General features: G+C 41.3%; 1 protein-coding gene across 2 annotated transcripts; it reads left to right on the top strand.

The window, feature by feature from the left end:
• The first annotated feature begins 27,049 nt into the window (after window positions 1-27,049).
• Window positions 27,050-58,515, top strand: CTTNBP2NL (CTTNBP2 N-terminal like). 2 transcript variants are annotated; one of them, XM_081195477.1, is made up of 5 exons: window positions 27,050-27,107; window positions 36,398-36,505; window positions 50,903-51,133; window positions 52,808-52,915; window positions 53,759-58,515. In XM_081195477.1, exons 2-5 carry the CDS (start codon window positions 36,407-36,409, stop codon window positions 55,202-55,204), a joined length of 1,884 nt encoding a protein of 627 aa, XP_081051603.1. In that variant the 5' UTR covers window positions 27,050-27,107; window positions 36,398-36,406; the 3' UTR covers window positions 55,205-58,515. The 2 variants fall into 2 exon arrangements, with proteins under 2 accessions (XP_081051603.1, XP_081051602.1); XM_081195476.1 differs by lacking the exon at window positions 27,050-27,107 and adding an exon at window positions 27,119-27,363.
• The last annotated feature ends 13,574 nt before the right edge of the window (window positions 58,516-72,089 follow it).

Raw genomic sequence — 72,089 nt, 5'->3', positions numbered from 1 at the left:
CCATAGCTTTTACTATACGGTCATAGTTCGACAATATCTGGAGGGCCAATAGTTTCCCATCCTTGGTGTAAAGGAAAGGGTAAACTCTTCTCCCCTTACACCCCCCATTGCTTCTTTACAGTACCCAAAAAAATGTTAAGGGCTCTAATCACAAATCTCTGTTTTGACCCTTAGCTACACACTTAAAATGAAAAATGCTGCAAATAACATCTACAGCAAAAAGAAACTGCAGTGTGCACACCAGAGAAACTACCGGTAAATATTAGTATTCAGAGGCTGCAGCCAGCTATGCAAACAGTAGTTGATGACACTCAGAAAAAAAGGGAAAGGGGGAAAAAACACCTTTTTCCAAGTTACAAAGCAAAATAATGACATTCAGATTTGAATAACCTTCAACTGCAGTGTCTGCCCTGCAGGTATTTGCTGGAGCTAATAAATCCCCTATTTTAGGTAATGAGACAGCAACTTCAGCTGTGTTAGCAGAGAAACGGACATGGATTTTAATAATTCAGGCAGAAAAAGCAAAAGAGGTGCGGAAACCAAGTGAATTTCATTCTGAAATTTAAAATGATAAAACCTGATGTGTGTGTGCATGTGTATTTACATCCAAGCAGCTGAAGAAGATGGTAGGCGAAACATTTTACTGTAAGAATTTAATATCTGTGTTTTCTTAGTCTCTATAACATGCATTCAGAGTGTAGTATAATATGTGGTATGTATTGAGCTAAGCAAAGCTGCAATTGAACCACTTACTTGACTGCCTGAGGATCTCACTCTGTGGAAATCCCTGTACAAAACACAGACAACATGTTGACTTCTTATGATTTTTAAGGAGTTTACCCCATCCTGTAGCCAGCTATAAGCTCCCTCTTAGTACCAAGGAATTGGGTAGGTTGCTGATCGTTGTTTAATTGTTTCCTCCCAATCAATCTGATCAATTTAAAGATGAAAAGTTTGGCCAGACACTTTCTTTTTCCTCTTGAGTGTATACATTAATTCACCTATTTTTATCTCATCCACGGCCATTATGGAAGCCGCTACAACATAGATTGCATCGCCAACTATAAAATTAGAAATATCTAACAAATAAATGTAAAATGTTATGAGACATAATGATGACAACAGTTAAGAAAAGGCAGAGCAAAATAACAGTAAAACATAATGGAGAACAGGGTGTTTTGAGTTATCCCTCTTCCACCGAAAAAGGCCCCCTGGAATAACAGTTGTTGTTGTTTAGTCCTTTAGTCGTGTCTGACTCTTCGTGACCCCATGGACCAGAGCACGCTAGGCACTCCTGTCTTCCACTGCCTCCCGCAGTTTGGTCAAACTCATGCTGGTAGCTTCGAGAACACTATCCAACCATCTCATCCTCTGTCGTCCCCTTCTCCTTGTACCCTCCATCTTTCCCAACATCAGGGTCTTTTCCAGGGAGTCTTCTCTTCTCTTGAGGTGACCAACGTATTGGAGCCTCAGCTTCAGGATCTGTCCTTCCAGTGAGCACTCAGGGCTGATTTCCTTCAGAATAGATACGTTTCATCTTCTTGCAGTCCATGGGACTCTCAAGAGTCTCCTCCAGCACCATAATTCAAAAGCATCAATTCTTCGGCAATCAGCCTTCTTTATGGTCCAGCTCTCACTTCCATACATCACTACTGACCTCAAAGAAAATTTTCTGGTCCACCAAGATTCCACCCGTTTTGCAGTGGCAGCAAAAGAGGGCAGGGAATGAAAGTAGAGAAATTGCTTGGGGGGCAGGGGACAGAGAGCCTGACAGGGGTGAAAATCATCCATTCTCCTGTCATCAGATCAATGATCTAATGCATGGGTAGGCAAACTAAGGCCCGGGGGCCAGTGGCGTAGCGTGGGGGGTGCAGGGGGGGCAGCCGCACCGGGCGCAACATCTGGGGGTTAGGGTTAGGGGGCGCAAATCCACGGGTTAGGGGACGCAAATTACTTGCCTTGCCCCGGGTGCTGACAACCCACGCTACGCCACTGCCGGGGGCTGGATCCAGCCCAATCGCCTTCTAACTCTGACCTGTGAATGGTCTGGGAATCAGCGTGTTTTTACGTGAGTAGAATGTGTCCTTTTATTTAAAATGCATCTCTGGGTTATTTGTGGGGCATAGGAATTCATTCATATATTTTTTCCAAAATATAGTCCGCCCCCCCCCCCAAGATCTGAGGGACATTGGACCGGCCCCCTGCTGAAAAAGTTTGCTGACCCCTGATTTAATGTATGGAGAAGGGATGATAACCTCACTCCTCAGCTGAGCTGCAAGGGGAGGATCTGTGCCTGTTTATTTGTGTGTATGTGTGTGTGCTTGCACATGTGTGAGTAGCCACACCCAATTTTACTCACACCCAGCTCTGTCTGTTGTGTGCCCCCCCCCCAAGGACTAGCCAAGCTTTAGTGTGTCCCTCAGGCCGAAAAAGGTTAGCCATCTTTGATACCAGGGGAACACTGGCTGGAATCTTACCCAATAATGGTCTAAGGGAACAAGTAGTTTCTTAAGGTAGTCCTTTAGATGTCCTGGTTCCAGGCCATTCAGAGTTTTAAAGGTCAGTATTAGCACTGTGAACAAGGCCTGGAAACAGACAGCAACCTGTGAAGCTGGCATAATATTGTCATACTGTCCTCCATTTGCCAAATCCCATTTACTGCCCTGGTGCTTCATTTCAGATCACTTTTCAACAGCTGCCCCCATAGCTAGAGATGCAGCTCCATCTTGACTTGCCCTATCAATTGTCCCCTTAAATGAAAACTGATCACAAACCTGCATTCCAGTCCCTTCATTTGTCCTATAGGCTATTTGATATATTTTGCATGTAGTAAGGATCTATCAATTCGACAATCATGCAGCGTTTCAGCTGTAATAACAGATCTCAGGGAGGGGGGGAAAACAACCCTATAATTTGCTTTCATTGCATAGGGAAAAAATCTAGGGCAATCTTAAAGCAATGAATAACTTTTCAGATATCAGTGCACATGGATTGGAAGAGGTAGTCATTTTCTCATAACTGCCATGCCACAAAAATCAGATAGAATCATTTCGGGAACATGGTGTTGTTGCTTGCTTGAAGGTTATTTTTGACAGCAGAGTGTTTATAGGAAAAGGGGGGTGCAAGAAAACACTCTGTGCAAGAAAAAATCCAACCATTCAAGGTCTCGCTTTGTTGAGGTTGTTATATTATTTTTAATAATAATAACATTTTACATCCAGATTGCACTTGTTGGGAGTTAAAGCCCTTTGTGTGCATTTTCTCACTAGTCTTTACAACAATCCACTAAGCAAGTCAATATTGTCATTCCTGTGTTGCAGAATGGGAACAGATGGGCCTAATCCTGAGATACTTTGACTTGCTTAAAGCCATTCTAGAGAGATCAAGTTTGAGGTGAGATTTGTGTTGAATATTTCCATTCTAGGAATGGATGAAACTGTCTATTCCAGTTTCTCTCAATTTACTTTTTTTAAAAAAAAAAAAAATCTTCTTAAAAAATTATTAGCATTTTAGTGTGAATTTCTCTTAACTTTTGTGTGCAGCTTTGACTAATTTGCATATTTTTTCGAGCAATATATCTTACATTTTGTATGACATTTTTGTGTGTGTGTATATTGCTTAATATACACTTTATATACATTATTTGGTTGGACAATTCTTCAAAATTTGGAAAGGCCTGCATTAATAATGGTAGCTGTGTTTTGGTTTGTGCATTGATTCAAGAAATGCAAATTAGGTAGTTTCTCATTAAAATGCAAACTAATTTGAAAATCTTCCCCATCCCTATGCACAATTCACACTTAGCCACTACTTAAAAGCACACCAGTTAGCCACTGTTTGAAAGTACTACTGTTAAGTTGTGGGTGAACATATCAGACGACACAGCGATTCTTCAAACAGCTCTTGTTTATTCACAGGCCAGAACAGAACTGGGCTGAAGGGTTCAGCCAACCTGCTTATATAGAGCTCAACAACAAGGCAACAGTAACAACTTTCTGTAACTATCCAATCACTGAACGTCACTTTCAGTTCCTTATTTGCATATGTGGACCTAAGTGAAAACTATCTACAGTATCCCCCTGCTGGCCCAGGGTGAGAACTTCAGTACATAACAACTACATTACATGGTTGTTGTTGTTTTTTAATGTATTTTTATTAAAGATTTTCTTGGTTTACAACAAAATAAAAAAATTCCTTCCAGTAGCACCTTAAAGACCAACTAAGTTAGTTCTTGGTATGAGCTTTCGTGTGCATGCACACATCTTCAGATACACTGAAGAAGTGTGCATGCACATGAAAGCTCATACCAAGAACTAACTTAGTTGGTCTTTAAGGTGCTACTGGAAGGAATTTTTTTATTTTGACTATGGCAGACCAACACAGCTACCTATCTGTAATTGGTTTACAACAGTATGTGCAATGTCTCTCTTTCTTTTTTTCAAGTAACATTTTTTACAGATCAGTTTCATTTGTTGAGACATTAGGAAGAAAAGGGGGAAAGAGGTGGAGGGGAGAAAGGTGAGTGGGGGTGGGGTCAGGTGACAATGTTTCTATTTTACTTAATATATGTGGGGGTTTGTGTCAGCGTCGCTTGTGCAGGTTCTCTGCTATTCGCTTGTGTTCTACACTACATTGTTTAGTCACTGACTAATCAGTATAGTTAGGTTGGCAAGAAGCAGAGAGATTTCTGATACAAAATCAGTACTTCATGGAAACCATGGGACCAACTCAACCATGTCATCAACCCAAGACATCAAGCAAGGCATACCCTCAAAGTAAGTTCCCTCAGATACCCTCAACAGTATCTGAAAAAGTGTGCATGCACACAAAAGCTTATACCCAGAACAAACTTAGTTAGTCTCTAAGGTGCTACTGGACAATTTTTTAATTCTTTTATTTATTTTGACTGCGTCAGATCAACACGGCTACCTATCTGAACTTCAATGTAAGTCTTTCCCCCAAGTGTCGTGAGGGGTGTTCTGAAGGTAGAGACAGTCCATTATGATTATCATCTGGTGAAGTTGGGATTGGTGGTGACAATTCTCTTGCAGGGGTGGTGGACCTGACTGAGACAGATGGAAGGTGGTGGTTTCTGAATGCTCTGCGGTATTTTCAAGCAGAGAAAACCAATGATTCCATTGAAGCTCTGGTCTCACAGTTAGTCTAATTGAGCAGGGCTCTTCATACATATGTACTTAGCTATAACAACTTGTGCCATTGCCTAAGTTTGAGCTCAGGTTATCTTACACAAGTGTCTTGTCTCCTATGCAAGCAGTTTTGTCTCTTAAGAAAGGGAGGAGAAATGGGTTTGTTCAGATATGATTCACCTGCAAGGCTTAGCAGCTGTCCTTCAGATGACTTCTACTACCTACAAAACAACCAGAATCAAATTCCAAGTAGAATCATGGAAAATCTGAGGGGGAAAATAAATTCTATGACATTACCGTTCTTCAAGTATTTTCCATTTTAAACAATTTGTATTGTTCATTTTTTAAGAAAACGAAAACATGTTTGTCTTGAGGTGATATTAAAGATGACCAGACTCATTGCTCTGGAGAAATAGTAACTGTAAAGTTCATGAAAGCCAGATGTGTCAAGGAGACTCATGGAAATGATCACTATCAGCAGCCTAGCTGCAAATACAGAGAGACACACTGTTCCTGCCAGCCTTTTTGCTCAAGCAAATTATGAGATAAGCAGACTTTGTTTTGCATTACCCATTACTTGCCGGTTAGTATCTGGCTTTGCATCTCAGTCAGAGAATTGCATGTGTCTTTGTCACATTGCTATAAATATCTGGATGCTCCTTTAGTCTGCCTCAGTAGCCTAGTCAGCCAAGAAATGGCCTGCTTCTTCAGTGCTGAGGAAGGGACACAAAAGCTATTTCCTTCTCTAGAAAGCCACCCCACAACCTGAGCACACGCATGCACACCTACACACACATAGTGAGACTGCATAAGAAAACCAGTACTGTGCAGCTGTTAAAGATTCCATGTTGTGGTGCTCGCTTCGGCAGCACATATACTAAAAAAACAGATTATATGTTGTGGGGAGAAGCTGTGGGTCAGTTGCAGTGCGGCGACTTTGCAAGCAGAAACTCGCAGATTCAATGGCCAGCATTTCTAGATATGGCTGGCAATGTCCTGTCTGCAATGCTGGACAATCGCTGCCGACCAATGTAGAAAATTCTGAACTACCGGTAGAGGGACTCATGGTCTCACTTGGTATAAGGCTGCTTTCTGCATACCCTCCAACATTCCTCAGATGAAAATAATAACATTCTATTCTTGTTCTGAACCGCCCTGAAATCTACGGGTATAGGGTAGTATAAAATGTTGTTGTTGTTGTTGTTGTTGTTGTACATCAGTGTCGTCCCCCCACCCATGCCCCCTATATTCCAATGGAATATGGGAAAGGGGTGGGGCTGGCTAAGCTGCCCCCATGGCTGTTAGCAAGAGGAGTATGCAACAATACCATACCGGCAAATGTCTTGGTTGTACACAGGAGCCTTAGGTGATACATGGTAAAATCACAAGGCTTCCATCACTCTGTCTTGGGTGCCAGAGGAGGCACCTGCACTGGATGTTTACAAGGCAGCACTTCTGTGCCAGAAGCATAGTGTCTATGGTGGGCAGCTATGACCACTGAAGGGCTCCTGTGGGCCCGCACAAGCGGGCCCCTTTAGGCCGCTCCTGCTGCCACCATCACTGTAGTTGGATGCGTTGAGCAGTAGCCTACTGACTAGCAGAGTTCCGCCCCTTCCCCTCTCCATGGGTCCTTCTCCATCACCATGAGGGGCCAGGCCACCTCCACCTCCTCACCCTGCTCCCCCCTTTCTCTGCTCCCTTTCCCCCTGTTCAGGACTCTGCGTGACACAGTGAGAAGCTGTGATGGCTTAAGGGTTTTCGTGACAGTCCTGGCATTTTCTGGACAGTTGGAGACAATGCTTTCTGTATTCTGTGTTTTCCATGCTCCTGCGGTAGTGTAAGGCAGAGGTGGGCAGAAATTGGATCAGGGTCTACTAGTAGATGTTTGAGTGATTTACAGTAGATTGGTAACAGTTTCTTATTTCCAGTTGTCTCTAGCAACCACTAAAAAAAAGCTTTCTCATTCCACCCCAAAAGCAACTAGACTGCTGAAAAATACGCTAGCAGGGGATTTTTATGTGAAAGGACTGGTGGATTTCTGATACTGAGAACAAATACCTAGTCTATGTGTGTGCCCAGAGGAACCCTGTTTCTTGTATGCCCACCTGTCTGAACCTGACTCCAGTTGGTGAACCTCAGGGTTCTAATAAAACACACAAATACTATGTAGGCTATGCAAGCCTGAAGTTTGCCACTCGGTCTGTAAGGCTGTTGTTTGAGGAAGAGTCTGGATGAGCATCTCAGTGCATCTAGTCAAGAAGAGGCACCATATGGCCTTCAAATACATGCTCTCAAAAATTTAGAACCTTCCTGAAAAGTAAAACCACTGAATGTACTGATGCTGCTCCAAAGTAACTCTTGACTCCTCCTGGATAGTGTTTGAAGAAACACGAAAGCAAGCTGAAGGAGATGAGTAGTGTCCAAAGAGCTCCAACCACGTGTATAGATATTTTCTTCCCTTCCAACCCATTCGGAATATGCCAAGTGGCCTGGGGAGAAATAAGTACAACCAGAGTATCCAGTTAGCATTTGTGGCTTAGTCTCAACTGGGACAGCAGGCCCTTAAGGCAGAGCTTTCCAAACTTTTCATGTTGGTGACACACTTATTAGACATGCGTCATTTCGCAACACAGTAATTCAGTTTTACTAGCAATCCGGAGGTTAAACTAATCTCTTTCTAGCCCCATGAGGAGTGTGGGGAGTGTTCACGTGACACACCTACACACTGCAGACGACACACGGCACACAGTTTGGAAAGCTCTGCCATAAGGAACATTGAACATTATGCAAAAGTTTGCTCAGTGTTTCAAGGTCATGTGTGGAAGTGGCACTTCTCTTAAGAGATGTTGCTAGTCTAATCAAACATTTTTCTTGCTTCCCTCATAGTTCTGCCCAAGCAGAAGCTTGGATAGCAGAATATGATGGGTTTCATACTGGCATATCCGAGATCTGAAACGGGCCACAGAACCATTTGGCTGCAGTTGTAGACAGGACTGACTGGGGGGGGGGGGCGGATCTGTAATTTTCCATTATTCACCTCACATTCTCACAGTTTCTTTCTCTGATTATTATTATTATTTTTTAATTTTGGAGCCCTTAGGTTTCCACTGCACTAATAATGACTCTAAATGTTCACTGATTCTTTAAGACAATTTCATGCTAACTCATTTCCAATTGCAATGTTGCCCTGGGGAGGGAAATGTTCAGCTTTATGCTACAATAAAACCTGTTGCATACAAATTAAAAGGTGCTCTTTCCAGCATATCAAAGTCAGTTTGTCTACTAATTCAAATACAAGCATATAATTAGCAGAAAGAGTAGTGCTCTTGGATATTAAACAAGCCAAACATGGTATAGATATACATTATTTTCCCTTTGAAAATGACCCTTGGTCATAAGCATTAAGAAGTTGGGACACTTCTGGTATATATTTTTGTGGAAGTCTCCACTTCCAGGCTGGATAGCAGAATATGATGGGTTTCATACTGACAGATACAAGATCTGAAACAGAGCTCAGAATCACTCTAGATCTGATCATGCCTGTGGACTGATAAAATTGACATCAGACAGCGTTGTGGATTGCAGGTCTCTGCACATGTACAGCAAGATGTTATCAGCCCTTCCCTTTTTTGTATATTGCATAACAATTATGATTTCTTTGGTAGGGGGTACACTGCTCTCTGTGTGCAAATGCATCAGTGGAGTGGCTGCTGGTTTGTTGTGGTTTGTAAAGAAACTTGAATCCACAGCTCTGGCAGGTGCAGCCTCTGTGTACTGTGTACACATGAAAAGTAGCACAGAGCAAATGAGAGACAAACCAAATCAACCTATCTGGTCTGGACAGGAGCTTAATGGGAATCTGAAAATGCCCCCAATGTGACAAGCAAGATAAGACCCAATACTAAGGATGGATGCCTTACAATATTCAAAGAGAAAAGGCTATCCCTCACAAGAGTTTGTTCCTGATATTTCTTCCCCCCCCCAGCTTTCTCCTCCCTCCCCAACACACACAATGGCAGACCTGACAGATGAGTTATTTTCTAATATTTTTGTATCCATCTTTTATTTCTTCTTTCTCATGTTGGTGTGGGTGAGGTGCACCCTGTTTGGAACCAATTTTCTTATTCCTTTTAGTTTCTTTCTTTGACACCTGATTTATAGTACTTGTTTCCTCAAGAGAACAGCAATATCAAAGTTCTTTTTTAAAAAAATAAGCAAATTGATATAACAAATAGAATAGCAAGCATAAATTCAGAGTGCTTCTCTGGACTATTTCATAGTACTGGGGAAAACAAAATGGTGCCCACTCCAAATCTTCACCACTAAAAAGAATCTCAATCCTCCACCACCCACTATATATATGTAGATTGATTGATTGATAGATAGATGATAGATCAATAGATTGGTGTGTGTGAGAGGGTGGGGAGGGAGGAGAGAGAGAGAGAGAGAGAGAGAGAGAGAGAGAGAGAGAGAGACTAAACAGCCCCAAACTCTCCAATCTTACTCATATTGACTTGGAAACAACTCTCACTGATTTCAGTGGGGGTGATTCTCATGCAGCTATAAGAAAGGATAACATAATATAAGTTGACTGTGTCAGGCAAACAACCCTGAGTGGGGCAGGCATCTTCTCCCATATACTCCGTAATCCAACTGGCATTGTGTGTTGTTTCCCCAATATTACGAAGGAGAGGAAAACTGAGTGGCTTGATACTTGTGTTTGCACCCATGGAGAACAAGGATTTTGCCAACCTCTTAAAACATTACTACATTTTATTAACATTAACGTCAACACTCTGCCATTCTCCAAAGGCATTCATATGTCATCAATATGTTTCCATGGCCTCCCAGCTAATATTAATAGCAATTCCACATGGAGCACAGGAGTGGCCCCATCAACGGGCAGGGTGAGGAGCCTGCATCACAGGGTACAAAGGGAAGCAAATTGTCAGTCGTTTAGCTTGTTACTGCATAGTTACCACCAGTGAAATGGTTATCGTCAGGGGGGTTTTCTCCGTCAGGCACCAAAATATCTCAAACCATCCCTCTTAGCAAGGGGCTACCATACAGTATGCTGACAAAATGCTTTTTAGAAAGTCTGCATCTGTTGCCTCTCTTTCTCATCTTTGTGCTTGTGGCAGTGGCGTAGCGTAGGGGGTGCAGGGGGGCCGGCCGCACCGGGCGCAACATCTGGGGGTTAGGGGGCGCAAATCCACAGGTTAGGGGGCGCAAATCCACGGGTTAGGGGGCACAAATTACTTGCCTTGCCCCGGGTGCTGACAACCCAAGCTACACCACTGGCTTGTGGGCAGTTATTCCAGCTTCAAACCCTCACTCCAAATGCCAGGACAGAGAGGCCAGGCTCTGCAGTGCAACATGTTCTGTGATGGAATTCACTGATACAAGGAAAGCTTTCCAGAACATTATAAATTGCCGCAGATCCATTCTGTGCAGTGCTTCTCTTTCTCCTTTGGTTTGTAATAAAATTGACAGCCAAGGAGAATTTGCAGCATAGGAAGAGAAAAGCAAGCACAGCAGCCAGCAGGAACTGCAGTCCAGGAAACATCTGTTGACTGATTCTGGAAAATAGCGACTCTGTGTATCTCGGAGATAAAGAAACTCGGTCCTTGACAACTGTGGTGCAGCTGAAAGGCAGAAAACTCAACCAGTTGTGGTGATAGTATTATACTATAAGGAAATATGGGCTCCATCAGTCACATGCTGTTCCTTGTCATTACGACAACATTTTTCTGTAGCATCGAGAACCAAATGCAGAACTGCAGCTGAAGACTTACCAATGATGTGTTGAACTGTGTGATTACCTTAGCCTTGGAAGTGTTGCTCTTTTTCATAAAACCTAAAATAACATTTGGCTTTTGTACCACAGGATTTGAGGCTTCAGTCTCATTAAGCTGGTGCCCTCTTGATCGTAAAAGTGCTTCACTATACAGAATTTGGACTATGCATTTATCTAGCCTCATCTGCCTGGAGATTGGAAGGCAGTTGACATACACCAAATTGTGTGTAGTTTTTGACAGCAGGCCACATTTCTGGTATGTAATATAAGGGAAATAATAACACACACTTGTGACCCACACATGGTTTCATTTTGTTCGTTTTATTTAAAATATGTGTTTCCATTAGCTCAAGGAGCCTAGCAAATCAAACACACAAAGAATATGCACATGACATTGTTTAAAAACAAAAAAACCCCGAAAGACCAGAATAGTCATTAAAAAAGAAGTAAAGTTGTTGAAATCTATCTCAAAACAGCCATGGATGCAACTTGCGTCTCCACTGCCACTCAGTGAGCAGTTAGAGTACAATGGGTAACCACAATGTGATAATTTTTATTTTATTTTTACTAGCTGTTCCTCTGCCAAAGTTCTTTGAGTTTCAGAAGTATAAAAGTACAAACAACAAATAACCCACACCCACAAAACACATTGGGTTGTATTCAATTGACCTGAATACATTGGGTTGTATTCAGCTTAAGGTGGAAAGGCCATAGTTCAGTGATAGAACATCTGCCTTGCAAGCAGAAGATCCCAGGTTGAACCCCTGCCATCTCTAGGGGTTGGGAGAGACTCCTGCTTGAAACCTTGAGCTGCCCCTGCCAGTCAGTGTAGACCGTACTGTGCTAGATGAACCAATGGTCTAACTTGGTATAAGGCAGTTTCTTATGTTTCCTAACTTTTATTCAGTGCAGGCCCACCTAATTATGGGCCTTAGTTAGTAATGGTCATTCATTTCAGTGGGTCTGCTCTGAGTAAAAGTTAGTTTTATACAACCCACTGCATGGTATTCAATAGTGGCAACAGAGTTCACATCAAGGAGAGATGAGAATTGGCCAAACCCTTCCCTAATCCAATGACAGATTTCTTCCATCAATGAAAGCTTCAGATGTCAGGAGGACAGGTCCCTAAGGCCAATCTCAGTACAAGGCAGGATCATACCGGAGAAGACAATTGTTGAATTAAGAGTGGGGATTATTTTTATTCACTGCAACCTTGAAGAATGTGTACCTACTCCCCAAATCATAATAATATTTTAATTATTTGTACCCTGCTAATAAAACATCAGACATTACAAACTTCCCTATACAGGGTTGCCTTCAGATGTCTTCTAAAAGTTGTAGAGCTACTTATCTCCTTGACAAATCCAGCACTGTCAGTTGGTTGCATTTTCAGACAGTTGCAATATGGGTTCCTGCTTATTTCTGAAGGCTACCATTTTTCCCAAAACTATACTTTGGATGCCAGCTACCACCAATTGCTCTGTGGGAAGAACAGGAGATCAAGAAGGGCAGGTGGGGAAGTCACTACAGTTGGGCTGTTGTTTGCCCTCACTCCACATGGCCAAAAACCAGAAACTGTCCTGCGGTAAGGATCCCAGGAAAGCAAGGATGGCAGGTGAAGAAGACATCAGGAGCCTGCTGTTGCTCCGGCTGGAGTTTCTCCTCCACACACAGAGCCATCTTCTAACAGTTGGTCTCTTAGAAGGGCCCGGCCCCCTGACTTCTAATGTACTGCTATTGCTTACTGTGTTCTTTTTTAAGTGCCTTAAGTCACATGTAACTCACCTTAGAAGGATTTGCATCCTGAAAAGTGGGCTATAAATTATTGTATTTTTTAATGTTGTGTGTTTATTATTGCCTGTTGTGCACTTGGCAGGCAAATAGGTCATGGTGGAGGCTGGGGGTTGGTTTAAAGTCTATTGATGTCACAAAATGAAGTGTCAAGATTTGACGATGACCACTAGCTTAGATGGTTCCGAAACAGAATTAGACAAATTCATGGGGGATAACGCTATCAATAGCTACTAACCATGAGAACTATACAGAGCAGCAGCACACCAATGAATACAATCTTCCAGCGCTTTATTTTTCTGCAGAAAATTTCCACCTCATAAGTTAATTAGTAGCGATGAATGGATGCCAACTGCAATTAAATATTATGCAAGCTTGGTGGTTCAAAGTTTGCAGCTTTGTTTACTATATACAAATAAAATAGGAAAGCTAAATTAGATACTCTCCCGAGGATTAGAAAATGTTCCAATGCAAATGACTCTAATTTCCATTTGGTAAGTTTTCCAGAAAACCCACATCACGGCTGGGAAGCATACTCACATCCCACTTCTTTACAGATGGACATAACTAAGGGCTCGTCCCCACTTCTGCATGTCCCATGACTAGAATGGTTTTCCACTTGTCCCGTGACTTTCTAGGCGCAGGTCCAATGAGTCTTTCATCTGTCCTGCCACTTTCCCCAGGAAAACCCACTTTTAACCACTGAAGACTTTACCCTCCTCTATTCAGGGCTCCCAAACCAGTAAAGATTGTTGGTGATCACAGGTCTTCTGCATTTTAATGGACAGATTTATGTCTGAGGATTACTTAGGTGTCTCTCTTGCCCTTAAAACCACAAACCTAGCCTGGCAAGTAGTTTTTTTGAAAGCAGCTTTTAGGCAGGCTGGGAAGTGAGGTTTTAATGACGAAACAAATGTGCAGGGATGACACGCTCTGTGTGTCTATATTTCCATGAATGTATGCTCACCTGAGTGATTGATGTCTATGTGAATGAGTTCTGGTGTGTGTGTGTGTGTGTGTGTGTGTGTGTGTGTGTGTGTGTGTAGTGCCGGATTTATGTATAAGCTAAAGAAGCTGTAGCTTAGGGCCCCACTCTCTTGGGGGCCCCAAAAAAATTTTAAGGGAAAAAAACCTACAGTGTGGACTACTATGGTGATATTGATATTATATTTTAAAAATGCATTGTATTAACTACAATTGCATTGTACAGGTTATAACACTTACTTTCATATTAATAAAGCTATTTATTAGTAGTTTGCATCATATATTTACACCTATTATTATTTCATGTTATAGCAAGTTTATAGAGACTAGATTATGAGTCTCTGTAAATTGTGTTTCTAAAGGAACTTTTGTTATTGCCAAATGCCAATGTGTTTGCATTATTAAGTTTGTTATGAATAAAAAATCATTTTAAGTTAGAGCTTAATAATTATTTCACTATTAATATACTTCTTCTTAATTGTATTTCAGTTCAACAATTACTTTGATAAAATACATATTTTGTCATGTGCGAATGGCGTTAGATACCTCTTAGGTCCATAAATTACCATGTAGCATATATTCAAACACACACAAAAAGCGACAATTTGTTGTTGACAAAGGACAGCTGGACATATAAAGGGCCTCATTACCTTCCATAGCTTAGGGCCTCATCAAACCTAAATCCGACCCTGTGAGTGTGACTGCCTCCAGTCACACCTAATGGCATGCGGCCTCCAACCAACAACGCACACCTCTCATGTGGCCTACAGGGCCAAAAAGGTTGCCCATTAACCCCATCATATGACTTCCTTGTTCTGTAGATGGCTACAGCAGACCGTGGCTAAAGAAAACCATGATTCATATGTATCTATAGCTTGCGTTTCTAGAATGGTTATCATGGAAGTTGGGCTGTCACACAGAATAAATCATTACAGCCTTGTAGAGTTATTAAGCTTTTATAGCATGCTCTCTCCACAATCATACCTCCAGGTGTTGTGTAACTAGACAAATTTGTTTATTATGCTTTCTCATTCCAGTTTCCTTTTCATTAGCCCCTTTGCTATTGAAGAAGCCTTCCTGAATAACATTTATTTATTTTGCACATCCTGGCTTGACCATGCTTGATATTAATGGTGTGCAGTAACCACAAAAATTACATTGAATCTGTATCTGCTGTGTTTGGAAGAAACCCAGCCTGTTTCGGAACTGCTCTGTGTTGTTCTGATTCAATTTATTCTTTGGGTCTAAATCTATTAAATTTGAAGCTTTGTTTTGTCCCCATTGACTACACTGGGGAATCTAAAAATGGTTATAACTTTTCACCCTTTCAAGATAAATGGATGAAATTTGTAGGCAAATCCCTTCAGAGTGGACCATGCCCTCCAAATTTCAGACAGGTACATTCAGGATCATTCCTGCAGAAATCTTTTAATGTTTATTTTAAAAGAAAGAATGTCTCACTTTTAATTTTCTGCCAGAATTTGATGCCAGTCACAAGCTCTTCAAAGGGAATGAAGCCTGTCAAATTTCATAAGATAGGTGCAGTTCTCCCTCAAGGGCAACCTTATGGAAAACAGAATTCACATTCAGGCTTCTAAATATCTTGGGGAAATCAATTTGAAAACTGGATATGAGGGATTGCCCTTGGGTAAGAAATCTGCCCATGTTCAGACAAGTAATTCTTGTGGCTATTAGGAGCTAAGTGATTTTACCTTCGTTTAAAAAATAATAATAATCTGGAAAAGTCCTTTTTTGTTTCCTTTGGCACCCAACCCTAACTTCCTGGAAGCAGCTTTCATGAAGAAAAAAGAGAGAGTGCTATGATTTTTAACTGTTTGTTAGGAAAAATAAAATTGGGAAAGAGGTTGGCTCTCCCCAGAGCCAAATCTTGGAGAAGAATGGCTACCCAAGTAAATAGCAACACTGCTTACTTCAGCATTTCTCCTCCAAATCACTGTGACTGGGATGCACTGGGAAAATAAATCTGATTAAAAAGTAGACCTGTCAGATGATCCCTCAATTCTCCACCTCCTCCCCTCTTGAGCATTTTCCTGGTCAGCTTGGTTTTGTTTTTCAGGAAAGGGAAAGGACGTCATTCATTTAACCTTCTGGAAAAAATGAGGCAACAGAGCATTGTTAACAGTTGCATTCTGACTTGGGAATATGAGAGTCCAGCCGGAATCATCCTAGTTCACCTCAGTTGGGGTACAGGCGTAGCTGTTGCATACCCCTACTTGATATACAGATCAGGATTACTATTTCCATAACAAAGATGACACAACAGTGTGATGTAGTACAAGGTTTTGGTCACAGGGTGGAGATACACATTCACAGAAATGGTTCTCAAAATCTTTACAAGATCTGCAAGCTGTAACTGCCCAAACAAGTGACTAGATTTAGTATCACAGTTAGGGTGGCTTGCACAAATATTTCGATTGGCATTTCCTTTTCAGGGAATTAATTATTATTTAAAAGATTTGAACTGATAGCAGGGGAGGGGAATCTCCATTAAATCTTGGGAATAGTTTATAATAGTCTGTTTTACAATGCACAATTGCTGGGAAAAGCACATATACAAAACTAGGTTTGAAAGCTGGAGACATTTGGGCTTTGCAAGTTGTTCTAACAAGTGGTCAGATATATTTTATTGTCTTTTTGGTTGCTAATGTTCTTTTCTAACATTTGTAATTTGATTTTCAGTATCAGGAAGGCTTTCTTGAAATTGTTAATTCCTGTGCTTTTTTCTGGGAGGATGTAGAGGGACGCATACCCCTAAACATTTTGTGAATCTTTGTACTTTTGTCCATTCACCATATTTATTTTTCCTGATTTGAACTATAAAATTGTGATTTTCTTAAGTCAGAAGGAGAGTACCCCTAAACATTTTTTTAAAAAGCACTGGTTAAACCACATCTGGGTTTGTTTTATAAAATTTCAAGGGTGCTTGGAAATTAAAGCAAGTGTTGAACTATTAGTTTTGATAAACAGATGATCTACGTCAAGTGTATTTAAATATTTCTTTAAATGAGATATGTTTTTGAATGTATTTATTTTCTGCCGTATTCAAAAGTTTTCTTTCTTTCTTTCAGACAGAGTGTCTAGAACTTTCCACGTTTCATCCCACTTGAAAACCTCTTAAATAATTACTTTCACTTATTACTGATGTGGGGGATGAGGGTGGCGCTGTGGGTAAAACCTCGGTGCCTAAGACTTGCCGATCGCATGGGCGGCAGTTCGAATCCCCGCGGCGGGGTGAGCTCCCGTCTTTCGGTCTCAGCTCCTGCCCACCTAGCAGTTCAAAAGCGCCCCTAAGTGCAAGTAGATAAATAGGTACCGCTTTATAGTGGGAAGGTAAACGGCATTTCCGTGTGCTGCGCTGGTGCTGGCTCGCCAGAGCAGCTTCGTCACACTCGCCACGTGACCCGGAAGTGTCTGCGGACAGCGCTGGCTCCCGGCCTCTTAAGTGAGATGAGCGCACAACCCTAGAGTCGGACACGACTGGCCCATACAGGCAGGGGTACCTTTACCTTTTTATTACTGATGTGACTTAATAAATGTGTACTTTACAATAAACCAAAAGATTATTGCAACTAAGGAAGCTTTGAAGGATTACAGCTGTTGGAAGGTTCTACTAGCCAAACTCTGTTTTATTTAACGGGGGGGGGGATATTTCTCAATTCTATTTAAAGCAAATAAGCATCATCAAGTACAAAATAATAGGTTAAGGAACAAGAACCTGTGTACAAAGCACATTGGTTAATGCTTTAATCTACAAAAAAGTTTGCCCTGCTCTTTCCCTCTCCAACTTCATCTCTCTTCTAGGAGTAAAGAATAATACATTGTTGAGAACACTGCTTTGGATATTGGCTAAGCAGTTATTTCATTGTTTGGCTGTTCTCTTACCCCACCCAACTTTCCCCCATTTTCCTCAAATGCATCCTTCTATACACTTTTTCTACACTCCCACCTGCCCACAAACCCTGACCTCTTTAAGCACCCTACTAACATCACACTTGGAATTGATGAACTGTAAATATTCTTTTCTTCCTTAGCATATAGTTAACTATCAACACAGGAGCAAATGCAGTTGGCTTCACTAGTTTCCTCTCACGCTGACATTGTAAGAAAATTATATTTCATATTAAAAGGTTACATGTTCCTGTGCTGTTCTCTTGGCTAAAGATGATACTGGGGATGTAATATTTAAAATTAAACATTGTTAATGCATAACTGCTATTTTAATAAGAAAGTCAAATGTTTAATTTTGATTTCTATGTTTTAGTTGGGAATGGAGTCTTGAACAGATCTATAAAAATGGCAGAGGACGAGTAGTAGAGTTCTGAGGATGGCTGAATGAACTGGGCCACTTTGGACAACTCTTTATTGTAAACAACGAGAAGTTAGAAAACCAATGCAACAAGGAGTAAGAGCTAGCTAGCTTCTATTTTCTATTTATATTTTAGCATGCAAGACTATTCAAAACTGTTCCGCCTGCCTGAAAAGCAGGCTTATGAGTTTCTTTTGCTTTGTATACTTGTCAATTTATGGCTTCCATCAAAAATAGAAACCATTCTGTGCAGCAAAGATATTGCTTGCTTAAACTCATTATTTGCATTTGGTGTCCTTTCATCCCACCTGTCTTCAAAAGAGCACCTTGCATATGGTTCCCAGATGGCTTCCTATCCAGGCAGACCCTGTAACCTTTACTGCAAAACAGCCGCACATGCTTTCCGACAATTATTTAATAATCCTGTTGCTGCCCCATCCCCTCTAGCTGTGCAAGGAAGGAAAACGTAATGTTGGTGGTTAGTAGATTGGACAAAATGAAAGCCCACCCTCTCTCACATACCTCCTCTCATGTTTCACAGCTTAGCTTGTTGTACTCCAAATTTGCCTTCAAAGAAAGGGAGGAACTTTAATGAGCAAACATTTCATCCAATGATTGTTCTAATTCATCTTAGTTTTAGCTTTGCACTTTGGGAAGTATAACTGTCCCATAATTGGACTTTGTGTGATTCACAGTATCACACACAGTACAGTATATTTTTGGGAAGAGCCATAGTTCACCCAAGGTTCAATCCATGACATCCTATCTGAAACTCTGGAAAACTGCTGTCATTCACTAGATGGACCCATGATCTGACATTAGAAGTGATTTAACTCAGTCAGTTCCTGAAGTCCTGTTCCCACCAAGTGTGCCTGTGATGGTGGTGGGACTGAGAGAAGGGCTCTCCTCAAAAATCTTAGAGCCCAGGTGAGTTTGTATGGGAGAATATGGTCCCCCAGATCGACAGGGCCTTATGGATCATAACCAGCACTTTGAAGTGTACTCCGTATAAGGAAGAGTCCTTTCGCTCACTAACATCCTATAACCTTTTAAATGTGTTTATTGGAGAGGGTAGAGAGGGGGCGAGAGGATTATTGGTTTGGTTTGGCTTGTTCTTTTTTTATTGTGCATTTTATATTTTATCTTGTATTTTTATGCTGTGAACTGCACTGAGATCTACAGATAAAGCATGGTATACAATTTTTGTTGTTGTTGTCATTGCTGCTGTTATGTACAGCACCATGTTTATAAAGGCTGCATATCTGAACTTCGTTTTTTGAAGTCACAGGCTTTAAAGGAATGTGTGATTTATTCTTGACACATCTTTTATCCAAGAGTAAAAGCTCTTGAGATTGCTTTTAGCTCAGAAACAAAAACACATGTGACCACTTTGTTTTGCTTCTGTGAAGTAATTAAAGCGGCAGAAATAAAAGATTTGAAAAGTAGCAAATGGTGTTTTGTTCCGCAAAGAAAGCTGATAGATCTTGCTAGTCTCTTTTTGCATCTGATAGTCATTTCATTGTGAGCTTTTGGAACCCAAACAAAGATCAGGCAGGGGAATTGAACTCTGCTTAGGACACATATTTTGTTCTGCTGTCCTATTAGAAAACTAACTAATACTTGCATACACAGTAGAGGTCATTTCTGCTTTCACTGTTGTTAAGTTTCATTGCTCTTCAGACAGAAAGTTTAATTACTTCTAGACAAAGGGGGGGAAAGCGCACTATCACAACTGGATGCTCATAGTAAATGATGAAACCATTTCCAAATACTGAGAATTTTAATTAAATGTGTGTAAAATATCAAAGATTAGACAGGCTGGGTTTTTTTTAAAAAAAAATGTTGTGCCTTTTTATATTTCATGGATCTTCAACCACTATTGCATTTAAAACTTGCAGCCCTCCTGTGACAAATAATATGCACAGCACTAGGTGAGAAGTATTCGATGGAAAGAAATTAACATGCAGCTGCTGGAAGAGATCATCAGGGGGTTTGGACTGGGTGTTCATCAGTGTGTGGATGATACCCAGCTCTACCTCTCATTCAAATAAGAACCAGTGAAGGCAGTGAAGGTCCTGTTTGAGTGTCTGGAGGCAGTTGGAGGATGGATGGCGGCTAACAGATTGAAGCTGAAGTACTGTTTTGGGGGGACAGGAGGCGAGCAGGTGTGGGGGACTCCCTGGTCCTGAATGGGGTAACTGTGCCCCTGAAGGACCAGGTGTGCAGCCTGGGAGTCAATTTGGACTCACAGCTGTCCATGGAGGCGCAGGTCAATTCTGTGTCCAGGGCAGCTGTTTACCAGGTGGATGTCGTATGTGTTTTTGCAAATCACCCTGGCCACAGTCCCTCACTCAGTACAATCCTATGGATTTTAAAATCAGATAGGGACCACTGGCGGAGGAAGAGGAGTGCAGGGGGAGCGCAGTCCAAGTGTCTCGAGGTGGTGCCGACCTCAACCGTGTCCACTAGAGCAACTATAAACAGGCTCAGGAAGCTATTTGCGACACACGGCTTGCCAGACACACTGGTGAGTGATAATGGGATCGCTTTTACTTCAAAGAATTTGTAACCAAGAATGGAATCCGCCACATTCGTTCTGCTCCTTTTCACCCGGCCACTAACAGCCAAGCTGAACGGATGGTCCATACAACCAAAGATGAGCTTAGGCGCATAGTTCATCGAGACTGGACTCTCCAGTTAGTGGAGTTCTTATCACCTCAAGAGCAATGACCAGTCGGAGACCGGCGGAGTTGCTTATGGGGAGGAGGCTCACTACCCTCCTTGATTGTGTGTACCCCGAGCGGGCTCTTGAGCAACGGGCATCCACTGTGGTGCTGGGGGCTCCAAGAGGGTTCTCCTGGGGGACACTGTGTACATCCAAAACTATGGGCCCGGATAGGGTTGGGTCCCTGGTATCATTGCCCACTGTACAGGTCTGGTTTCCTACGAGGTAGGGTTGGAGGGGGGACTGGAGGAGGAGCCAGGGCACCTCCGAACATGGAACTTCAAGGGGAACCAGAGGACAAAGAAATGGGTACTTCGGGAGATTCTGAGCCAGGCCAGGGTGGGAACCAGACGGGTTGCCTGTGACTGAGTTACCCCAGCAGGGCAACTTCAGGCCGGAATCCTCAGTGGCTCCATTGTAGTGACCCCTCCCTGACCGCCCCACTCAGACCGCGGGTACCGGAGGAACCTCCTGGGTCACCCACTTGGGCACAAGAACCATGACGGTTGAGGAACTTATACTGCCTTGGGCTTCTGACTTTTTCTGAACATTAAACAGGGGCCTACTGAATTCAACAGAAATCAGGTGCATAGGATTTTATTTATTTTGTTACAAAAAAAATCTAGATGGCTTCCCATCACAAATAGTTTCCAGCATGCTATGAAACAATATTACATCACATCAAACAATAATAAAATACAGTTATTTAAAACCAATCAGCAATTAAATACCAGGGCACAAAATTAAACTTTTGGCCTTAAACAGTCACAGCCTATCTCCTACAGAGACTCAGTAAATCAGACAAGTTATAAACATGGGAGTGGAATCATTGCCATCAGCACTACAAGGGAGACAGAATTATAGTCAGTGCACTACAAAAGAGAAAGCCCTGTCCCTCATTATCACATAGTGAGCCATGCTCATTGGCAGGATAGCAAGGATAAATGCACACACTTGGCCAACTGTGTGGTGTGGATCACTTGTTAAGTGAGGAAGTGTTGCAACAAATAACTAGGTCCCAAATTGCTTTCCAAGTCAGGACTAACATCATAAATTAGCCCCAGTATAATTTATATAGGCAGCCAGTGCAGATCCCACAGAATAGGTGTTGAGTTGTTATATGCAGATGCACCTGTGAACATATCAGCAGATGTATTTTCAACCAGTGGCAATTTCTTGACCTTCTTGAAGGAAAGCCCAGCATAGAGTGCATTACCATAGTCTAGATGTGAGCTTCCAAGAACGAGCACCACAGTGAAGGGAATAGCTGTAGTTGGGACAAGATCCATAGCTGATAATACACACTGCTGGTCACCTGGGCCTCAAGTGTCAGCACTGAGCCAGGAATATCCCCACACTACAAACCTGCTCCTTTAGGGAACATGCAAGTCCATCAAGCACAGGCCACACACCCAATTCCTGAGCACAATAGAGAAGGCCAGGGATGCATCCTTGCAAAGTGCCAAAGGTTCATTTCCTTTACTTCAAACATTTTTTAAGCCCCATGCTCACCCAGAGCATCACAGGGCTCTTTGCAGCCCCACAAGGCTTCCTAAAATGACAATTTTAATTTAAGAAAATTTAATTTAATTTAGAAAAGCCCCATTGTGATTGAGTGCACATTTTTTTTATTAAAAAAAGTAGAAGTTTGAAGAGCCCTCAGCCATCTTGCACATTTCCTAAAGTTGAGCACAAACACACAGGATCCTCATGACAGCCTCATTTATACATTTCATGCATCTTTACTTATGCCCAGACAGGCCACTGGCTCTTTTTAATATGTGCTGACATCAGGGCATGTTGTCCAGAAAGGTGGATAGGTTAAACCATTGCTTGTTTTTCATCTCCTGTCACGTGGATCCTGGACCAGAGGAGAGCTGGCTGGGCAATTCCTCCAGATGCTGAGTTACAAAGCAGCTCTTTTGAGTGGTCAAACAATGCTTCTAATGTTTGAGGGATGTTTTCTACAGTTCAGTTCTTCTGCATAAATAAAATTGGTCTGCATTCATTGGCATTTCCTAGCAGGGTGATATATTAACACTGAAACATTGCTGAGTTAAATTAAATGCAATGCATAGTGCATAGCTGTATGATATTTTAAGTGAATTGGTGGTATATAAATACTTCCATAAAGAAATAAACAATTACTGTTGGTAATTTGGGGAGAGGGATGCATGAGAGAGTGACTTGCAGATAGAAATGTGGAAGACTCCTCTTGTGCACAGACCTTATTTGGGGGTCTGGGACCCTTTCATTATCCAGCCACATTTATTATCCTGTGTTCAGACACCTGCGGATAATGTGACTAATTTCTTATCTGTCCTATAGTCAGGGGCAGCTCTTGGCAGGGCTTCAGTATCAGCCACCTGTTAGAGGAGCACTGCTGTATAGTCATGTAGTCGCAGACAATGTTTATGTAAGATAGGAAAGCGGCTTGGGAACTCACCTCAGTGTAGACCAAGACCATGAAAGATGCTACCTACTGGTCATTAAATAAGTCCATCTCTTGCTGTTCTGAGAGAGTTCCACCAACTGAAGGGACCTAAGCTATCTGGCTTTTGTTTCCTCTTTCACCCCTAATAATAATAATAATTATTATTATTATTATTATTATTATTATTATTATTATTATTATTATTATTATTTATACCCCACCCTCCCCAGCCAGGGCTGGGCTCAGGGTGGCTAATACAGAATATAAATTACAATATAATATAATAGAAAAATAGAAAAAATAAAAAAGTTAATTAAAATATGGCTTAAAATACAGCTTAAAATGCAGCCTCATTTTAGTAGTAGCCCATAAATCAAGACCATAACGGGAGGAAACATCAGATATTCACCCGAGCCAGCTATCCATGCTGGTCCTACATGCGCCAGCAAAAAAGCCAAGGGAAAATTTATATACCATATCCCATATAAGGGGTCAGAGTGAGTCCAAGCCGAAGGCCAGGCAGAACAGCTCCATCTTGCAGGCCCCGTAGAAAGATGTGAAATCCCGCAGGGCCCTGGTCTATTGTGACAGAGCGTTCCACCAAGTCGGGGCCAGTACTGAAAAGGCCCTGGCCCTAGTTGAGACCAATCTAACCTCCTTGACGCTCAGGACCTCCAAAGTGTTGTTATCTATGGACCTTAAGGTCCTCCTCGGGGCATACTGAGAGGCAGTCCCATAGATACGAGGGTCCTAGGCTGCGTAGGGCTTTAAAGGTCAAAGCCAGCACCTTAAACCTTAAATCTTGCCTCAAATTAAATGTTTGTCAAGGAACAGTACTGGTGTGCTCTTTGCTTTGTACCAATCTAAAAAGAACCTCTGCTCCTGGCAGAACACCCTCCAGACAAAAGAGTTTCCATGAGAACATGAGAAGTCCCTACTGGATCAGACCAGTGGCCCATCTAGGCAGCGTCCTCGTCTCATAGTAACCAACCAGATGCCAGTGGGAAGCCTGAAAGCAGGACCTGAATGCAACAGAAACTTCCCCTTCTGTTGTTTCTAGAGACTGGTATTCAGAACTATTGCTGCCTCTATCAGTGGAGTTAGAACAGTCATCAGGGTTAGTAGCCATGGATGTTCTTCATCCACTGTCATTGGCCAAGGCAATTTCCCTGCCGAAACCAGGCCTGAAAACAGATTAAAAGGGGTGCAGGTAATTAGAGGTAGTGCCACTGCCAGGTTATTTTGGCCCCTAGGCAAGACTAACTACTGGCGCGTGCACACACACACACACACAAATGCTGACTTCAATTTATTTATTTATTTTAAAGTATTGTAGGGAAAAAATGAAAGGGGGAAAAAGTTAAAACTTCTAACAAAATTAAATTGCAAGATTAAGTAATGCAACAATCTTTGATTGTCTTTCTCAAATAAAAAAAGAAAATGTTTTAGGACACATGTTTTAGGGGTGTAAAGAGTCTTAAAAGTTTCCATTTCAGACACATCAATTTTGTTACCAATTCCTTTAGGTCAGGTGCTTGGACGTGTTCGATTGATATAGTTGCCAAGCAATTATATTTTGCAACATTGTTGAGCAGATAAGTCTATACAGTTGCCAAGCAATTATATTTTGCAACATTGTTGAGCTTATGTAAGTTTTTGTAAATTAGAGCTTTGAGAAATTGCATTCAGCACTTTCCACTGGCACTGAAAGTGTGGGAAGGATCGTTAGAGCAACAGATACGTTAGACAAATTATCCAGGAGTTTTTGTTGTAGTGTGAAAAGAAGTACACTTTGTGGCAACATGGACTTTGGAAGTCTTCAAGCTATAGCTATAAGTTCACAGCACGGATCTTCAGTATCAATATCTTGCTTCCATTGTGCATCAATGATTTTTTCCAAATTATTGCTGGCCTTAAGTAGATCTTCAGGCAGTTTTTTTGTTGATACTGTATATATCATACAGGAAGCCAGATAGAGAATTATATTGTTGTAGCTGTTGGAATCTCTCTTCCACAGACTGTATGGCCATATCTAAGACAGAAGAGTGGAAACCTGCTTTGAATTTCTTCTTTGGAGTTTGTGGTGCCTCTTCTAAGGCTTCATATTTCAGTTTCTTTCTCCTTTTCTAACTTGTTCTGTCTCTTTTGGTACTACTATTTCTAGCTGCTTTGCAATCTCAGTAGCACCTATCAGAACTTGCTGGAAAAATTTTCATCACACTTGCCGACCACAAGGTAACTATTGGTCATTTGCAACTGGTTTGTAGCTGAATTTAAACCATCTTCCTAATTTTGTAGTAGCTTGCAGTAAGATTGACTTCAAAAAGGATATCTTACCATGTAAGAAGGGATACCACAGACTCGAACTTGCCAATTGCATCAGCAACAGCCTTACCTTCAATTTAGGAAGTATTTCCAGATAAACCTTTTAGGTGTGTGTCATCAAAAATCTCATCAAAAATATGGGGGGGGGCAGGTAAGCCCCACCCTGCATAATCGATCGCATGATGTAGCACACACACACCATTTGAATGGCAATGCCCATTAACGGGGGTGGGGCTCAAATATTTTATTGGGGGGGTGGCAAAGGGACCTTGGCCCCTAGGGCTTGGTTCCTATGCCCAGTCCTGCTGCAACCCCCCCCCCCACCGAATGCCACAGACTCTTTTGCTTGCTGAAGCGCTGAGACCAAGGCCAGATTTAGGTTTGATGAGGCCCTAAGCTCCTGAAGGTAATGGGGCCCTTTATATGTCCAGCTGTCCTTTGTCAACAACAAACTGTCGCTTTTCTCCTTTCTCCTGGGCATTGTCGGCCAATTGGTGCCAAAGAAGGACAGAACTTTCTTTATGTATGCTACTACAGCAGCAAGAATACTCATCGCTAAGTATTGGAAGACACAAGATCTACCCACTCTGGAAGAATGGCAGATGAAGGTGATGGACTATATGGAGTTGGCTGAAATGACTGGCAGAATCCGAGACCAGGGAGAAGAGTTGGTGGAAGAAGACTGGAAGAAATTTAAAGACTATTTAAAGAAATATTGTAAAATTAATGAATGTTAGAAGGATGTTGGATAGAAACTAAGTGGTTTCCAGCTGTAATGCTTTAGGAGACATGAAAAAAAAAAGATTCACAAATGGGTAAAAGTTTAATGGTAAGGATTTGCTGAACTAACAAACTGAATTGGAATATAAGGAGGGGAGGTGTGAGGAGGTCTGAGGAAATAAGTGTACGGAAGTTATGTTATTGAAAATTAATGTGTGTTTTTAATTGTTTTTTATTTTGTATGTTTATTTTTCATTTTTTGTTATATCTTAAAAACTTTCAATAAATATCTTTTAAAACAATTTGTCGCTTTTTTGTGTTGAATATATGCTATATGGTACTTTATGGACCTAATAGGTATCTAAAGCCATTTGCACATGCAGAATGTAGGCACCCTATATATAGAAATGAACAAATCAATGATATTTTAGGGAGCAGGCTAGCAGGCGGGGCCCATTACTTACATCATAGGAGCCTACAGAACACAAAACACTGTTGCTGTATGTAGATTTTATTTTATTTGTTTTTTATCTTATATTTTGGAAATCTACATCCTGGGGTTTTTTCCCCTTTGCTTTTTTTTTGGGGGGGCGCCAAGAGAGTGGGGCCCTAAGCTACAGCTTGTTTAGTTTATACGTAAATCCAGCACTGGTTGGGACAGAAAAGCCTCCACTGCTGCATTTCTGCCAAGCAGCTCCGACTGAAGCTTTACCTGGAAGCATTTTTGAATTTGGCGCCAGAGGGTCCGTCGCTAAGGTGGTTGCTAAGGACGCCCTGGGCTCTCAGAAAGACGTCGCTATTTCCTACTTCCTGCATTCAGGCCAGGCTGGAGAAGGCACTCCTTGCGAATCGCTCTGGTAAGGGCTGCTTTCTCCGGGTCCTCCCCTCGCTGAGCCTTTTTGCATAAGGAAAGGGAGCTCCCTGTTTCTCTCTGCGTGTTTCCCACCCTTCCACCCGGGGGGGGGGGAGGCTGCTCGTTTCTCTCTGTGTGTTTTTCCCTCCTCCACCCGGTGAAAAAGGCTGTTTGCTTTGTTTCACTCGGTCACTGATAAAGTCTTCCACCGGGAGCTTGCCTACTTCAGCGTTGTCTGCCTTCTGTGCGTTGCCTTGCATGTAAGTTTGGAGCTGCTGGCTTAGAAAAGCTTCCTTTGCGTTTAAGTTTGGAGCGGCAGGTTTGAAATGCTCTCTCTGTTTGTTTGGTTAGAGAGCACAGCTTTTGATTATTATTTTTTAAGACTACAGCTGCTCATTTTTTGATTTTTTAAAAATGTTCTCTCTGTGTGTTTTGCATTTACGTTTGGAGATGCTTTTTATTTTTTTAAAGGCTCTGTTTTTCATTCAGCTTTAGCTCCCCCTTAACGTTTGGCCTCGTCCACTTGGCCCTCAGAACGATGGTAATAATCTGGCGCTCTGGCAGAAAAAGTTACCCTGCCCTTGTTTTAGAACAACCGGTACAAGGGAGGGGGGGGGATGCACTGAGCAAGTCCCAAAAGGAAAAGCGGGAACTGGGTGTAGGGCCCCTTCAGAGATCAGTCTGAACCTTCAAATGCAACAAAAGTTAATGCAAAAAATAACTTGTACATTTGGCAAAAATTAGTGTTTGCTTGCACAGTTGTAACAGATCCTATCATGGGAAAACACAATTATACAACTATATAATGTGTGAAATGACCCTGCATGTCTGGGACTTGGGAGCTGTGTGTATGTGAGAGAGAGATTCTAAGGTTTGGTTGTCTTGTAATCCATATTTAATTTCCTAAATGAGAAGTGCTGCTGATCAAGATTTTACTGAGAATCCTCACAATCTCAGAAGTGTAAGGATGGTTGTGGTAGCTTGGTGATACAGCATGAAGCACTTTGCACATGCACAAGCTGAGCAAGTTTTTAAAAGCGTGTTTGGAATGTGTATTTATTTGTTCTAAGTAATAAAATGAGTCTTTGGTGTGATAACAACAAAGAGGGGGGAATGAAAATTACTGGTGATTGTGGGTTACTGTGAGCACAAAGGTATGTTTTGGGCAGGAGCAGGTCAGATAAACCTTGTGGTCACAGACTTCTTTAGAGGATTGCTGTATGAAATGTTTGGTTTTAGATTGTTTTAGATCTGCTTGAAAACAATTTGGTAAGTATCAGAAAAGAATTGAGGGTTTTTATTTCTTTTTAATGGGTGCCAGGATAGTGTTCAATAGGACTTCTTTCTGGAAACAGATCGAGACTAGGAAAAGCAAATGGCTGAAACAAAAATAGAAAGTATTTATATTGACTGCTTAAATAAAGGGCTACTTTGGACTATTGAAACATTTGCAGTACATGAAAATTTGTTTGCTATATGTCAAACTTTATTCATGACTCAGTGAAGGATTCTGGCAATCACTTTATGTTTTGACATCCTCTCAATTAATATTATAGTGATCTTACATGTCACCTGCAGAGGTATGTAGTTTTGTATGACATTAGAGAATATTGTAAAGCATTTCTTCCTAGAACGATTTTTTATTTATTTAGAAAACTCTTCTGAGTAATGAGATTACTAATTTAGTAATTAAAAACTGACTTATTACTATTTTCAAAAATCAATATTAATGTATGATACGGTTCCTCAAGGTTTGCCATCACTGTAACTTACTCTAGCCACTACCTCCAATATCTCTGCTTCTTTGAAAGTTATTGCTCTTGCATGCCACTGCTATACTGAATCTGTGTTTGTTGAAGGTGTGTTTAGTGCCCATAACAGCACTGACAGCATAAGTTTGCAGGAATTCTAAAAGCAAACACACTGTTGTATAGGAAATTAGTTGTATGTTCTAGTTTTTTTCTAAAAATGAAGATGTTATATTTCTAACGATTGCTAGCAGTAAATTCATTTGGATTGGCAGGAAACAAAGACTGAGGTTCTGATTTGGATATATTGAATATGATTTAAAAACTTTTAATTCCTATGCTCATGAACAGATGTGTATGTATTTCCTTTTGACTATAATAATACAAATATGCTCCTGCAGATCTCTTTAACTGCCACCACCCAAAACTATTGCTATTATGCATTTTGTAAATTTGATAATTTGTTATCCTTATCGCTTTGGCTATTGTGCCTTTAATATTAAGCAGAAATGTTGCAGCAACTATAGTTTGTTCACGTGCAACACTACACGCATGCCAGTGACTTCAATGGAGGAAATGGAAAGAAACCAGATGGCCATATGGCCATTCTAAACGTTTCAGGCAGCAAGCAGTGATCTGGATTACACTCAGAATTATAATTCTCAAGATCCCATAATGCAACAGACTATTCCAGGACCCACTAGTGACATAGCTTTAATGGCTTTAATGTTATCTTAGGACACCACTAGATAATCTTGTGTGTTCTTCACTTCCCCATGCCTTTTCCAGCTTTCATTGTTGCTGCTGTCTCCAGCTGGCTTACCTCAGGCAGACTAAAATGGGGATTTCCACACTGAACACTGTCTGCCTCTTTTGGAAACAAGTTGTGTCAGACTGAATTTTTTTCTTACAGTCCTTCTGACTGAGAAATCCAAGATGTAAAGTAAGGGTGGAGGGAGGTGTGGAGGAAAGTGAGAATGAAACAATTGTTCATGTGCATGGGAGGTAACTTTGCACAATTAATCAGCCTGCATGGCTGCCTCCTGAAGGATGGCGTATGTCTTCCTGCTCGTGAAGTCCAAGTGGTCTGCCCTTGATTCAGTTCTGGGTTTCATGCCATGTCACGTAAAAGGTCCCCTTTTGCATTATTTTATTATAGATATAGAATGGTTGGGGGGACACTGAGCAGTACATTTCCCACTCCTGGTAAAGGCTCTATTTGACTCATTTGCAAAAGCTGCCTTTCACTCATTTGCAACTACTAAGAGTATGTACCAGGATGAATGCGGAAAGCCCTTGAAAGGCTAGCTTGTATCTCAGAGTAAATGTTTAGCAGTTCCTGGATTAGGCAGAATGATATCCAGTTAGAATCTCCAGAATATGATATGACGTGAACTGAAAAAAAGCTCTTTATTAGGGGGATGATTGTGAGAAAAGAACTGAAGCTACAGTGGTGCCTCGCAAGATGAAATTAATTTGTTCCGCGAGTTTTTTCGTCTTGCAGTTTTTTTCGTCTTGCGAAGCACGGTGTCGGAAAAGTTTTGGAAAAGCTTCAAAAATACCAAAAACCTCAAAAAAGGCTACCCCACCGTGTGCTATGAGTTGCTCCTTGAAGTCAAGTCGCAACTGTATTAACGGTTTTAAGAAAAAGGATACAAACTTGCAAGACGTTTCCGTCTTGTGAAGCAAGCCCATAGGGAAAATCGTCTTGAGAAGCAACTCAAAAAACAAAAAACCCTTTCGTTTTGCGAGCTTTCCATCTTGCGAGGCATTCGTCTTGCGAATGCTGGCCACTGTACTGTCTTCAGTTTGGAGAATTGAAGAAGGTAAACCAGCAGTGACTTTGTATGCTACAGTAGGTTTTGTGCAGCTTTCTATAAAAATGGCCATTTAGCTATATGGTTTATGAAACAAGGGTGCTGCCATTTATCTATACTTTACTCAGGGTTTGTGCCTCTGATAATTTCAAGATGGCAACAAACTGTTAAATCCCTGCTTCTGCCCATCACGTCTGGCTGGATGAAGGCAAACAAGTTGAAACTTCCTCCAGTAAGACATAAGCTGTGCTCAAACATTTTATCTGGAGCTCTGACCCAACCACCTCAAGTGCGTGGACTCATCTTCATAGAATCATAGAATTGTAGAGTTGGAAGATACCCTGAGAATCATCTAGTCCACACACACACACACCCTAATGCAGGAATATGCAGCTTTCCCAAACAGGGATCGAACCTGCAATCAGCACCATGCTCTATCTAGCCAACTGAGCTATCCAAGCTTTTCATTTCTGATTTAACTGGGCTCCCAGTCACAGGGAGGTTTCTAAACTTGTTCAACCAAATGCACTTAGAAATCCTCTTCGTGTGTTTGCACTAAACACACAAATGTCTGAAGAGGAGCCCCCACATCCAAAGATGTTGGTTTTGTTTCATTCTTATGTTGGGATGAATGTATTACCATGGCTGAAGGAACCATGGTTTAGGAAGCAAGCTGATTTTGATTGAGTTTTAGATGGGTTGCCCTCCCATTGAAAGACCTCATTCATAGCATGTTCATTGGTGGCAAGGAGTAACTTTCATCAGTTTAAGGTGTTAATAACTTTGATTCCTATCATTCCTGCCCATGGGCCAAACTACTTGGAGCAGATGGGAGTTGTCCAAAACTTTTGAAGGGCACCGTGTTGGCTACCCCTCTTCTATAAGTAAAAAAACCAAACATACACAGAGTAGTTCCGATCATATCTGTTCTGCTTCCATTGCTGAATGTGAGCAGATACATGCCAACTGATGCTGTGAACCAGATTTGGCTTGATAAATCCAAGCATTCATTCTTTACAGCACCAGTTAGCTATTTCTAGTCTCTTTTTAGGTGCTTCCAAGTCACACAGCCTGGCCTGTGTGAGTGATATTCATGAACAGCATTTCTTTGAGAACAGCCTCCAATTCACAGGCCCCATAGATGTGACTGTTGCAAACTCTGCCTTTAATGGACAAAGTGCTGGCTTAGATCTATCACTTGGCATCATTGCTAGTTGATTCTCAGAACAGTGCTGGAAATTCACAGGACAGCAAAGAGGGAAGTGCAAGAGAATTGGTGACAGAATAAATAAAAGAACAGGCATGTCTTTCTGATGATGGAAAAAATGTGCATCAAGTACCTTTCCTAGAGTTGGAGTTCTGCTTCTCAATAAAAGTTCTGAAAATACCTCTCAAAAGACAGTGAAGATTATTGTTGCATTTTAAACCTGAAGCAAAGCGGTAGCAGCACTATCAAGAGTTCTGTAGAAAAAAAAATAGAAATACAAAAACTGCATCCTCACAGACATCCTATAAATGTAGAGGAGCCTGTGATTTTACCATATCAGTACTTAGAAAGTACTGAATGTCTTTGCAATCACTGAGAAGTCATTTAATTGGATTTCTTGTGCACCTGCAGGCTGAGCAAAAAATATCAGATTTGTACATACAGATATTTATATGGCTGTTGCTGAATGAATCTCTCTTCTTTTTTTAAAAAATGAAGACCTTTATTTTAAATAGCTATCAGTCAGAATGGGAAAATAATAATCTACAGTGGTACCTGTAGCAAATTAATTCGTTCTGGAGGTCTGTTCTTAACCTGAAACTGTTCTTAACCTGAAGCACCACTTTAGCTAATGGGGCCTCCTGCTGCTGTCACGCCGCCGGAGCACGATTTCTTTTCTTATCCTGAAGCAAAGTTCTTAACCTGAAGCACTATTCCTGGGCTTGCAGAGTCTGTAACCTGAAGTGTATGTAACCTGAAGCATATGTAACCCGAGGTACCACTGTATTTTTATTTGGCACAAGGATACATACTTGGCTTTTAGATTTTTCCAGGTTCATTTTTCTTCATATCTTTAGTACGAGACAGAGATAAGGGGTTAGTGATTGTGGGAAAGTGATGTTTTTTCCTCAAATGAAGAAAATTGCATCTCTGAGATTTTATATGCAAAGTTCTGAGTTGTGAAACTTTATAGTAAGCAATTGGACCCAACTGAGGTATGACTTGAGATGGACATTGCATGATGTGATTGTGAGTTACTTCTAGGTAAGTGGGCATAAGATTGCTGCCTAAATAACATTTTTGGAGCCCCATTGTATACTTGGCATTCTATACCATGTAGAGTGTAAATACTTTGTGCCATAAAGCCTTTGATGTGCCACAAGGCTTTACTCATTTTTTACTTCTTAGTAGACATGCATTGAACTGTGCTTTTAAGCTGCTGCCCTATATATTTACTTATTAACGTCAACTGAGTTTTCTTCTGAGGCTTCTGACATCTGGGTAAACACAATCTGAGTTGTGGTTTTTAGGCTGCATTCACAGTCTACTTAAAAATTACTCAGTTTAAGGATACAACAACTGCCCTAGAGTAAGTGGGTTGTGGACACTTTTTAGCAATAGATTAATGGAAATAACTTTTTAATCTCAAAAGTATACAGAAGTACCTCAGGTGACATACGCTTCAGGTTACATATGCTTCAGGTTACAGACTGCGTTAACCCAGAAATAGTGCTTCATGTTAAGAACTTTGCTTCAGGATGAGAACAGAAATCATGCTCCTGCGGCGCGGCAGCAGCAGGAGGCCCCATTAGCTAAAGTGTTGCTTCAGGTTAAGAACAGTTTCAGGTTAAGAACGGACCTCCAGAATGAATTAAGTGCTTAACCCGAGGTACCACTGTACAGATAAACTGAATTAGTGCTATACATGTAAACCTCTGTAGACATTGCTGTGTTTGCATATATCCCACAAGGAAGTAATACATTCCACATTACATGAAAATGACAGCATATTCTCAGCTAGCACATAGGGGAGTTTTTGAAGTGCTGAAAATTCCAGAGTTACTTGGATACAATGAATTTAAATGAGGTTTGTGCACAGAGGAGCCTTGTTTCAGTAACAGGTATGTGTTGTCAAAGAGTTTAGAAGCACAGGAAATATCTTCAATAATTGCAGGAAAATGCTGGCCTCTGTTTATTGTAGTTTATGCCAAGGAAATAGCACCAGGCATCTGAGGCAAAACCTTCAAACACAGATCTTAAAAAAGAAAAACCCTCACTGCTGGTACATATTGGGCTGGCCTTTCAGAAACGCTGCAATCAGTGTTTTTTCTGATTGGTGCATTTGTGGAAACAATATCATTCAGAAATATCATTCTTATTGAATTATGATGCAATAGTCATGGTTTGTTTAGGTTTAACATGAAGGAGGCTTTTGACAGTAATTCCTGTTCGGCTTACAAATGAAATGCAAGTTGCTGTCTTCACAAAATAATTGTGCTGCTTCACTCTGGCTAGAATGTGTGTACATTTCTTGGTGACATTTTAAAAATTTGAGGGTAGCACAGAACTTACTAGCCGCAGTGTCGAAGAAGAAAGTATACTAACAAAATTATTTGGTCTATGTTTCTGCAATGGATAGTTCCCCGCCCACTCTCAGTTTAGTAACTGTGAAAATAATAAATGGATTCAAAGGTAGGTAGTATAAGACACCTAAAGTAAATCTACAAGTGTACAAACTATTGTGTGATGTAGAAACACTCATAAGAACAAGAAGCAGCTTCAGCTTACAGTATAGATGTCAACCCTTCCCAACATGAAAATATCTGTCAGGTTTTGGGTTTTTATATTACAATCAGTGGAATATATGGTCATCTGTTTACTGCTGTTGAGTAAAACATTTCTGAACTTCAGTTACCAACCATTTGCTGCTACTTCTATCTCACAGCTTTTCTGTAGAGAAGTGCTATTTCTTGTCAAGGTTCTGAGAACTTTATGCAACTCATCAAACTCTACAAGTAGATGTAAAAACCCAAGACAAAGGTTTGGAATGGTTTACAGTGGTACCTCAGGTTACAGACGCTTCAGGTTACAGACTCCGCTAACTCAGAAATTGTACCTTGGGTTAAGAACTTTACTTCAGAATGAGAACAGAAATCGCATGGCGGCAGCGCAGCGGCAATGGGAGGCCCCATTAACTAAAGTGGTACCTCAGGTTAAGAACAGTTTCAGGTTAAGAACGGACCTCCAGAACGAATTAAGTTCTTAACCCAAGGTACCACTGTATTTTTAAGTAAATTGTGGTCCATCATATTTTGCTTTATGTAGCTGTGCCTTCCTGAAGGGCCTGTTGGAGTTGCCAGGAAGTTATAGTAACAGTGCAAATGTGTGCCTGAGGGAAGGAGTTCAGAAAGCAGGGAAATGTGGCTGTTAACTTCAAGATCAACATATCACCTCCTCTGTTGTGTCGGTACCAATTTAGGTCTGTCTGGTCTTGTTGGAAATTATGAAAGCAAGCGTTTGTGAGTTTTCCAAAGTGTTTAAACTTCCCCCTAGACAGTCAACTTGTTTATCTGTAGTACTGAATGTACCTGTACATGGTATGATGACTGTTGTAATGAGCAGTTATGCTGGGTTCAAGCTGCCACAATACCACAAAGAGCCATACTTATGCATTCATTTGGAGAAGAATCTCTAATGAGACCAGCAGTGTCTTTACTCTCCCTGCCCTGCCTTTGACATCTTTAATGTTCTGCTGAAGAACCTAATATTTCATCTTGAACTCCAGTATGGGACTGATCCAATGAATGCAGTGAGAATTCAGCAGATGGCCTAGTTTCTTATGACATATTCAGTACATTCATGCATCTTCTCTGAGCAGCTGGATCACTACTATGCCTTAAACAAATCTAAATGTGTCTTTGTTTAGATCAGCATAGAATAATACAAATCACTTGCAAAGTGGTAATGGATGTGGAGCATTTTGCATGCAATAGTCTCTTAAGCATACAGAAACTTTGAGATAGATATATCATAATTTCAAGATGCTGGCTTGCTGTAATTTATTTTTTGACTATTTGATGGAATAAGGTGAGTAGTGGGACTCAGAATGTGTAAGGAAACTGACTTTGGGTAATATGGTTTCAAGTGATTGGTATCGTAGTGACTTCTAATAGATGGGGCTTCAAATTTATTAGATAGGATGACTCCTAGTGATTCCAGCATGAGTGAATGCCTTGAAACTTTGTCAGAGAGTGTCTGTATGTAGGATGTGGTTTTGCCACACTCTATGTAGTATTTCAAACATTAATTTTTAAGTTTAAAATTGTAGGGCTTTAGAATGGTTCTCAATGGGATATTTAGCTATATAGTCTAAATGCCAAGTTTGGTTAATGAGCCCTCTCATTATCCTAGTTAAATGGGTAGTTACTTGGTTGCTAGTGCTGCGGTATTAAAAGTTGTGTCGTTCCCAGGCCATCTGGGTGTGCATATGCTTGTGAGCCCAGGGGAAACGGTGAAGGATTGCTGATTTGCAAAGTAATTACGCTGGCCATAAAAAAGGAGAAGTGTTGGGTGGGGGTGTTTTTTAAAGGAGTTTCCAGACTGAGACCTTGGAAACTTCAAACTTGTATGTCATAAGTTCTTTACAGCATTATAAAAGTATGCTTGCTGGCTGTTCAAAAACAGTATCTAGCTTAATGTTCTCTCTCTCTCTCTCTCTCTCTCTCTCTCTCTCTCTCGCCAGGTGTTCAAGATGAATCTGGACAAACTCAGCAAACCTGAACTACTGACACTATTTAGCATTCTTGAAGGGGAACTAGAAGCCCGAGATGTTGTCATAGAAGCCTTGAAGGTAAGCTATAAATTACTGGAAGAGCTGCTATGCAAGAGTGCTGCTGCAGGTGCTGTCCTCATTTTCTACCCAAAGATATATTGTTCGCTAGCAATGGTTTATATACTGTTCAACAGTTCAGGCTTTATTAGCAGTATTGGACCTCAAATGGTATGTAGCCACCTATATATTGGCATTTCATGTCCAAATTGATAAAAGGCACAGAAAGTGCTATGGTTAAACACCTTGATTATTACAAATTCAAACACATCATTTTTAAATCAGAATTGTTCTCATTTCATCACAGAAGAATAGTGCGACTTGAAGATCTTGTTCTAACTGTCATGTTTCAGCATGTTGTTCTAAAGAAATGGCCTGGTGAACAGCAGCTGTAGGAGTCTCAACAGGCAGAAGCACCAACACAGATATTTCCTCAGAATACCTAACTATCCTTGCTGGCTTCTATCAGTCCTCTTCTGAGGCCTCCTCTGCAGTACAATATTTGTACAGGGTTAAAGTCTGTTGCTAGGAGACATATTGGCATGATTTGGTTCTCAATAGACCTTATCCGCCTAGTATTTTTAAGTGTTTTCATCGCATTTAATTTATGCTTACCCCTTTTTTGCATTTTCGGTTGGCGGTGATGAAAACAAGGCTTGCTTGGTAAATGTATGTACTTGCTTAACTGCTTAAAGAAAAAACAAGAAGAATGAACCACCACAATTTTTGGTCCGTTGGCGTTTTCTGCAAGGGTAAATAACAAAACACGTACGTTTCCAAGCAGAATTCAAAGTGTTGGTTCTGACCTTTAAAGCCCTAAACCAGGCATAGGCAAAATCCGGCCATCCAGATGTTTTGGAACTACAATTCCCACCATCCCTTGCTAACAGGACCAGCGGTCAGGGGTGATGGAAATTGTAGTCTCAAAACCTCTGGAGGGCCAGAGTTTGCCTTTGCCTGCCCTAAACAGGCTTGGCCCTGTATACCTGAAAGAGCGTCTCCACCCCCATGCCGTCCAGTGCCGAGGGCCTTCTGGCGGTTCCCTCACTGTGAGAAGCAAAGTTGCAGAGAACCAGGCAGAGGGCCTTCTCAGTAGTGGCACCAGCCCTGTGGAACGCCCTCCCATCAGATGTCAAAGAAATAAACAACTATCTGACATTTAGAAGACACCTGAAGGCAGCCCTGTTTAGGGAAGTTTTTAATGACTGATATTTTAATGTATTTTTAATCTTTTGTTGGAAGCCGCCCAGAGTGGCTGGGGAAACCCAGCCAGATTGACAGGGTATTAATAATAATAATAATAATAATAATAATAATAATAATAATAATAATAATACATAACTTTATAAGGAACTTTTTAAGCCTAGCTATTCTGAGCATAATGTCTAGGCAAGAGGAGAGGAAAGGAGGCAAAAATACAACCTGGATAAAATGGCATTGTTCTTAGTGAAACGGTGTGGTAATCAATCATATAAGGTCATTCCTCTTAGCTTTTCATTCAGTCTGAAGGTGCCCATTATGTAAAAGTTAGAGACAAATAAGCATGGATTGGAGCATGTGAAGACAAATGATGTCATGGGTAGACTTGTGTGTGGATATTAATGAGTAAGAACATAGATTACCTTAGTATATTTTATTAGTATTTATAATTTTATTATTATTTCACAACATTTATATCCTGTTTGATTGTAATAAAACTAATAAGCCATTTACAAAAATAAAAATTAAAACATTAAAATCATCGATAAAAGACAGTTAAACAATTCTTAAGAAAGTTAAATCAGCTGTAAGCAAAAAGAGACCAACGCACATGTCTGCATTCTACATGTCTGGGTAGGTTTTTTAAAAAATGTTTTAAGCAGCTGCCAGATAGAGCACAGCAATGGGGCCTTCCTGTTGTCAACAGGTAGGGAGTTCCACTAGATACCTCCCACATTAATCTGTATGAACTGAGCAGTGTGCCAGATGGAGTCACCCAGGCAAGGGCAAAATTTGTAATGAATGTTTTAGTGCTGCCTAAAAGCTAAAAGAGAGCTACTGCTACTGCTGTAAGACTGTTCTACCTCAATATCTTCTAGGCCCAGTGTAAAAACATGTGATTGTTTAAAGGAATTTAAAGACAATTAACACCCAATAAAAGCAACCAGGGATCGAATTTGCAGAACATTTGCTGCAGCATCCACGGCTGCTATGCTGTTAGATCCTGGGTTCTTCTGGGGCGCAGCAGCTGGAACTTTCTGTCTGCCAGCCTCATGGAATCTGTAAACAAACAAACCCACTCAGGGAATCAAGTTGTTGAGCAAAAAAAAAAAAAATCCTTTCCGCTGCCTTTACCTGCTGTGAATTGTTGCAAGTCCCCACTTGTCTGTATTAAAATTAATTAGAAGGCATTTGAATGAGTAGTCTGGGCATTTCCTGTTGCCACAGCAAGTTGCATGAGAGATCAAATCAAAACACAGATCAGCAAAACAAATATCAGTTTTGCCAAAAGTCTCACAAACAAGATGCCATCTTTGAAAACCTGCTTAGTCGCTTTGAAACCTGTAAGTGCTCTGGCTTCTCTTGATCCACCCTGTACCCCCACTGCACACCGACCCACCACTGTAACTGCCAGAGGTACAGGAATGTCATAGAATTATCATAAATATTTGAAGTACTTGGCAGGTAAAACTCTCATCCTATAAAGCCTAGAAAAAGTAGGGGCCGCATGCTTTTGGTGGGAAGGGATACAAAGATGTATGGAGGCATTACCAATGCAGAAGGAAGAGGGGATGCTCTGGTGCTTATCTATCATCTATCTATCTATCTATCTATCATTATCTCCCGCCCATTTGGCTGGGTTTCCCCAGCCGCTCTAGTGGCTTCCAACAGAATATTAAAAACACGATAAAATGTCAAACATTAAAAACTTCCCTAAAAGGACTGCCTTCAGATGTCATCTAAAAATCAGATAGTTGTTTATTTCCTTGACATCCGGTGTGAGGGCGTTCCACAGGGTAGGTGCCACTACCGAGAAGGCCTTCTGCCTGGTTCCCTGTAGCTTTGCTTCTTGCAGTGAGGGAACCACCAGAAAGCCCTCAGAGCTGGACCTCAGTGTCTGGGCTGAACGATGCGGGTGGAGACACTCCTTCAGATCTTCTCTTCGAGCTCCCTTTCTGCCTTTCCATTTTTTAACATAGGTAATTGATGTGCATATGGCAGCTGTAGTCTATAGGCTACAGACTTGGCTGTCTCAGTTACACCTGAGTTGATTCTTCATCTTGTTCCAAACAGAACAAGTTCCTGTTCCACATATTAGGAAGAGGAAAATCAGATGCTTACTGCTTATACTGCTCTGGATACTGAGGGATAAATGCTGAATGTATGCACAAACATTTTTTTTTAAAAAAAGTAAGCCCGTTTGAATAAAACCATTTAATAATGCTGTCTTGTCTCTTTTCTCTTGGGAGAGATTCGGATATGGGTTCCAGTTTCAGGTTTTTCATGTGGTATAGACTAAACTGATTTCATTTCTGCAAAATATGTGCAATACTTCCTCAGCAGACAATGATTTCTGGTTCTGTCTGAGCTGGCTGTCTTTAAAATAAAAAAAGGACGCTTTATTCTCCTTTCACTTGGCTTCTTCCTCTTTTTGTTTTTTCATGCTTTTTATTTACCACTTTCTTATTACTGTTTCTGAGGAATGAATCCAGTATTTTAGTGACTTTATTAAAGCTTTATCTCGTACATGCAAGCAAAACCAATGTGCCTTCCCATTTGGTAATTTTGGAAAAGGAAGGAAATGGGCCTCTTTCTGCAGCCATCTATGGGGAAGTCCATGTGCTCATCCTTTTCAAAATCTGTGCCAAGATACTACTTCTAATCGCAAATGACACTGGCTTATATCCAACAGAAGCCTGTGAAAGGGGAATTTCCTGCCCCCTTTGCTGCAGCCCTCAGAATCCCCTGAAAAGTGTCTCCTGAGGATGTTATCCTTTTGGGTGAATTGCTTTACAGACTAAGTAAGAACTCCCATTCTAACACTTTAGGATAATAGATTTGGCATTTCGTACCGACTTATGTATATGGTTATGCATCAATGCTAGCTAAGAACAAAAGTTCACCTGCTATGCATGTATGAGAAATTCAGTTTGCATTTAAAGGTGAACTTACCTAGGGCACTTTCCTTAACAAGATGCAAACTAAAACACATTCTTTGAAATTTGCACTTCTCTGAATTTTGCAATGCAGTTCTCCTGCCCAGTAGAACTGTGTGCAAAAATACATACATTAGAGAAAACAACATTAAAATGAATTATATTTTGGAAAACTGCTTTGCAAAAATGTGTTTATATAAAATTATATACAAATAAGTGTATATTAGTAGAAATTCAGTGATGAATTTTCAACAACTTTTTAAATTTAAAAAAAAACACCTGACATGGATATGTGAAGAAATGAGCTTATGATTGAGAACCTGAGAGAAACTAAAATTGACAGATTCACCCATCCCTGCCACCTGCACTAAGTTGAACAATAAGCTGGGCATTATGCTTTCTCAAGTGGCAAACTATACAAATACTGCGAGATAATGAAAAATTGCTCATTTAAATTGAAGCTCATTTGGGGAAAACCTGTCTTGTTTTACTTCACCTTTGTGATTTAATTGCTGCATCATTGCAAATTTCTTTGCACATGAATTTAATTAGCATTTGTCTAGATGAAGAATTTACAAAGAGAGAGAGAGAGAGAACTATTTCAAGCTATACAGTGTTTGAAAGATGTACGTTCCAAGGAACTGGACAAAAATAATTGAAATAGTACACAGTGGGATAGCTGAACTTTTAACTGATGGTATAGGAAAGAGGAAAATTGATGAAAGTAACATTAGCCTTTCAGCCTTGAGGAACAGTCTTAATTGTGTAACAAGAAGATTGTCTGCCTTGAGCTTTTTCATGAAGAAAGGAGTAAAAATAAAATCTTGAAGTGAATTAAGCAATGATAGACCATAGATTGCCTAGTTGAGCGTGGTTTTCTTTTCAGAAACTAGGATGAATGTTTTAATGATTGGAACTTCAGTCGGGATTACTTACCAGGATAACTAGGAGTCATGCACAGAAGAGTGGAGACAATACTTAGCTGATTCCTGAAAGCTGAACAGGATTTGAACAGCAGATGATTGTGTGTGTGTGTGTGTGTGTGTGTGTGTGTGTGTGTGTGTGTAAAAATTAGTCAGGATCTTTGAAACTTACTCTGCAAGGTATATTTATGTTAGAAATCAGTATTGGCTCATATCGCAGCCCATTTTCCGCTAGTAGAAACATACTGCAAAGAAAACCAGAGAATGCTGAAATTAGCTAGTATGGCTTTGGCATTCAAATGCTACTGGACTAACCGTGCAGATTTGGGCTTGGATTATAGCCAACAGCTGTTTGTGCTTGCCAATGAGACCTTGGGCACACAAGACTCAAGAAGGAAAATGATTCTTTTCCTTTACTTCATGCTCAGCACTGAAGAAGGAAAACCCTGCACAAGTCCTCCTTGCTACTCCTGCTCACATCTGTATGGAATGGCATGGGCCAAGCTAACTGTGTGAATGCAACTGAATGCTTTTTTGTTTGTTTGTTACACAAATAGCAGCCTTATAGGGGGGTGCAAAGGGGAGTTTAATTCCCTCTCTACCTGTTATGGTCCCAACAGCAAAATTTGTGAAGCTTCTGTTTGCATCTCAGGTGAAGCCTTCATAGGCTTCAGTATCACAGATCAAAGGTGCAGCAGTAATCTACTGTTGCAAAGGTTGTGCACCACCCCTAATCTCTGCCAAGTAGTAGCAAGATTCCAGGTACTCTCTCAGAGTTGTTTCTGTTGGGAAAATTGGGGCACAGTGGAGGCTAGTGGTTTATTTTACACATGTTTACACCTGTCTTCAGTGGAAGGGGTGCAGAACATTACATCCTTAAAGTATCTCTCACTGCTCTCATAGCTTCAGCAAGCTTTTTCTATGGCATCATGCTACTCATCATCACCTTGACAGCCTCCCAAATCTCCTATCTCTGTCCACTCCTTGAGCAGAGGGGAAGGATCACTTTTTGCATTGCCAATTGCCCTTAATGGCCCAATACCTGAGTCCCCATTGTTGTTCAATGGTTCTGTATTTTGCTAGCTTGCCCAGGCTGGTTTGCATTTCTCGCTTGTATCCCAAATAGTATCTAAATACTTGTTGTTGTTGTTTAGTCTTGTCCGACTCTTCGTGACCCCATGGACCAGAGCACGCCAGGCACTTCTGTCTTCCACTAGCTCCCACAGTTTTTTATTAATTTCTACCATCCACTAACAGGCCCTGGTACCCTAGATCTATGACACTACTAATATAGAACTTGAGAAGGGGAGAGAATTAATGGCAGCAGCTCAGAATTTGTTATGAGAGCCAGAAACCTTCAGAGGAGATCTGTGGTAAGCAATACAACTTAGAAAACTTTCCCATAAAATGTAAACATATTTTTTGCTATTAAAGGCTCCATTTACCTGGGTAGTAGGTTCATGGTAATCTAAAGTCATTGGGTGCAAATTTCATTCTGCAGAGGTGGTAAAGTGTAGACAAAGTGCCACACATTATTCTTGTTTATAAAGCAGATTGATCATTTGATTGAGAAAGTGGCATGATTAGCCAAATAAGCTTTGTGTGTCTGTGTTTTCTCTTAATACACTGGCAACTTTTAGCCATTATTATATACAAACATTATTCTGATTTGGAGCTTCTGCAGACTAGAGATAAGAGGGTTCAGTCTTTTATCAAGTATCTGGCTGACAGATTACTTGCATTAATCTAGTCTCATTCTCTCTACCCCCATGCTATGATCTCAGTCTGTGTTTATTTTCAAACGTCTGTCTCTAGGAGAGAAAAAACTAGCAATAAGGAAGTTCAAGATTGCATGGTGTGCTATTTAAAGAAGATGCATTTTCTGTGATCTAGAAGAGGCACTGAATTGTAAACCACTCTGTGAGCTCTGGATGAAGGGTGTTATAGAAATTTAATAGTAGTAGTAAGTACTGTAGTAGTAATGATGATGATGAAAGCAGCTTGAGAAATGTAGGATCTTCTAGCCAGTGCTTTTTTCTGGGGGTATGCAGGGGTACGCATATCCCTAAACATTTTGTGAATCTTTTTACTTTTATCCATTTACTGTATTTATTTTTCCCAGTTTGAACTATAAAATGGTGATTTTCTTGAGTCACCATGAGAGTACCCCTAAATATTTTTTTAAGAAAAAAAAAGCACTGTTTATAGCATAGTGAAGCCAGGTATTTAAGCAGCTTACATGTATGATGTTATAAAGGGACAAGAAACACAGTGGATGGTAAAACTCTGTTTCTTTGCTTCAGAAATACTGATAGCAACTAAACATTTTTAATTTTTTAAAAATAATTTTTATTGAACTTTCAAATTGTAACAACAAATTTTCCACAAATCTTAATTGAACAATTTATATATCCAGTTTTCTCCCCTCCCCCCCCTCTTTGGACCCATTGGCAGGTTTTGACTAAACATTCACAACTATATAAGAGGTAAAACCAGCAGGGTATAGAATTTGTTTAATAAATCAATACAGAAATACGGGGGCAACTAAACATTTTTTTAATAGATCCAGAGGATGTGTAGTAGATCAGGAGGAAACATTCTGTTAAGCCCTTGTAAAAAGACCATCCAATAAATGTTAAAAACCCTGTGGGAAGTATTCTCCAAAGGCAGTATGGAAATAATAATTAAAGTGTCTTCCTTCAAAGTGTAGCTTGTTTTATGCAGTGAACAACTCTTAATTCGATACAGTGGTACCTCTAGTTACTAACTTAAATTGTTCTGGCGGTCTGTTCTTAACCTGAAACTGTTCTTAACCGGAGGCGCGCTTTTGCTAATGGGGCCTCTTGCTGCTGTTGCATCACAGGCACACAATTTCCGTACTCATTCTGGGGCAAAGTTCTCAACTCAAGGTAACTCTTCCAGGTTAGCGGAGTTTGTAACCTGAAGCATTTGTAACCTGAGGCATTTGTAGCTCGGAAGTACCACTGCACTAGCAAAGTGCCCTGTACTCAGTGGCATCTTTCCATATCTGTGTTCTTGCTCCTTGCCCTGCTCATTACTGCAGCTGCTACTTGCCCATGCCTCCATCGAGTCCTTTTTCCTTCATTCAGGAAACAGTGTTGGAGCTGATGCTGGGGGTCTAAGCAGTTCTCTTCTCTCAGGAAAATGTTCTCTAGAGTAAATAATGCAAGTGTTCAAGGCAACTGCCTTTGTCTCTTTAGCTATTTTCATTTTTGCAAGCAAGCTTAATAATGGCTCATTACTCTCATTCAGACTCAACAAGTTTGTCAGTGCTGACTTCCCTATCAGTGTGGCTGCAAGGAAATGGGAAGTTTTCACTTTGGTTTTAGATTAACTACCACTTGCCATATCTTCCAAATCTAAACAAACTGGTTTTCTCACAGGCATCTTGATGTCTACATGGCAATATAATGGAAAATACTATAATTGACCAATAATTTTAAAAATGCATAATTGTTCTTTCTTTAAAAAAAAAAATCCTATCAAATGAGTCAACGTCTCATGATCTGGCTGTTTCCTGTTTTCCTAATCTCATCAGGCTTTAAAGATTTGTCCTCCCAGACAAATTACTCCATATTGGAGAAAGATCTGTCTTTTAGGATTTCCTGCTTGGTTGTAGTTTTTTTAAACTCATGGCAACCCATGAATTGAACAGTTTTTTTGAAGTAAACAATTGTTCCATTTCTGGAGAAATATAAAATTGAACACACATACAAACAGTTATTTCTACTTCCCACTCGTTCCAGAAGAGTGGATTTTCACAAGTCTATTTTATATATTGGTATTTTGAGATTGCTTTAATCTAAGGTTATTTTAAAGGCTTCTGTGAAAACATAGCTATGGTTTTCTTCTTGAGAAAAATACATTCTTTGGTCCCTGTCCAAAACGCTTACAAACTGGGAAGTCTCTTCATTTCTTCAGAATCTCAGTGAAAATGTTTTCTTACATATTTATTTAAATTCTATTACATATCCCACCTCTGAGGCTACCAGGGAACCCAAGGTGGTGTGCATGTGGTTTTCAGGCAATCACTTCAGGAAGGTGGTGACCTCAAGAGCTTTCAGACCATATCCTGGAACACGCTTAAATCATTCCTTACTAATAGTGGCTCATTCTGTTTTAACAAGTGAACTAGATCCAGCAACAAAATGTTACCGATTGTAAAGGGGACATTATTGCCTTCTATACAAATAGCTTGCTTTTCCTGTAGTTTTAACTGCTGTATGTTGTTGAACAGAGACTCAGCAGAGCTGTTGCTTTATAGAGCTACTGTTTAAAATTAAAGTCTTTATTGAAGCTGAAAGGGCTACTGTACTTAACTTGGTATGGCTTCAACATGTGTTTGTGTTCATGGAGACCCACAGATGTGCAAGCACAGCCATCATTTAATACAGCTACGGTATTAGTCTTGCAGGAGACAGGATCACTCTGCCACAAGAACTACTATATTTTTAAAATAAAACAACAACAAAACAACAACAAGGCATCCCATACTATTAATCCCAAAGTGTTTTGTGAACAATAAGCAGGAATACTTTTGCTTAAAGGAGTTGCTCTTACTATATGGTGCTGGAAGAAAAAGCATGATCCCCGCTTCTATTCCTTTTGTTGCTTTAATTCTCTGGCCAATATGACAACATAGCTGCAAAACAAATACACCTTTCTGAATATGCAGCCTCTTCTTGCAGTCCCTCTGCAAAGTACTCTGTTTGTTTTTTAAAAAATCATCTCAAGATTTTTGATGTTTCAAAAGTAGAATAGGAACCTGTTTGGGGAAATTTCTCTGCAGAATAACTCCTGCCTAGAAAGGATGACAGACAGTGTTGCATTCTCAAGAAGCCATGATGATAAGGATTCTAGATATTAAAATTTGAGAATTGTTATGCTGTACTGTTAAAGTGCATTGCACTCTGGAGTAGGAAAAGAAGAATGAGACTTCTTACCAGCAAGTTAATAATACAACCCCTCTTTGCGTCATTGAGCCATTAATAAATATAGCTGTATTGTTCTGTGGTTTCCTTGGTGTACCTGAATCCCCTGTATATATTTCAGTATGTTGTTTGCCTATTCTTTTTCCTGTTTCCTGTTGGATGTTTACAGTAATACTTTCCAGCCAGTGTATCTCAGATAGTGAGCTGGGACCCACCAATGCCCTTTCAGACTGGTCTCATTGTCACAGCTTATCCTAGCTAAAATATGGCCTCTTGCTTGGACCAATGTCTGCACCAGAGATTCCTTGCATACTGAATAAGGGTGGCCAAGAGGCAGAGAGGTTCATGGTGAGAGGAGGGAAGGAAGGCTTCCCTCCCCTGAGGGGAAAAGGCCAGAGGAAGCGTTTGAATGAGAGATAAAAGGTTAATATTTAATATCATCATTATCATCAAAACTAGGAATAGAAAGGAAGGAGGATAAGAGAAGACAGCTAATATGGGAGGAAAAAGTCAATGTAAAAGAGCCAGGAAAGGAAAGGAAAGGAAAGGAAAGGAAAGGAAAGGAAAGGAAAGGAAAGGAAAGGAAAGGAAAGGAAAGGAAAGGAGGGTTAAAAGGAAAGGTTGGGGTGTGGTGAAGATCCTATGCTATAAAATGTGTGGGAAAGAGGCTCCCATGCCTTCAGTTAGCAAATGTCTGTACTTGATGAAAGCTGAGCTACGGAACTTCTTGCCATGAAGAAAACGATGTGGGAAAGAATTCAGTCATTTCAACATGGAGTAGAAAATGATATCAGTAACCGTCAGCAGATTACGGTGCCATGGTGAAAATTGAAGCCAGGCAGTATTTATTCCAGATTAGTTAATTCAGAATACTTTTGCCTCTGAGTTTAGCATCAGCTGTGGCTCTGTCCACCAGGGTTATGCACCCTTTGACAGACAGAAACATTGTTCACCCTTGGGTTTAAATTGTCTGCTTTGGGAACAGGTGAGTCTGATTTTTCACAGGTCCCAGGAGCTCACCTGGAGTTTGCTTGGAGAATTGCTCTTGTCTGAAGAAATAATTTTGCCCTATTCATTAGGTTTACAGTAGTCAAAACAGGTCAGGCTTGGTCAAAATGACATTGCGAGCTGTGCTGGGAGGAAGCAAATGCTATTGGTTCTGTGCTGTTTGTAAGAACAGATTTTCACGAGACAAATAATGACATGAATTAATTTTTTGGCTGCTTTTGTATAAATTAATCAGGGACTCCATGTAGGATTAATGTTTCTGCATACTTCAGTCCTCATAAAGATGAATATATGATGGATCAGCAGTCTAAACTCCAGAATGGTATTAAATTTACTGAACAATTAAATTTATTGAAAATGCACCACTCTTTCATTTAGCATTTGTGTGGACTGAGATTAGGCAAGCATCATTCTGCTTCTTGAATTTCCTGGAGTATTTTTCCTCTCCAGTTACAAAAGCCATTCATGAAATGCCATGTTGTTCTGTGCTCAGTAATTCTGAATGAGTATCAGTGTTCTCATCCCAGAGTGGGAAAGCAGAGTTGTCTGTAGTTCGGAACATGTGATTCAGCTGGTAAACTGGGACTTGTTTTGTGAGTAGAGAGCTTTTATGGGTATTGAACAAGGAAAGAGATTCTGAAATAAATTTCCCAGAACAGTCTGAAAGCAAAGTATTTCCATCAGCCTCAAGACTGAAGGCTGCTTCACTGTTACTTTGTTTAACAAGAACTTTATAGACCCACACTGTGTATCTACTACAGCTAAAATGCTAGAAGTGGAACTGTTCCTTGCTCCTATGTCAAGCGTGTGCCAGTAAATGGAATGTGTGGAGCAACCTTGAGCTGAAACAATGTCAGCAGCATGGTATTGTTGAGTTAAGCTGCAAGTGAAGTAAAAGACAATCCACTGATTATCTTGTATTTGGAGTTGGGAGAGCAAAAGTTGACCTGTCAAATACACCTTGACATCAATAAGCGTTTGTGTAAGTGACACTCTACCTTTATGTTTGTGTCATCAGATGGCAGGAGTGGGACATAGCAGGAGTGTGACATTCCCTCTAGGGAAATATTGCCTATACTTATTGGCAGTATCTCTCCAGTATTTTAGCCAGGCTTTTAGCCCTACCTGGAGATATAGGGAATTAAACCAGGGATTTTCTGCATGCAAAACAAATGTTCCAACACTTAGGACATCTTCCAGCCCTTCCCATGCTTTCTAGCTATAGTGGAGTTTCATATGCCCTTGCCAATCATATAGCAGAAGTGATTCCCTGCTGTCTCTCAAGAAAGTTTCAGCCCCTTTTTTTCTCAGTTATGCCCTGTGGCATGACTTTTCCTACTGACTATATATGCATTCTGCAGTTACAGGCATCTCTGAATTTATCCAGGGTTCAGGAGCAGTGAGGAAGCCAATGTACAGTCCTCTCATCAGCGCAGGTTGCATGAGCCCGGAGGCCAGGACTACCCTCAATTCTTGTTGGATTTCCAATATAGAGGAAAGGTCTCTGGAAAGTGGTCTGGAAAGTTTCTAGGAGAGATTTATCTTCAAAACAGCCGCACTTCATTTTATGCTAATTGCGAAATGTATCTAAATACTTAACTACTATTTGACAGTATGCAATCTACAAATAGTTCATGACATTTAAAAACATTTTTTTTTAATGTGGTGGAATACTAACCCAAATGTTTAAAGTCATAATCAGGGCTGACATTTCTAGTAGAAATAGCTGAACTGTATCTGAATTAGTTGTTTTCCCAGAACCAGTTCTGTGTCTCACCATGCATGTAGCACATCAGTGATGACTTAGATGGAACATGGAGAAGTGGGGTGGTGGTGAGGTGGCGGTTCTGTGCACTTGTGCACAAAGCTGTTTCCTCTTCTCTCCTTCTTGTTCCCTACACTAACCCAGCTGCTCTGCCCTTTAGCTCCCTACCCCTGCCAGTCTAGAGTGTTTGCGAAGAAAGAGTGAAGAAGAAACCTCCTCCCTAGCCTGTTTGTCAAGTTGTTTGAACCCTATTCACAAAGGAAACTTAATACTTTTCTGAACCAAATCCCAGAATCCTGACAAATTATCCAATCTGCTTTACTATGTTGTATTTTTTTTTTTTGGTAATAGATCCAAGTGAGTGTATTTATAATCTGTAGGCCAGCGTTGGCAACAATGGAGAAGGAAGCAGCTGTATAACCAGCAACTGCCTGACCTTGATGTATTCATCAGCCACCATAAGCAAACACAAAGGGGTCATGGGGCTGTGCATGTACTTTGGTTCTTTAGTTCAAAGGGTTCCTTTTGTGTTGATCTTGGGAATTTCTTTTTTGGCACTAATTAAAATACCACAGACCTCTGCATTTTGAAACTAGGCTTCCTTTTCCTGCAAATGGTTTCCTGCAGGGAAAAGCAAGGATGTAAATTGATGGCTGTAGTTAATGATGGTCGAGATCATGGTGAGAGGAAAGGATAGTAGTCACTTTCTGCTCTTGTAATATCTTGTAATAAGATATTAATTCCAATGCCACATAGCATATTGCATTAACCCCCACGCATCCCTATCCATTGTGGTCTATGTCAGAAGTACGAAGCCACCCTAAAGATTACTCAGTAACAGTACTTTAAAAACAACAACCCACTATTTAATCTCAACATTAAATCCCCATGCCTCTTAAGTGAATGAGTCCATATAAAGAAGCATGCACTCCATTAGATTAATTTATCACCACACTAACAGGTAGTGAGAACGGGTATGGAAACATTGCCATAAAGAGAGGCTGTTGCATAGGCAAGTGCTGATCTCAGCTTCTTCACTTCCTCTTCTGAAGTGGCTCAGGAAGAGAACCCCCATGCTTTCTTTGTTTACTGCAACACTACCCTATAGAGCATAGGAAGCTACCCAAATCAGGCACATTGGATCTCCAGGATTTCAGGTGGAATTTTCTCCCAACCCTATTGGAAGATACCAGAGATTGAACCAAACACCTTCCACATGCAGAGCAGATGTTCTACCACTGAGCTACAGCCTTTCCTTGGCCCCAGCTTCTTTCAAGGCTGCTTTCTTGCCTTCTCACTTCCTTCACTTGGTATCCTCCTCTCTTCAGCCCTGTTCCATCAATCCCAATGGAAGGAGCCTCCCATTTCTCAAGTTCTCTTGTTGTTGTGTTGTTGTTGTATAGTAGTAAGGCAGTGCTGCAATAAGTAGCTCTCATGCTGTTTCCCCCCTCCCATGTCCTTCACAGTCACTTATTCCACTCACAACCAGCCAGTTGTGCTGGTTTTTGCACTCCTGCCTGTCCAGTATTGCATGACTCCTGTTTCCATGAGGTGACAGGATTTTATCTTGCATTTTATTTCTATCTCCCCCCTCTGGTAGCTAATAACATAAAAAACTTCATCATATGTTTCAGGCCCGGCGCAGAGATACTTTCATTGAAGAGCGCTATGGACAATACTACATTAATAATCCATTTACGGCTCTTCAGAGAGATTTTGAAGCACTGAATGAAGAGAATCGTGATGATAAGCAGCCTGTTTGTACCAATCCCTTGTCCATCCTGAAGGTAGTGATGAAGCATTGCAAGAATATGCAAGAAAAAATGTTGTTCCAACTAGCTGCAGCAGAGAGCAGGCACAGAAAGGTGGGTTCCCAAGACCTTTGTACTTTGATCAAAGGAATAAAATTCTTCCTACTTAGCATTTGGTATTGCAGAGCAGTTTAACACTACATGTTGAACCACATTTTCTCCATCTTGATGTGACACTTTCAGTGTGTGACATTCATGGTTTTGCACATTTCCCAGTCTCAAGCCATGTAGTTTAGCTGATTAAAATAGCATTGCAGTGCTAACAATCTTTTTATGAAGTTCCCAACAAGCACACTTCAATTAGTAAAGCACAAATACGTTGCTGTTTTTTTTTTATTGATGCTGCTATTGGAATGTAGAAAACTTTTCCGAACTGACCAAAGTCTTGTTATCATCCAGCTTCTCCTTTCCCTGTTGTGCTGGATGTTCAGTTAACCTATCTTAGTGCTTTGACCTTAAAGTTTCTGCCCCCATAAGATGATAATTATCAATCTCTGGTTGCAGTTTGATCATAGGCAGCTTCAAATCTGCAGATATGTGCTTTCCCAATAATTACAAATATCCTAGAAAAACAGCTGCTGACAATTCTGAAAGGAAGCAACCACTTCCTTTTAGAACATTAACAAACTAGAACCTCTTTTGTTCAGTTATTGTCCTGCATTTTGGTCATTTCCCCAAGTTCATAATTTAGAAAGATGCAGATCAATCTTTTCCTTCCTCTCCAAATGGTCTTGAGTTGTAGACTAGCATGCCCTATTGTATGCTAATATATCTGTCCCAATCCTATAAAAAGAGTTGTCCAAATTGATTTGATTTACACCAGTTACACAGTTTCATAAACTCCAGAACAAACATGGGGGCTTGGGAGAAGCAGAAGCTTACATATTTTATCTCTTTTGCCATGGTCTAATTTCTAGTTGTGGAAGACACATAAACTTGCATGTAGAAATGCCTGTTGTGCTGAAAAATGGGAAAAGAAAAATTGAGTGCTCTCCAGTTACTGGAAGAACAATATTGGCAGCAGTTAGATCTAGTTACAGCTGACAGAGACATGAGATAACATGGAACACCCCACTGGTTCAACTGGGAACCGAGGGCCTTCTGGCGGTTCCCTCATTGCGAGAAGCAAAGCTACAGGGAACCAGGCAGAGGGCCTTCTCGGTAGTGGCGCCCGCCCTGTGGAACGCCCTTCCAGCAGATGTCAAAGCGATAAACAACTACCTGACATTCAGAAGACATCTTAAGGCAGCCCTGTTCAGGGAAGTTTTTAACATGTGATATTTTACTGTATTTTTGGTTTTTATGGAAGCCGCCCAGAGTGGCTGGGGAGGCCCAGCCAGATGGGCGGAGTATAAATAATAAATTATTATTATTATAAGTGCTGTTTGGCTCCTCTTGGTTCTACTGAGAACTTGCTCTCAATTCTCAATTCTCAAAAACTCAATTCTACCTGGCCATGAAGTATTTTCTGTACCTGTAAAGAATTAGCATCTGAATTTGTTTGTTTTCCTGTTCCTTCTCTGTTCCACCATGAAGTGACACTTTAGCGTTGTTCAGAAGCCTTATGCTACTAGGTAAAGGTCAAAGATTCTGTATGTCTGTATTTTTGTGTGTTTTGCTTGAAATGTTGCTTTAGGCAGAAAGGGGCCTGGCCTGTACATCTGGATACATTTGTAATTGATGCTGTATTTAAAGGTGATTGATGGTGTTCTTCTTCTGGTCTGAAAGGTAATCTTGGATCTTGAGGAAGAGAGGCGGCGGCATGCCCAAGATACTGCTGAAGGAGATGATGTCACATACATGCTGGAAAAGGAACGAGAGCGGCTCGCACAACAGGTATGCCTTCTCACTAGTTAGTCAGCTCTTGGAGAGGAATGATTAATTGCTGCTTAGCACAGAAAACATGCCTTGTATGGGTGGGGAAACTGATGGCTAGCATTGGTATTTGTGTATTTGAGAGCTTCATTCTCCACCGCCAGGGAGAGACTAGACTTACTAGAGTGAGATTTTTGTCCAGTGTGTGAAAGTAGCCTGCAGAAGCAAGAGATGTAATAACATTTGAGCATAAAAGGAAATCATGTTTCTAAGAAGAGGTTTATTTCCAATGCAAATTGCAAGTCGCAGCAGGGAGACTCTAAATGGGGCTGCAGTAGGAACCACATGCTTGCAGTTTGGCACTGGGACTTTCTTCCATTACCATGCCACTAATTTCCTCACCCACACAAGGCAAATAGTAGATGCACAATGGAACTGGTGTGTGTAAGGGTTGGGGAATGGATGGGAGAGAACATGTGGCTAACCACTTTTTTTTTTTTTTTGCTCCACACTTGCACACCATAGGTATGAGACCCTTGCCATGATTATGCCTGAGGGAATGTGGCTATCTGTTGGCGGGGGTGGGGTGGAATAAAAGGTCCCCACCCCTAATCTACATTATGTTGACTTTACACCTTATGGTTAATGTGTGTACTCCTTAATCTGGTCATTTTCTGTGCACACATTAAGCTGGGAGTGCAGACTGCTCATGAATCTTAATTTTTATCTACAGTGATCCTTACATCCATCCACTCACTAACTGATATGACTGCCTTTGAGAATCTTTGTGTGTATGGAGTGTGCACAAAACCATTTTTTACTTACTCCCCCCCCCCTCTGAGCTTCTTTACCTTCCTTTTATAGCTGGAATTTGAGAAGTCGCAGGCGAAGAAGTTTGAGAGAGAGCAGAAGAAGCTATTGGACCAGTTGGAGGAGGAGCATGACCGCCAGCAGCAGCTTTCTGCCATGCTTGTGTTGGAGTGCAAGAAAGCCACAGCCAAAGCCGCAGAGGAAGGACAGAAGCTTGGGGAGCTGAGGCTGAAGCTAGCTGAGGAAAGAAGCAAAGTAAGCCACTTGGAGGGAGAGCTAGCAGCCCAGAAGAAGAGAGGCTTGCAAATGGAGGCGCGAGTGGAGAAGCAGCTGTCCGAGTTTGACACTGAACGGGAGCAGCTGAGAGCCAAGCTGGATCGGGAAGAGAATCGCACCAAGGCCCTGAAGGAAGAAGTAGAGAATCTGAAGACAACTCTAAAAGAATTAGAGGCCTCATATAAAGCTGGGAGAGGCAAAGCAGAGCACACGCCACCAAAGATCTCAAAGGTATCCACAGCAACTGCCACAGAGGGCTCAAGTAGGTCAGTCACTTGCCAGACAGAAAGCCCCTGGACAGAGAGCCTCAGCCAGGGAAGTACTATTCGACGGGCACCTATATTATCGCCTATCTCTGCCACTGCTTCCCACTCTTATACCAAGACAAATGGGCACTGTGATGCTCATGCACAAGCAAGTATGGAGCCAGCTCTGCCCAAGGATGAGCCGATTGGACCAGCAGCTGAGAGGGCCACAGAAATTAGCAGCTCCCCAGCGAGAACAGTTTCCCTTTCGCCTTCAACCCCACCTGTCCCTTCCAGTGGGATATTCTTTTCTCCGAGCAACACAACTTCTTCATCACTGACACCCTCCCCATGTTCCTCCCCAGTGATGACTAAACGTTTGGTTGGAGCATCAGTCAGCAGCCCCAGCTACCAATCTTCGTACCAAGTGGGGATCAACCAGCGCTTCCATGCGGCACGTCACAAATTCCAATCCCAATCTGATCAAGATCACCAGCCAAGCGGTCTCCAAAGCCCTCCATCTAGGGATCTGTCACCCACCCTGGTGGATAATTCTGCCGCAAAGCAGATTGCCCGTAATACAGTCACTCAGGTTCTCTCCAGGTTCACCAGCCAGCAGGGTCCCATCAAGCCAGTTTCTCCCAACAGCTCCCCCTTTGGCACAGACTACCGAAGCCTGGCCACTCCCCTGAGCCCCAGAAGTGAGTGTGGCCCAGGCAAGGTCTCTGGCCCATTGAGTCCACTGTCGCCTGGAATTAAATCACCAACCATACCCAGAGGAGAAAGAGGGAACCCTCCACCAATTCCTCCCAAGAAACCTGGACTGACTCCTTCTCCAGCCAGTCCCACTCCACCAACTAAAACCTCCTCTCAGGCATCTTCTCTGGGTTCTCCTATGGACTTGGCAAGTAGCTGCTCAAGCAATCCTGTTGTAGCCAATGGGAAAGAAATTGAGATCTTATTGCCAACCAGTAGCTAGCTTCCTAAAGTGTTGCATTCCAAGTGTTTGCCATTCCTGAAGCTGAAACAGCTGCTACACTGTCTTATCCACTTTACGTTATTTATTATTTGGCTAGTAACAAGATCTGTTTGTATAGCACGTTTAGTGTACTTTTCCTTTTGATTTATGGTATATAGAAAATAACACAACTTGTGTACAAACCTTTAAACACTAGATCTTCGAGGTGTCTTAACGGCAGCAGGCACATCAAACAAGCAGAGAAGCAGTTGATTTCCTGTGCTGGGAGCTGACCAGTGGACTATGACAGTGAAGCAGTTGCTTTTAAATCATGCAGCAAAATACACTCCATGCAGACTTCCATTCCAGACAGACGTTTCCTAAGAAGTGCCTGAGCTTAAGCTGCACTGCAGCCATGCATGTGTTTCTCTGCAAAACCAGAAGTGATTGTCCAATTGAAGCAAGCCCAGATTCCTCTCTGAATCATGAATGTTGAAATAACCACTGTCCTTAATCCTTTCCAGTAGTTCTGTTATCAGCAGAAATGAAATGTTCCAGAGGCCGGCCAATTGTTTCCCTCTTAGGAACCAAGTCAGTTATGTTGCTGCATTGTCAGGCACATTTGGCCTTAATAGGGAGCTTTGTACATCCTGAGCTTTTTCTATGTGACCATGTAAACATAAAATAAAAGGGGAGGGGGATTTAAGCAATCAGGGTGTCATTTTCCCCCAGTCAAGTACTCATTTCTTTTTATATGTAGAGAGAGAAAATAGGTGAGATTAAATCTGGAAGTGTTCCACTAGTTTTTAAAAATATTTTTCACATATTTTGCTGTTTTGTATGTAGAACCTCTGAGAGCAGAATCTTCTGAGATAATGATCTTAACAATACTTGAAATGAGAAGTGGTTAGTCCGTTCTGTGCATGTTTTAGCACTGGTAAGATAGGGATCCGTGCTAGATGATTCAAAGCAGTAACGTTGGGTTGTATCCAGCTAAGTTTTTCTCAAAGTAAACCCATGGAAATTAATGATGCTTGCAAAAGTCATCCCTCCCTGGGAAGAGTATAGCATTTTCAAAAGTTGTGTGTGCTGCAAGGAGAAAAGGAAATTTCTCCGTCATCTACACAAACACAAAGTATTTCTTTTTCTCTCAAGATCCTCAGGGAGCCAGAAACATTGTGTGGTGTTGGTGACTTGCAGTTCTTGCTCTGCCCACCAGCAGCTCTGGTCACACTGACATCTGGACCTCTGCAAAGGTCCCTCCCTGGTGGGGAGGTTGTCTTCTCCTGCACTGGACACGAGGTCTTGATGCTGCTTCAAGACTCCACTATCTCCTACTCTAAACTTTATTTCTAAGCTATATTGAAGTATTTTAGCAAAGTGACTGATATTTCTGAGACTAGGAGGCCATACCACTTGACCATATACCTCTTAAATTTTAATCAGCATACCGTAATTTCAGTTGGCTGCCCCTACACTAACAGTACTCCAGAATGTCTTATAGACAACTAGGAAAGCACACAAACAGTCCATTTGTGCAGTACAAGTTTCTGAATATGGTCTGTGCAGCTGCATACTGGGTGAATGGTTTCTTATTGGTATCTCTGTGAATCATGAACTATAAGGGTATTGTAGCAGCCCTTAAAATCTTTCCTTGGAATTAGACTAACTTGTATCTTGATATGATAGAGATTTATAAATAATAATATTATTAGGAAAATGCACAGAGTATTGTAGTCTACAGTGGATGGTGGGAAGAGAGAAGGCAATAGGAGATTTATATTTTTGCCAGTAGTCTGTCTTCAGAGATTAAGCTAAACACAACTATTAAAATGTTCCCAGCTAATCCAGTAAGACATCTAGTGTTAGTATTGTAGGTTTTCTATAGACCTGAGTGTATGCAGGAAAAAACCAACATGTTTATTCTTCTCAGAATCCTGTATCGCTGGAGAAGTTCCTGGATAATAATGATGATAATATATTTTAATGAAGTCAAAACTGCATAATCTAGTATTATCATTAACACTGGTATATTTGTAAAGTCAAATGTATGAAGCACAGTCTTTTTACCATTTTTATAACTGGCAGCATTAAACACTTCAAACATTCACACTATCAACAAAGGGTTATATTTTTGTGATGTGAATATTGTGCAAGAACATGTTTGAGAAGTAGGTTGGGCTGCTTGTATCATGAAATGTTTTTACCGGATAGGCATGGAGCATTTGCTAGCAATTTGTAGGCATTTTGTTAGCTGTAGTATGTCTGAAAGACATATATAAAAATGTGAAAACACTTCCAGTAGCTGGCAATACCAGGGACAAAGCTTTTAAAACAAAAATAAGAAACTTCATACTACTTGGTAGGAATGCTGCCAGTATTTGCTACCACTTTTGTCCTTAGCTTCTGGGCAGTTTCGTCTTTACTCTTCAGAGTTCTTCTATACCAACATCCATGCCAACCATTGCCATGCAACATAACATTATGATGTGATGGCACCTCTCCAGCCAGCTTTTGGGTAGGGAACCACACCTCTTCATTTCCGCTGCACATTCTGATTCCTCAGTCTTGCATCATGCAGCAGTGAGCCAGCACCCTTGGGAAATATGTGTGCATTTGTAAGAGGGTGCATTAGGTGCATACCTTAAAGATTATCTGCAACTTTGGTACATGTGAGATTGCAACCAATGACACAAATTTCTGTACAGAACTTTTTGTGCTTAGGTGCCAGCACTTGGCAGAGGATATGGGCACTTGGTCAGCTCATTTCCACCTGTTTGATCACACTTCTGCATATAACCTGATTCTTTTTCCACTTCTGGGGGTGGAGTCAGACTTTGCATAAGGCAAAGTCCTCTCCCTGGTCTGGAATGTTGCAAAACAATCCGTACAACATCAAAAGCCTGTTAAGGTTCCACCCACCACTTTCCACCATCCAGCGCTCAAATCTATGAAGGTATTAATCTCACCTGTGGCAATCCACTTAACCCAACCCATTTTCTAGAGCTATGACTTCGAGGAGCCTTAGAGCAACTCCGCAACCTGCTTTGAAACTATGGGAATAGAAGCAAAGAGACGATTGCCGACAGAGCATCTCTATGCTGCTGCTTTATTTTGTTTTGTCTCTTGCAGCTCACATACAGGAATTTTTTTCTTCACAGACAATTACTCAAGAGAAAGGGGGAGGGGGAGTTTTGTCCAAAGTCTTCTTTCCTTACACTAAGAAGAAAACAGTGTCTGCACTGTCCCGGAAGTCAGAGTCTGAGACTTTGAACTAATTCTTTTTTACTGGATGATGGGACAAGTTAAAAATATATTTATGACTAGGAAAATTCCAGTCTTCTGACTCTTTCTTAGACTTCTTGCACTATGACCATGGGATGATGTGGTTAGAGTGTCAGACTTGGAGAACCTGTGTTCAAATCCCTATTTGGTCTTGAAACTCACTGGATAACTGGCTGAGAATATGTAACTCGTCCAAACTTACATCAGAGGGTTGTTGGGAAGATAAAATTAGCAGAGGTTACTTCCTACTGCAGTTACTCTCTTCATTGTTAGAGCAGAGTCTTGATTTGTGCAGCAACTTGTCTGCAGCTCTGAGAGCCATAATTTTCCAGTCCAGGGGTGTTCAAAAATAATTCTCTTATGCCACCTTGTGTTGTGAATAATACATGCTTCTCTGTTGACTCTGGCAGACATATATTCTTGCAACTTTTAAAATGAGGGGATTGAAAGGCACGCTTGGATTTAGGTTTATCTCTTGAATGTTATTTCTCCAGGTGACTGGTATTTTTCTTAATTCAGTAGAATTTCCACTTCAGTAGGTCCTTTCCCTCCCTGCAGAGCTACCAACATATAGGAGAAAGATTACAGCATTTGGGACTTTTTAGTTTAGAGAAATGGCGAGGAAGCAGTAACTGGATTAAAGTTTTTCAACTTCTATAGACAAAGTGGTTGAGAAAAGTTATTTTCCATCTCTCTTAACACTAGAACCCATGGGCATTCAATGAAGTTGATTATGATGAATACAGACCGCATAGGCATAGAATTGACATAAACACACAAAAAATATTCATTGCACATTCTGAGCAGCTAGAAAATTTTCAGCTTGAAACGCAAGTTTACTAAAATACAAGTTGCCTGACTGCACTGGAGGAATTAGGTTACAGCTCCCCAAACAAGCAAAGAAGCTATGGGTTTAATCAATGAGGCACAGCAGAGACTGTGGTTGTCTTTGGGATATATTATTTACTTACACATATATACAACCGGGGCCTATCATAGAAGAGTTCACAGCATTGACACCCCAAAGGGGTCTTGCTTTCCCCATAGCCGCAGCCTTGGATTCAAGCAGAAATCAGCGATAGCTCTCTCTCTGCCTTTCCAACCTGCAGCTTTTCCCTCTAGGTCACATCACAGCAAACTCTGCTCTAAAACTCAGGTTTTGTCCTTTTAGCTGAGAGATGGAGGAAGGCCCCCACCCATTTGCTGTGCCAGAGTCCCCTCTCTTTTGCTCTCTTAATGGCCCATCACCTTTCCTTTGTTCTTCTGAATGGTCCATCATCCTGAGTGGTTACCACATCAGGAAACTAGCCTGGCTTATGTTTTAACACTTGCTGGGTCCAGAAGTTAGAAAGTCTGGCATCCACAAACAATACATTGTTAGAGCCTAACCCCTATCACCCCTACCTAGCATGGTCAATGACCAGCGGTGGTGAGTTTTGGTCCAGCTGCATCTCCCCATCCTTGTTGGTATGTTCTGTATCCAGGCCCAGGTATTGAGCCACATCTTGCCCCTGAACAGGTGAAGATTTTGCCTGTGTACTTGTACCAGGAGTATGACAGAGGCTTTACCTTAGCCTGTCCTCTTTATGCTTGAGCTGGAGGAAGGGGAGAGCAGGTTAGTGGGAAGGGTGCAGGGGTGACAACTTGAATAAAATATGGGGGGGACAGTTAAGCCCCACCATGCATAATCAATCACAAGACATGGCATGCACACACTGTTTGAATGGCAATGCCCATCAACTGGAGCAGCAGCCCCCTTAAACATTTTAGTGGGGAGGCTGAAGGGACCTTGGTCCCTAGAAGTTGGCTGTTATGGAAAGGGGTGCTAAGCATACAATCTACAAGATGAGAGTGGAATAGGGTCCTTGGGGGTCAAGGAAAGAAGCTCAATCTGCCCAGACCTGGCGGGTGCTAGAGAGACAGCTGAGGAGTTAGCATTGGATCGAGGAGAGAGTAGAAACTTGTGGGGAGTGCAGAGGGTGAAATAATGTTGGAGGCTGTGGGTCTTGTGGCTCTAGGTCACAGGAAGTTCTCAGAGGGATTAGGAAACTGACTGGCCTAGTATTTGGCAGTCTGTAGCATTTGTGACTCATGATTTTGTGAAAATTACAACCTTTAAACCAGACTTACAGAATGTTCCTTGCTCTGCAGAGCTGCCTGTTGGAAACTTCAGCCAAAGGAAATATTGGTTGCTGAAAGGCACTTTCCCTGAATACGTTGACATTGCCCATTCTGCCACAGTGGACCCTCCTGCCAGTTTATTAATTGAAACCTGCTATGACTTCTAGAACAATGACGCTAATAATGAGCTTTCTGATGAAAACTTCCTCTGGAAACATTTTCCTGGCTTATCCACCAGAGAGCAGCCTTTCCATATCAATTCACTCGCATGGCCAAATTTTGCTTAGGGTCCCTTCCAACTATATGATTCCAACGGATCACTGCTCAGTCCTCTAACCAAATGCCAGTGGCCAAAAAGAGTTGGCTATTTGAAATGTTTGTTTTATTTTATTTCAGAATGTATAAAGCATTCTTCATATAGAGAAGACCCAAGTAATGTACAGAAATAGAATATAAAACATGGTGTATGTCATAAAATAGTATTAAAACACAGAAACAGACAAAAATTAAAAACTGCAGAAATAAAATTGACTAATCTGGATAGGCTTGGGACAAAATAAAGGTTTTCAACAAATGTTGATAATTGATAACAGTGTTGGCACTTGCTTCACTTGGAGGGGAGGAGAAATTTCAGAGCGCCTTGCTGTCCCATAGTCAAGTTACAACATGCTTACTGCAGGAGCGTGGATGGGGCCTTTGGGACCTGAGTGTGCTGTTGACAGCTTTTAGGATGCTCCAGAAGAGAAGAATTTTTCCTTGGCAGCAAGTAACAGAGCAATCACTTGCAACTAGCGGAAGCGAGAATTAAGTTAGCCATTTCTGGGGTTTGCATTTGAGATTACTGGTGCCTTACTATGGGGTAAATTGACTTATTACTATTATTGTTACATATTTATTTATACCCTGCCTATTGCTCCCTGAAGGGATTCAAGGTAGCTTACAGATAAAAACATAGAAAAACCAATCATTAAAATACAATTAAACATTGATAGAATTAAAGTTTACATACATACATACATACATACATACATACATACATAAAATCTATTTACATATATAAAATCTATTTAAAACATACCAAGATTTTGATACAGTACAGCACCAGGTCTCTCAATAAAAGCAGTCAATTCCGAAAAGCCTGTTGGAGTAGAAAGCTCTTCACCTGCCAGCAAGGAGGGAGCGAGTGTAGCTTCTCTAGGGAAGGAGTACTAAAGCCTGGGAGCAGTCGCCAATAACATCCTAATAACTCCCAAAGTTTAGAGCTGGGAGACTACAAACTAAAGTGATGGCTAATACTTGTGACAAAGGGGAACTGGTGTCAAAAAGTGTGTTTGTGCCTACAGAAACACACACGGATGAACCTCAAACTGATACCTTAGAAATTGACTTAAGTTGACATGTTCATTCTGTGGCATTAGTTCTGTAGCTAGGGAATGTAGGAATTGGATGAACGAATGAACGCAAGTAGGAAGCTCTTTCTGGTGGTGTGGTGATGTCCTGTATTCTGATGTAGCTCTACAATGCCACCTAGAGTGTCAGTCACCAGGGCACTCTTTTGGAAAGACTGCAACAGATCTACATCCTGTGTTAGCTGTACTCGGAGTTAAAATTAATGGGCATGACAACTTAGAACCATTCATTTCAGTGGGCCTTAACTGGCTATAACTCCCTATCTTTTGTTTTCCAACAAATTCTTTTAAAATAATACCTAAGATGGTTGGAACTGGCCATCTTATACTGAAAATGCAGTCCATTAAGAAGGTGGGTCTTCCTCTAAGTCAATTTATCACTGGCCACTCAAACAACTGACATCAGAAATGGAGCTTATTCTGCCCCTGGAGAAAACAGCTTATGGTGGGCTCAGATGCCTATAAATAAGTGTGGCTTTAGCCTCAGTCTCTGGAAATATCTGATGTCTAAAGATGTTCATTTTCAGAACCTCTCTTCTGCAAAGAACTCAGTACGTGCTCTGAAACCCAAGACTCTGCTTAAGCAGATAGCATATAACAAAGAAAGTTAAATTTATTTCATTTTATTTGCAAGCTTCTCTCTGTGTGTTTGCTTGTGTTTCCTTTTTCCTCACCCCCACCCATTTCCCAGATAAACTGCTTAAAAAATAATTAGAAAATGAGCTCCCTTGAATCAAAGAGGAATTTCTCACTAAAACCTTAAGACCACATGGTTAAGTTATACTTCATAAGGATATTTCACAAGGTTTGGGTTAGGTTCTGTGTCCTCTGGAGTTTTTGGGGGGACCCACACCTACTAGTTTGAGGCAGTAGAGCCCAGAAACATTCCAAGCACTAAACAGACAAGTGCGGCAGCCTATCATAATTCTTTGAGGTGAGGAACTCTTGTCTAAAAAGGGGTCTCCCAGCAAGGAGCTCCCCCAATCCACAACAGGTGGAAAAATCTGTGTGGCCACTGTAGTGGCCAGTTGTCCATGCATTGACTTTCACATCTCCAAGGCATGAACAGAATCTCCCTAGATACCTGGCCCTAGAGTTTCTCCATCACTGAAGGCCAGGATATCATGTCCACAATCACCTCAGATCAGAGGTCCACAGAAGCATCCTGTTTCAAAGGAAGTTCTAACAGATCCTGTTTATAAAGATACCCAGATAAAAATCCTGTTTATAAAGATACCCTGGGTAGAAAATGTGTCTAAGAATGTATGCTGGTCAGCAGAGGGCAGCATTGTTCAGGCAGATGCTTTTTACTCCTTTCCACCTGGCAGAAAGAGGTTATTATTTCACTCCCCAATCCGTGCAGAGATGCAAACAGGCTAATGGGAGTTATGGCACTTTTTCCTTAGGCCTCTGTGTGATGAGCACACAAGCTTCCTGGCGTCACAGAGCTGCTCTTGAAAAGCCTGGTTCATCTTTCACAAGCAACCGCCCATCCTGCCAGAGGCGACTTCGTACCTCTATTCCTAGGCAGCCAGGTAAATACAGCACTTTCTCAAATGTAGAATGGCTATTGGAATTGTTGCTGTGCGCAGCCTGCTATCTCTAGCTCCTGAGATAAGGCCGGATGTGGTGTACTTCTTCACCAGGCACACAGGAGCGAGAGATACCAGGCTGCACACAGAATGAACGTGATCAGAGCACCAATGGCAAGGAGCCGGGAGCAACTTAAGGGGCAATTTCTGTGAGGAAACAGGGTGGTGAGGAAAGAGCTAAAGCCATCCTCCCACCATCACAGACTGATAATGGGCTTGGGTGAATCTCTATAACAGCTTTTTGTAAAAACCTTTCGCTAAGGGCCAATGAAAGCAATGTTTGGGCAAAAATGACAATGCCCCACCAACCTGCCTGCCTTCTTTCTTAAAAACCAGTTCAGGAAGTGGCACTGCCTGTCAGTTTTCTCCTCCTCAATCTCAGTGCTGCTGTTGCAGTGAGAAGGATGGGGGCAAAACTAGAATTAGTTGGCTCTGCCTGTTAATGACTCGGGTTCCCCCTACTGCTGGGCTCCCTGCCTTCCTCCCTAACAGTCCCAATGGATGCAAAAAAAAAAAAAAAACCACTGGTTTGTGCTTATTGTAATACAGTTCATCGTATGTATCTAGGATCAACAAAGAATATTTCCCTCCTGGAATGTGTAGTTGTTTCTTGACTCACTTTGGGCAAATCTCTTTGCTCCAGAGCCCCTTTTCCCCCTTACTAAGGGAAATTCCAACATCAGCAGCGACTGTTCTCCTATTGTCAGCATAATAATTCCATCCTGAAGAGAAAGTGTAACCAGATCTTTCCCAGCCCCAAACACCGAGCAGCGCAGAGGGTTGGCGTTTGTTTAGAAAATCAATGGAGAAAAACCTAATTACAAGATGCGGGTGGGATGGACAGCCTTAAAACCATTTCGTTTCAGAATAATATTTGGCACGGAGAAGAAAAGAAAGAAGCAGCATTTAACACAAGCCTCTCTCTCTCCCCCCACCCCCTTCTTCCTGGAAATTTCACTATATGGATCACATTGGGCCATGCCAAGGATAAAATATGTCCAGCTGGCTTTTATACCTCTCATCCTCAGTGTTATCATGAGCTGTGAGTGTTAAAGATGGAACAAATGCAAGAAGAGTTGATGCGCTGCTCTTCATAGGGCTTTGATGTGCTAGCAGCACAGGGGCACATGGAAGATGAAGGATGGAGGATGAAGATGGAGGCTAGAAGGCTGCTGGGGGGGGGGGAGATTGTGTTAAAAGATTGTGTTAAAAATCTCTCTCATCTCCAACCCAAACAAAGCCAATGTTGATGACTTTGATTTGGTAAGTGAAATACGGTTTGGAAAATTTGGCAGAAACTCGGGTGGCTGCAGGAAATGAGGGGTCACTAACTTATTGGGGTTCATGAGCACATTTTCAATCTAGAGAAGCAGTTTTGGGCACCACACACTGTGAGCTATTGGGTACAATAGACTCCTTCTCACAAGCCTAATTTCAGCTGTGGGAGGGGACTTGGTGGGTGCCAGGGAGGGCTGACCCACAGGTGTCGTACTGGCAACTTGTGGGGTAAACTATAGGGCACTAGAGCCCTATAGATTCGAGGCAAGTGGAGCCATGTAGAGTAGGGGGAAGAAAAGGCCCTGCTTAGTGATTCCTAGAAAAGCTACATGACCGCTTATGGCTTCCTGGGTCTCTCTCTCATGCTCTCTCTATGTGTTTAAGCAGACAATTAATTATTCTAATTGCTGTGATTTTCTGGATATTCCCCCCCCCCCCATAATTACTCCAAATTTTTGACTTGTTCTTTGGAATTTGATCAAAAGCCTTAGCATCATCTAAGGACAATTGGTATTTTATGGATTTGACAGACATATGTAATATTTAAAGTTCACCCAATCAACCAGAAATTTATCTGTCTTTGATTATTGATCTGAACATACATAATTTGATTTAAATGTTTTGCTTGAATTAATAATTATAAGGTACTGATTAGTAATAGTAATGGGCATCTTATTTGTATGCAGCCTTTCCATAATTAAAACCATGATCAAGCATAATTACAAGCATAACAAAAGTAGTCAGTATATAAAACACATCAAAAAGTACACAACAAAATTTAACAATTTCCACATAAATCACAGTAAGATCTAAATATAAAGATACAAAGAATAATAATAATCTCCCCAACAAAAACCTGTAAACAATAGCCCAGCCCAAGAGTCAGTGTCCTTCTGTTTTTCCCCTGGTTTGCTAAAACAATTATTCTGGATATCTTCCATAAATCAGGACTGGGCTCATCTTGCATAATTCAATTGAATAATATATGGTATTTGTGTTTTCATGCATTGCTTTGCTCTCTATTTATTTTCTGGTCGAGTACTGGGCAAAGATCCCAAATGTGGCATGTTTTAACAAGATTTTGATCCACTTAGCATTAATGAGCAAGGAAGCTGTCCATCACTGGTAGATTTATCCCATCTTCTTGTTTAAAATTTAGATCATAGCTAAGTTATATTGGCTGTGGAGTATCTGTTTCCATCACCAAATAGGCTTGGTTACTTGTCAGTTACTAATGTAGTTTATATGATTCCACCAATGGCAGACTCAAGTGGTCCACCATAAACACAGCTGACTAGTTTAGCTGAGTGGTGTTATGAAAAGATTTCATGTGCTGGGTTAGTGCAAAGAAGCCAAAATCATCTCCATACCCCCCCCCCACTACCTTTTCTGTATTCAGTTGCATTGGAGGAATCATTCTAGAGTCTCAATTTACTACTTTGACATGCTGTCATTTCATGAGACTGACTCAAGTGACATTAAGGTGATTTGGAAACTGTTGATCAAGTTTACTATACTTATCTCAGTCCCAGCTATTGACTTATGCTTTAAATGCTTGTGGATGAGCATGAATCTTGTGAAACCTGAATTTCTTGTGAAATTCCAGGAGCTCAATTTTGTTTTTCTGGCAAAGTTGAAGTTTGCAGATTCCATTCCACCCACCCGCAAATTGTAAATGTATTCTTCCTGATGTGAGATTCAAATGACTTTTGTGTTTGTTTTTGTTTTTCCTAAAGATGCTCAAAATCTGTATCCTTGGAAAACATCTGGAAGAACACCGGTTTCCCTACAGACACTTCTAGATTTAATAGCCCTCTTGGTAGGTCTGCTTCCCTCAGGAGTCCGGGGGGGGGGTGGCCCAGGTGAGGGCATTTTCTGTGGCATCTCCTAAATTGTGAACTTCCCTCCCCACAGAGGTGTGTGTGGCTTCTTCACTGTACAGCTTTTGGTGAATAATGGAGAGACGCCTCTTTACCCTGGACTTCAACATCTGAGGTGTCTGCTCTCAGGGCCCACCTGTGACAGTAATCTGTTTTAACTGTTTTCAATTCTGAATTTTGAATTATAATTTGAATAATAACCTACCCTGGGACCTGCTGCTGAAGTCGTAAGAATCAGAATAGTAATGCATTAAAAAAAAAACTAACGCAGAGGAATAACTTGTTATAGGAAAAGTCCTAGAAGGGAAAATGACAGAACACTACTTGTCACCAAGAGCTCCTAGCTGAAACCACTCCAGTATATCGGCAATGAGCAACAGTCCTGAATTGGAAGAGATGCAACAGGGGACCTAAAGGCTGGAGAAGTATAGTAGTACTAGTAGTATTTAGTAGTAGTAAAGGGATGCAGGTGGCGCTGTGGTCTAAACTACTGAGCCTCTTGGGCTTGCCAATCGGAAGTTCGGCGGTTCGAATCCCTGCAATGGGGTGAGCTCCCGTTGCTCTGTCCCAGCTACTGCCAACCTAGCAGTTTGAAAGCACACCAGTCCAACTAGATAAATAGGTACCACTGTGGTGGGAAGGTAAACAGCGTTTCTGTGCGCTCTGGTTTCCAGTATCATGTCCCGTTGCGCCAGAAGCGGATTAGTCATGCTGGCCACATGACCTGGAAAGCTGTCTGTGGACAAACGCTGGCTCCCTTGGCTTGAAGTGAGATGAGTGCCTCACCCCATAGTCACCTTTGACTGGACTTAACCGTCCAGGAGTCCTTTACCTTTACCTTTTACCATTTAGTAGTAGTAAACTTATTAAATAGTGATTTTTAATGAGTGGGTTATTCTTGTGGTTGTTCTGCTGCCTTGGGAAAGGGCATTCATATTTGATTTGTGAATAGGAGCCCCCCTTTCTGCTGCGTTCAAATTCGTCTTGCTCACTGTCTTTTGAGGAGACTCATTCTGTGTGCCTCTCCCCAACTCAGTACTTCGCTCTAGGAGACCAGTAAAGCTTTTCTGTCCACAGCTGCCTCTTGTCCGCCTCACAGGCAGTGAGAGAGTGTGTGTGTTGCTGGGTGATTAATCTCTTGTGCTTGAATAATTGGCCAAGGCGGCGATTAATAACCCACCCACCCTTCTCCAATCTTAGACACAGTGCTGCCTGGTAAACATGGGCCTTTTACTAACTGTGACTGGGGATGTTCCGACTGTTGGGACACAAAAGAACAGCACCAGTGTTATTGTAAAGGCTGCAGGGCCCAGAGCCACCAAGGTAGGCCGTGTGTTAGGATCCAGGGTCAGATGTGTTTGACGGTGAAGGGTCACTGCGGCGGGAGGTTTGTTTGTAGAGGGCTTGCAGCAATGGGAATGTCAGCTGTCACTTAGGGGCTGAGGAGCAGGCTGCTAGCCTGAGGGGGGAAATGCCTGACAAGTTTGGACTAGGAGGCGAGTTGATGAGCTGAGAGGTGAAAATTCACAGCTCAGTGCAAGGGGCTTCTCCTGAAGAGGTGTTTTATGTGAGGGGGGAGATGCAGCTACAGATGATGTGTACCCACACACAGCTATGGTTGCGTGGGGAAGGGCTGTAGCTCAGTGGAAGAACATCTGCTCTGCACTCAGGAGGTCTCCAGGTAGAGCTGGATATCTCTGTCTGAAACCCTGGGGAATCGCTGCCAGTTAGTATATCGACGATCTTGAATTGTAGGATTACTAACATTTAGAACATGAAACTGGTAAGATTCACACGATGTGGTGAAGACGTGCGAGATCCAGAAGAAATTACTGAGATTTCCCTTGTGGAAAGAAGCATGCAAGCAATCTCATGAAAGAAATGTTAGCTGCCAGTGCAGGAATACACATACATTCTGCTGTAGAAATGGAGGCACGTGCTCAGAAAAGCCATATCTGTCAATTTGAATTAGGTCATAAATAAATAAATAAATAAATAAATGTTAACGTTGAGATCAATGGGGTATACTCCCAGTTAAAGGTATAGTTTTACAGTCAAAGCTAAGTGTTTTTCACAATAAAGTTAAAGCAGAAGGCAAGCTCAAATGCAACTCTGCAATAGAAAAATTCACCAGAATGCCCATCAAGTTTTGTGAGGTGTTTAAAACTGTTTGGAAATACTGATAATGAATACTTTCTAGTATTGTTGATGATGATGAAGAAGATGATGATTGTTATTAATTAAATTTGTATACTGCTCTTCATCTGTTGATATCAGGGCAGCTCCCAGCATAAAAATACAAGATAAAAACCTGAAATGCACAATAAAAACAAGAATCAAAACTACACACAAACACACACACAAACACACACACACACACACACACACACACACGTGTGTGTGTGTGTGTGTGTGTGTGTGTGTGTGTAGACAAATTCCATACAGAATAGTATGGAAGAGGGGAGAAGAGTTTTGTCAGGCAAGCTGATGGAATGATTGGAAGAGCGTGAATTGAGTTCCTCCCAGAGGATCATAGAGTGGGAAGGGACCTTGGAGTCCCTCTGGTCCAACTTGTGTCCTTTGCAGGATCTGCAAGTGACACAGGATGCAGTTACAACACCCTTGGCTGATTGGCTGATCAGCCTGTGCTACATATTGATATTCACCACATCATGCATGGGAACCACAACTGCAACTAGACACAAGAGGTGACGGGCAGGCGAACAGCCACACAAAGAAAACAGGTACAGACATACAGCTATCCATAACAACAGCCACTCAGCCATATGAACTGACCCATTCAATGGCTATTCCTCTCTTGTGGCTGCCTTGCCCCATATTCTGCTCCACAAACAAGCACTTTGTATCTGCATTTGTACCTATCTATCGACCAAGTGGACATATGCACTATGGGTTTTCACCCTTTGAATATCAGCTGCTGGTGTGTCCCAAACTGAGACGGGTTCTGAAGCTTGCCCAATCATCATTGTGCAAGTCAGCTGACCCCACTTGACATGTGGTTCCCGTGACTTTGCTCGTGTGCATTGAACTCTGACATTGTACAAAAAATGTTAATATGTCGGGAGCTTAATGTTGTGTGATGATACAAATATGCAGAATGCGTGGCAATTTCCAAATGTGAAAATGCGATTTTTGGGAATTATTGGGAAACTCACATTTTGAAGTTTACATTTCAAACCTCTTTTGGCAGGGCTTTCAAACAGCCCCCATGGAAGCAGGGCTCATTCATTTATCGTGCTGTAAATGCCTTGAAATCTTAGTGTATAGCTGGGGTGGGGAATCTGTGGCCCTTTAGTTCAGGGGTAAGCAATTTTTTTCAGCAGGGGATCAGTCCACTGTCCTTCAGACCTTGTGGGGGGCCGGACTATATTTTTTGGGGGGTGAACAAATTCCTATGCCCCACAAATAACCCAGAGATGCATTTTAAAGAAAATGACACACGTTGATTCTCGGACCATCCACAGGCCGGATTTAGAAGGCGATTGGGCCGGATCCGGTCCCCGGGCCTTAGTTTTTCCTACCCATGCTTTAGATGTTTGCTTATCCACAATGTTTTATTTACATACCATTTCGTGGCCCAAACACCCACAAAAAGGTTGATTGATCCTGCAACGCACACCATGAAGTCTCTTGAAGGCATTCATTTTATGCCTGTAAATCAGGGAAGCGAAGTCCAGATATTCTTAGACTCCAGCTGCCATGATCTCTGACCCTGGGCCATACTGGTTAGGGTTGATGAGAAATGGAGCCTAGCAACATCTGGAACAGTGGAGGCTAGTCCATTAGGGCAAAGTTAGAAGTGCCTCACCAACCACTGCCTGACTGACTTCTTACTTACAACCAGGGCAGGGAGTGGCACTGGTTATCAGCTTTCTCCTCCTTCGTCTCAGTGTTGCCCTTGTAGATTGAAGCAGGGGAGGAGGAAGAAGAGGACTAAACTAGAATTAGTTTGTCCTGCCTAAACTAGAATTAGTTTGTCCTGCCTAAACTAGAATTAGTTTGTTCTGCCTAATTGGCTCCAGCTCCACTTCGTATTGGCCTCCCTGTGCTATGCCCTACCAGTCCCATGGGTACCAGCCACCATTGATCTGGAGGACTACAAGTTCCCAACCCACTATATAGGTATACTTGACCCTATTCAACTATTGATATGTGTGTGGCACTTGCAGACATTTTTATCTAACTCTTTGGCCTTGAAGCAAGAGAGTGCCAGGGGGGGCGGGCGTTTTGTGGATCAGGGCTATATGTACAGGCAGGGTGTCGCCTTATGGATATTCAAAGTGCCTTTTCTAAATTCTTAGCTATTTTTAAAAAAGAAAAATGTAAGCTTTCAACTTTTTAACTTATGGAAATAATAAGAAGGTGTGGACAGTCTTCAGTCATGCAGGATCTACTCTTCTTATTTTCCTTTCTGTTTAATTCTTGAGATTCAGTCTGCCTTTACCAGGGTGCAAACTTTTAACACTGAAGGCCCTGCCCTATGGGACTCTAAGTCAGTTGAGGTCAAGCAGGCATTATCTATGCCTTCTTTTATGTATCTTAATAAAACTGGACTGTTCAGACACATCTTCGGAACGTATTTTTTTTGTTTTTTACCAACTGGTTTTTATTGGATTTTTTTTTTGTATTTACTCTAATATTACATTTTTATGTTGTACACTGCCTTGATTATATTTTTTATGTAAGTGTGGTGTATAAATATCTAAATAACAAAATAAACATGCATCTATTTAAATTATAGTAATTATTTCTAAATTCGAACCTATCTACCCATATTGCCTCTGTCAGTTCTCTTTTTCAAGGGGCTTGCATTAATTTACAAAGCCCCCGAACAACTTAGGGATCACCTGAACCCTTATATCCCAGCTCAGTCACTGAGATCTTCTACAGGAACATCATTGGTTGTTCCCCAATCCCTGCATTGGTGAAACTTACTTGACAACTGCAAGATACAGAACTTTTAGTGTCATTGGCCCAGTATTGTGGAATACGCTGCCAAGAGGGATTTAGCTGGCGCCTTCTGTTTCAAATTTTAAGTGCCTGCTGAAAACCTTTTTATTCTGCCAGGCAATTAAGAATACAACTTTCCACAATAGTTAATTGAAGTCTGATTTTTATCTTTTTTAAATATGGCTTTTACTATATGGTTTTATGCACTTTTGTTGTAAACCACTTTTATGTTTTATGAAACAGTGGAACGTAAGTATTCTTCATAAAATAAGTAAGTAAAATTATCATACACAAATTGTGTTCAAATGCGTGTAATCTCTTACCATTCTTTGGTGAGGCGTCATTACATAGCTGCTAAAGATGCCAAAAT

The sequence above is a fragment of the Podarcis bocagei genome, assembly GCF_964188305.1.
Source record: "Podarcis bocagei genome assembly, chromosome: 5".
Taxonomy (NCBI): Eukaryota; Metazoa; Chordata; class Lepidosauria; order Squamata; family Lacertidae; genus Podarcis; species Podarcis bocagei.
This window is presented reverse-complemented; position numbering and strand designations above follow the sequence as displayed.

Coding starts and splice junctions, on each gene's coding strand:
- CTTNBP2NL (XM_081195477.1), top strand. CDS start 36,407: ATGAATCTGGACAAACTCAGCAAACCTGAACTACTGACACTATTTAGC. Junction 36,506..50,902: donor TTGTCATAGAAGCCTTGAAG/GTAAGCTATAAA, acceptor CATATGTTTCAG/GCCCGGCGCAGAGATACTTT. Junction 52,916..53,758: donor GAGAGCGGCTCGCACAACAG/GTATGCCTTCTC, acceptor TTCCTTTTATAG/CTGGAATTTGAGAAGTCGCA.